This window comes from Gymnodraco acuticeps, unplaced genomic scaffold (genome assembly GCF_902827175.1).
Source record: "Gymnodraco acuticeps unplaced genomic scaffold, fGymAcu1.1, whole genome shotgun sequence".
Taxonomy (NCBI): Eukaryota; Metazoa; Chordata; class Actinopteri; order Perciformes; family Bathydraconidae; genus Gymnodraco; species Gymnodraco acuticeps.
Window position 1 is genome coordinate 481,316 of NW_022992085.1, and position 72,089 is coordinate 553,404.

The following is a 72,089-nucleotide window of genomic DNA, read 5'->3' on the forward strand; positions in this document are numbered from 1 at the left end:
CAATAAGTAATGATGATATTAATAATTGCAATATTAATGTGATAGGGACACAACGACATGCATTGGGGTTTGAACCTGCGACCCCCTGACCCCAACACCAAGGCTCTATCCACTGCGCCACACGCCTCCCAATTGACTTGACAATGAGCTTTATACAATACAATACAATACAGCTTTATTTATAGAGCATTTTAAACCTCCAGACCAAAGTGCTGTAGGCCTACAGGCAAATAAACAAAACAAAACATTAAAAAAGTAACACAGCTCAGCACCATAAAACAAGTACAAGTAAAAACAATAGACAATTTAAAAAGCAATAAAAGCAACGCTCTAAAATATGTTAATACGCTTAAGAGTTAAGTTTTAAGAAGCGATTTAAAAGCAGGCAGTGTGGAGGCCTGTCTGATGTGCAGGGGCAGATCGTTGCCGCTACAGAGAAGTAACGGCCCCCTCTGAGCTTCGACCTGGGTTGCGTTCCGATAATCCAAAAATCAGCTCCTAAATTCTAACCCTATCTCCTATTCCTTGACCTCTGAGTGAAACGTCACGGGGTTAAGGGATAGTGGATAGGAGAATTCAAAAGGACTTAGGAGAAGAGACTGCGGTACTTTAGAGAATCCAAATGCACTTTCACTATCTGACGTGTTTATGATGCGCCAGCGGACGTCATGAATGTGCGTCTGCTGCTGTGGGGAAACTATGGAAACTACAGTTTTCTATACAGCGGACTACAACATGGATGTTCAATAAGAACGAGGGACTACTGTAAACTCATCTAGAGACTCTGCACCGTGCTCTGATGCTGTTGCTGTTGCTTTATGAACGTGGACAACAGAGAAACATATTCTTCATGACCAAAGTTGGAATTGAAATAAAAAAGGAAAGTGAAACTTATGCTCGTCGTCACCCTCTCCCTCCGGTCCACATTAATACAAATGATCCCAATACGTATGATTGTATGAACTATGAAAATATCTTAAAATCAATACAAATGTATTTATTATAAACGTTAGTCTTTAACATTTATCACTGTGTATATCACCATTCAAACATCTTTTAAAAGTTGAACAAACTCCACACAGCTCAGTAAAGACTGTGAAATGTTGACTTTATTTGATCATTTCAGTAAAAACTAACGTTCATATTTCTCTTTTTAATTATAATACTGATGAACGTTCAGAACAAAGCACTTTGGCAAGTTACCACATACGTTTTAAAATGCTCAATACGCACCGTAACTTTCATGATATAATTTCTCGGTCATAATCGGTTGTTTCCGTGAACGGCCGACTGTTGAGTGACGGCAAATGCTGCGGCTGCAATGCATTGTGGGGCAGCATTTCCTCCTCTCCTTTCGTCAAGGGAGGTCCAGTGGTTCCTAAGCTAAAGGAGGTTATAAAGGAAGTTTGAAACCTCCTTTCCTTTCATTTGGAGAATTGGAACGGTGTCAGTACCAGATATGTTCGGCCTACCAAATATGTTCGGGTGTATTTCCGTCGCATCCGTCATCCGTCATATCCGTCATATACTCACCTCCCTCTGCTCCCAGCGCTATGCTGCCACACACCGGCCGTCTGCGGAACTGCAGCCGGAGGAACTCGGTACAGCTTGTTATGTGTGTGTACTTAATTATTTACAATTAAAAAATATATATATTCTGCGTTACTTTAGCCAACACTTTTATAATATATAAGCCTGATCATGTCGTTGAAAGCAAGTACAGATGTTCTCCCTTTTCCACAGTTCTGTGTGAACTTCATCTAAGGTAGATGCTTTGCTTCTGCACCAGTTTAGCAGAAGTCTGTTTTGTAAGACTGGTTTTGTTGCAGTCTGTTCATGCTATGTGTTTCTTGCGTAAGACTATATACACACGGAACACATGTATTACAGGGCTGTACCCAGTGTGCTTCATAAAACATTTTTTAAGCTTATTTTTTTTAATTAAGCCGTTTCCATGTTATAACAGCATCTCGTTAAATCAATATCGGAAACAATAATTGTCTTTTTGTGGTTATTTAAATGTAATTTATGGTGCTATTAGAGTGCTTATAGACTGACCCGTTAATACAGATGCCCCCCCCCCCCCCCCCCCCCCCTTTGTGTGCGGTGAGCTGGAGAGAAGGCAGTCTATTTATTTTGGTGAAAAAAAAACCCCTAACATATATGGATTGAATCAGAATATTGTGTTGGATCAAAACATATTGTACATTTTGAGAATTCTTACATCTATTACAATACATTTTGAGCTTTGGACAATGTTTGGATCAAACGAGCCAGAAACAACCTTAAGCAGCCACCACTGGAATATTATTGCAGTAATATCATAATACTAGTAGCCTTATATTAGTGTAGCCTAATATTGATCGACAAATATTTAGAAATAAATCTGGTTCTGCCTGCCTGCCTCATCGCACTATGCCCTGCTGCATTACCATGTATAGTATTTACATTCATAATGATCCTTTTTTGTTGCAGAGCTTTAGAGGCTTTAAGAGACGAACTGTCAATGATGCCAACTTGGCGACCTACAAACTAGATATAGCAATCTTGGAGCTATTGCGGCTAGCTACTTTCATTGGAAAGAGTCTCTAATTTTTTGTATGTATATATTTCATATATCCATCCCAAGCTTACCTACCCAACTGAATGAATTCACACATTCAAGTAAATAGAAAGACAGCACAGCATTCAAGTGTTTATTGAGAATTTGAACTTCAACGTTAATGGAAAAAGCTCCAAACTTTTCTCTACAGCCCTTAGTATCAAGAAATCCTTCTAGTTCCTTTTACATGTGGATAGGAAAACAGCACAGATTGTTCAGAATATATGAGGAAGCCATCAGGGAAGCAGCATGACCCAAGGCAGGACTGCAGAGACAGGTTCAGCCACGACCCGAAGTCCACGACCCGAAGTCCACGACGGGCAGCGTCCGGGAAAACCAAACTTGAAGGTAAGATATCAAATGATGATCTTCATTAATTGCAGTGACAATTTAGTCTATTCTGACATTTGTTTGTGTGAGTTAATCTTTACCTATGATATCTGGTTGCAGAAGGGACTGCAATAGCCTGGATGTTGGTCATCAGAGTAGATGCCCTGCAATTCTCCTCTTTTACCTTTCCCAACATATCCTATGAATAGAAAAAGAAAATATTGTAATTGAATCACACTAGGACCACAACACACTAAATATGTAATGACACATAAACATTATTATCCAGAATAAGAAGTCTACCTGGTTTGCAGTTTTTGTAAGGCTCCAAGCATCCACGGCAGGTGTCAATGGTGTACATGACGTTGAAATCCTGCTTGTATGAAGCAGAGAACAAACTCCATGTAGCAACACCTGTGTAAAACAAGCATTTCAATAGAGCCATTAAAAATATGCATAGACACCACAGCTGTCGTATACTGCTGCACCTTCACTGAATCACTTACTCTCAAGCCAGCGAAAGTGGGCCCCTCTTCTGAAAGACACAGTGGACATTGTGTCTCTGAAGGTGGTACACACTAGAGTGAGTGATGAGTACGCTTTGTCACCTTCCTGGAGAACCACTTCCATCAGAAGGTCCGAGAGAAGACAGTTTGGCAGCTGTGAAGTATTGGTCAGACTAGATCAAACATATTTAACAACACATTGACTAGACTGTTGCCAGCACAATCGAAATACCAAGATTCTTTGGGCTTCAGGTAGCAAAAAGACACATTTTTAATATTAATGTTGAATATATCACACACATTTTTCTTATGTTTTGTTATTCTTCTCCTTGAGGTAAAAAACAGCTATCAATAAAGTTAAAAAAAGCAGTGAGACATAATAGTTGGAAATTCTGCCGTGATCACAGGTCGTTTTTTAAACAAAAAACAGTTACTGCTTCACTGAAAAGATATTACCTCCAATATGAAGCACATGTCGGACTTTTGAAACTGGACCTTTGAAGGAAAATATAAGGTGTGGGTCATGTGATTGTTTAATTACATGTGTATACAATTATCAATATGTATGCATGTGTTAAATAATCTGGATCTGTCCGTGGCTATAAAAATCACATAATATCAGGATGAAAATGTAAATCAGTGTCAAAGAAACTGTTGTCTATAAAGTAACATTTAAAATGTATGATTTACCCTTCAATCTGGTACCGTTCCATGAGCATAATGCACCACCATTTCCGGATCTGTGCTATGTCCCGCTAAAAGAAAATGTAACAATAATAAAGTTGAAAATGAATGGAACCTCATCATTTGTCTACTCAATGTTAGCCCCCTCTTCCCCCTGAAATACTAACTCAGAGGATAAATACTGACCTCGGTAAACCAAAGTAGAGCATCTGTGCTGAAGTTGAGTGCATACTGTGAAAGGATAAAGATCTGTTAAGTTATGAGTTTCAAAAACTAACAAAACCCCTTAAAAAAAAGTGTCAAGGGAGGAATTTACCATCAGTATGAAGACACCACAGTCATTGCCCGTGGTTTGGTGAGGCAAACCCTGTAAGAATTTGGAATATAACAGTGATGTTCATGGTCAAATGGAAAATAAAGACATGTGAAAGCAGGTGTATGAGATGGTGGAGAAATGTACCTTGATGTCTCTGCCGAACTTTACTGTCCACTGACCTGGAGCAATGCGGTGCGCTAGGTCACTGTCAAAAGAAATGATAAGACATGGGAATTGATTTGGTGAAGGAACGCTATACACAATATAATTCATGTTTTTGGATTTCCTTACATTGAACTATTGCATGCCTTAAAAGAGGAAAGTTATGAAAGCCACTGAACGGGGCTAAAATAAAACAAACAAAAATACGTTTACCAGCCGCTGAACAAAGCTGAACTTGAAAACAACCTTTGAACAAGGCTTATAACAAAATGAATATTATAATTCATAGCATCCTGTTGCAGACTCTTTTTCTTTTGGTTCCACTAAGGACACTCCAGACTTTGTGGAAATGGAGATATATTATAAATGAATTTGATCAGATTCAGACCCCTGGTCTACAAGATGGTTACTGCAGTATTAGAATACTATAAACTATTTAGAACTCCCATACAAGCCACAGAACGGTGAGGGGGTAATCATGTTACAAAAACCTAAATATGTCCTTGTAGGAATTGTCCCCAAAGCCATCTGGCTTAAGAGGGTCGAGCAAATATAACTCTCTCTTTGCTGGCTTGATCACCTGTCAACCATTGACAAAATAGCTGAAATTAGACATAATCAAACACCAGAAGAAAACCACACAGCACAACTTATGTTCATTTTGTACATGCTGGTGAGATCATTTGGAACAGACTCACGCAAAGCAAATAGTGATCTGCCTTTCCTTGCTGCCGACTCCAGGCAGGGATGAAAACCATGTCCTTGGTGGCCAATTGGTCAGCCTAGTATTTTAAACAAGGGATTTTAAGTTGCTGTATATCAATTTCAAGAAACATAGGTCTCAAGCAACAGGAACTTACTGGAAAACTGGCCAACACGTCAGCTGTTTTGGACTTCCAGGTAGGAACCACATACATATCCACGATGTATATATCTTTGCCCTATATTGATAGTTTTTCAAAAAAAATGAAATCTTCATAGAAGTATGTTCAACAACAAGAGACAACCACACTTCACGAGATTGGAGTTTCACCACTAAACAGCTATTTAGAAAATATGTGTTATTCAAAAGAAAAAAGCAGGCCAATGATGTCTGTTGAAAACCGTACATGTCTTTGGGTGGCTTCTTGTACCATCTTCAGGCACGTGTTTCCAATCTGAAACAGTAACAACAGTAAGTTACCTGTGCCATTTATTTGAGACAAGATGAAGTTGGGAGGAAAGCTCAAGTATACCTACATTTGACTCCATGCACTGAGGAAGACCCAGGCTCCAAAAGTCCTCTCTGGTCAGGCACACATCACCCTCCTTCACAATGACCTCTGCTCCAGGCCTATTGTGGTCTAGCACATAGCTGAGCTGCAAATAACAGATTGCAAAACATACTTCAAGCCAATAGAAAACATAGAAAAATTAAAATCAAAACAATGCACCTCCATCACTGTGCATGAAGTAAACATATATCTACCAGCTTGTCTTGAATCGGATGTAGATCCTTTGCGTATTTCGCACCAGAGAGGGCATACTGGTGGTCAGCAACAGACCCCTCCGAATCCAACTTCGGTTCAGCTGTTATTAGATAGACAAAAAATAAACAGTATTATTGAAGTACCACACATGAAGTATACCTAAAATGTGTCCTTGTATTGATAATCAAAATACCTCTCAACATAGGCCTGATAAAGGGCTTCAGCTGAGACACATTCACACTCTGTCTCAGCTGAGCTCCTGTTGAGCTCAACAGGGTTGCCACACCCTTGTTGGTGATTGAGGAAACCACATAAGGGCCAAACCAGTTGCACTCCAGTTTTCCACCTTTTCGGCCCTCCTTCCTCTTATTCGCTCTTAGGACCTCATCTCCAACGTTAATCAGGAAAGATTTCACATTCTTTCCCTTGCGTTTTTCAAAAGAGATTTTCTGTCTCTGTTGTGCTATTTGGATGTTCTGGTAAATCTGAGAAAGATATGTAACAGTTATCATTTACAGTCCTTAACATACGCTTGCATTTTTTAGGAGTTATTATGTTTTAAATATTGCCATTTTATTCTCACCTTCGAGTGCAAATCTGCAATGGTTGCAGCCTTTGCCTCAAGCTGCTGTTCTGCCTCATCAGCAGGCACCAAAACAGAGGTATCATCCCTGTCATTGACTGTAGCATTTATAACACCCGGGACGCGAGGGTGCCTCCCAAACTGGGCAAAATAGGGCGTGCACTTGGTTGACCTCTGAAAGCATAAAAATTCCTTTTAGTATCTCTGTTGAGTATTGTTTCCATCTGCATTTGTTACAACATTGTACCTGCTTTGAGGTGTTAATGCTCGCCACAATGCCCCTCAGATGTAAATCCCAGTCATTCTGGTCCTCTCCACAGTACTTTGCAAGTGCTTTTTTTATGTTTTGGTTTGTACGCTCATCTTGGCCATTGCACTGGGGATGGTACGCTGAAGTGATGCAGTGTTTTACACCCAGTGCATCAAAAACACCACGGTTGACCTGCAGATGGTTTAGTGTACACCAATTACCAAATTACCTGAAAAATCGTATTACATTGTTACACATAACACATACACTGTATTAGATAGATTATTGTACCTCATTGACAAATTCCCGTCCTTGGTCGGTAATGATCTTCTCGACAAGACCGAAATCGAGAAGAATATTTACAATCTTTTTTGAGACCTCAACAGCTGTTTTGTGGTAGAGCGTTTTTGCTACCACCCACTTCGTGAACAGATCAGTCGCTGTTAGAATGTATCTGCAATATAAAATGCAGAATGTTGTAAATACATACAGAATCACTGTAAATGATTTCCTTTCTTTTTAAACCAGATTCTTCACGTTTAGAACCTTTAAAGGAGGTTACACATGCTTCAGCCCATCATGATAGTACCTTTTGCCCTTAGCAGTGGAGGGAAGTGGGCCAATGAGATCCACACATGTCTCACTCTGTTTCAATGTACACATACAACACATTTCTGTAGATCAATAATCAGTCAGTCAGTCAAAAACTCCCACCCATTTCTTCACGTCCTCCCGCATAGTGGACCAGTGGTACGTTGCCAAAACCTTCTCGGTGGTGCGCCTTCTCCCTGCATGACCTCCGGAACCCAGGTTATCATGGCACTCCTTCAGGACATTGATAATTTGGTCCTTGGTGCACACAACCATCCTCTCATTGTCCTTGTATGTGTAGTACAAATCTCCAGCTGGCACAACAGGAACAACAAAACAATCATTTAGACATGTGTAGAGATGACATTATGACTAAAAGCTGTTCAAGAAATCCAGTGGCAAATGTGGTTTAGACGTAACAACTACAGTAATGTAAAGTGTGTATAAAAAGAAAAAGGAGAAACAAGCTGTGGAGTCCTTGCGATTTACTGAAAAATGTTGGAATTGCAATATGATAAACCATTAGAGGTATGATCACTTTTGCACCAAAAAACACCATTAGATAAATAGATAGATAGATATATACTTTATTGATCCCTATAAGTAAAGGGATGTGATGATGTCACATGTACAGGGGGTTTATACCTCATAATAAAAACGTATGTTCGTGACTTAACCATGGTCTTATTCTGTTACTTACCTTTGATCAGGTATTGTTTGGATGCCCTCCGAATTAACGCCTTCCTTTTATCATGCTTTTCAGCGGCGATGGTGAGATTGTGGTAACCACCATTGAGCACGTACTGCTTTATCTCAGCATAAAAGCTCTCCATTTCTGTCATGAAAGTTAAAATGGTCGCGGTAATTATGGGGAAGCGGAGGGATCTAGATCGTTCACACATAACAAGCTGTACCGAGTTCCTCCGGCTGCAGTTCCGCAGACGGCCGGTGTGTGGCAGCATAGCGCTGGGAGCAGAGGGAGGTGAGTATATGACGGATATGACGGATGACGGATGCGACGGAAATACACCCGAACATATTTGGTAGGCCGAACATATCTGGTACTGACAACGGCACTTATCATGGCTGCCACTGACGTACTTCCGGGTCATTTTACTTGGTTAGGAAGGTTCCTAAGCTAAATGGGGGAGCAGTTGATCGGCTGACCTGAGAGGGCGGGTGGGCGTGTAGGGGTGTAGCAGCTCAGAAAGATATGGTGGGGTCATGCCATTTAGGGATTTAAAAGTAAACAAAAGGATTTTGAAATGAATCCTAAAATCTACTGGCAGCCAGTGGAGCGAAGCCAAAATGGGGGAAATGTGGTCATATTTCCGTGTGCCAGTTAAAAGCCTTGCTGCGGCATTTTGCACCAGCTGCAGACGAGCGAGGGAGGACCCACTGACCCCCATGTAGAGAGAGTTACAGTAATTCAGCCGAGTGGTGACAAAGGTGTGGATTACTGTCTCAAACTGCTGTCTGGAGAGAAAAGGTTTTACTTTGGCTAGCTGCCTCAGGTGATAAAACAAAGGACATCCCAAAATGAACTTAAAACATGCCACAATATGTGCAGCCTATATTTTTGTTAATTTGCGTTCACATTTCAAATTATAAAATGCACTCATGCAGATAATTATAATTATTATGATTATTGTAGTTATTATTTATTTATGTATTTGTTATTATCATGTTGTATTTATTATTATTATTATCATTTTTTTTTTTTTTAAATTATATTACTATTTTTTTTTCCTTTCTATTTTATAACGTTTCTTTATTATCCATTTAAGCAGCTGGTGAAAGCCCTCTGCTGCTCTGCAGAGGTGAGCGCTGACCTCAGCTCTGAAGTGGCCCTGCTGCTCATTAAATGAGAGGAAACAAGCGACTCCAGCGGTAAATACAGCTGCCGCCCACCTCCAACAACACAACAACAAAACAACAACACAACAGGCTGCTCCATAGATCATTACTCCAGTTCCCTCTCCGGTGTCAGAGTTCCTGCGTTTACATAATGTTTCCCTCTCGCTACAGTCCACAGATAACAGGTATAAGTTATATAAAAGCATAATTTCAAACCTCATAATCATGTGTTTGCTAACAAAGGTGAATATTAGACTTTGTAAAGCTGCTGCATTGGTATATGTTTTGCATATAATAATAATAAGTGTATTTAGTATAGCACCTTTCACAGATATAGAATTCACAAAGTGCTTCACAAGAAAGAACAACAGTTCAAATGAAGACCACAGAAACATGAATACAATAACAACATGAGGCAGACATTTAAGGTCAACATAAAAACAAAACACAGACCACTTGGACTCCTGAGCAGAACACATCACACACATCTCAAGTAGAAACAAAAGCCAATGTAAAAAGAGAGGATAAAGCTCTGCAGTGTGGTGTTTCACTGTAGAGATAATAACACGCTCAGATATCATACATCTCTCTTCTATAAGAGTTTCTGTTTTGCTGCACAGAGCTCCCCTACACATACTTCACTTTGTACCTACTGCAATTTCCTGTGTTTCCCAGAATGACTTTCTGCAGAGAGCGGGTGTGAGCTCTGATCAAAGGTGGGTGTGTGTGGGTGCAGCAGGCAAGGTATAGCGGGCTTATTAGTGAACATCCTGCCCTCGTGGTGGCCTCCTTCCTCACACAGCAGCGGTATACATACATTACAACACTTTTTTTAATTTTTATAAACTTTGCTTATTGATTTTCGTACACAAATTAAACAGAGATGGCATTACAGTTGTTCAGATCACATAACATATGAAACATTACAACAAGACAAAAACAAAAAAACAGTCGGCTTGGTCACACAACAAAATACAAACAAACACAAACTCATTCTCTTCAGGTAATAGTACAAATATATTTAAAATGTTTCACATATATATATATACACACATATATACATATAATAATAATAAAAAAAGATACATGCACATACACACATACATATTCGGGTCTTATTCCGGAATATCCGGGAAGGTCATCCTCCCTCTGGCAAAGGAAGGCCCCCAGACACTCGGAGCTTTCCGGAGGAGCCTCTCAATGTGTAACGGATTTTTTCAAGCTGCAAATTATTAAAAATGTCCCTTATCCACATAGTGTGGGAAGGTGGTGTTGGTGATTTCCATCTTGTTAGAATAAGACGTCTTGCTAGTAATGTTGCAAAGGCTATAAGGTCTGCTTTGTGTTAGGAACCTTGACTCAATAGTTTAGAGGACTCAAATGCACAACCCAGAGACAAAAAAAGGTTTGAAGAAAAATAATCTTTACTTGCAAAAACAAAATCACTTTTAGAGGAAATAACAAAATGACAAAAGTAAAGCGCTCACATGGAGGGAAAAAGGCAAAATACTGATTCTCTTAAGCGATGGATTGGATCTGGCTTCTTGGGACGACGAACAAGACGAACCGACAAGGGGAGACAGGACAATATACATGAGGTAAGTGGGCACAGGTGGAAACAATCAGGGGCGGGGCAGACACTGACGATGGCGGGAAAAAGAACCAAAGCAGGAAGTAAAGGCACCTGGAATGAGACAAGGTGAGTACAAAATAAAACAGGAAGTGGAACATAAACTAACCTAACATGAACATGACAATCACAAACATGACACAACTTAACATAATTGACGGGACACTACACTTTGAGCCTAGGCAAAGGCAGGTTTGGGATGCCAAATACTGCAGTAATGGCATTAGGCTCTATAAGCGTCCCAGTTACCTCTGACAAAGTACTGAACATTGAAGTCCAGTAGTTGTGCAGAGACGTACATGACCAAAACATATGCAAATGGTTTGCAGGTGTTTGGTGACATTTTTCACAAGAAGGATCTATATTGTCAAACACTTTGAACAGCCTGACAAAGTCCAATGGGTGCGGTGAACAACTTTACACTGAATCAAACCATGTCTTGCGCAGACGGATGAAGTATGCACACGATCCTCTGAGATCTCCTGCCCCAAATTCTCCTCCCAAAAAGTTTTCACAGAGTTTAGAGAGGTTGAAGATAGGGTTTGGATTTGATTGTAAATACACGAGATAATTCCTTTCATCACAGGGACCTGAGTGAGAAAAGCATTTATAGGCGTGTCAGCGGGCAGGTTAGGAAACTGAGCATATCTATTGCGAGCAAAACTCCGAATTTGCAGGTATCTACAAAAATGATGTTTAGGAAGAGAGAACAATTCTGAGAGCTGTTGAAAAGTTGCAAAAGTGTTCTCAATATATAAATCTGTAAATGTTTTAAGACCAAGGTTTGACCATATAGAAAATGCACCATCTGATATGGAGGGGGGGAAACATGATTTGCAGCTATAGGAGCCGAGGTAGAAAAAGCTTGCAGACCTAAGTGACGTTTAAACTGATTCCAAATCCTTAAGGAGGTTTTAACAACTATATTTTTAGCATAGAGGGAAACCGGGCTGTTGATGGGGGAGTGGACAAGTGATGTCAGTGACACAGGCTTAGAGGAAAAAGACTCCATAGCCAGCCAAGCGGGGTGAGGATGAAGTGTATTGGACCTAAGCCAATACTGTAAGATTCTTAAGTTGGAAGCCCAATAGTCAAATCTAAAGTTTGGCAAGGCCATTCCTCCAAGAGGCTTTGGCCTTTGTAGAAAGTCTTTACGAAGTCTAGGTTTCTTTTTGTTCCAAATAAACTCCAAAATTGAGCTATTAATTTTCCGAAAAAACGCTTGAGGAAGAAAAATAGGTATACACTGAAACAGATAGGCAAATTTAGGGAGAGTATTCATTTTTACTGAGTTGATCCTCGCGGCCAAATTTAAAGGGAGCAGTGACCAGCGTTCAAAGTCTTGTTGCATACGTTCTAAACAGGGTGTAAAATTGGCCTTAAAGAGACTTTTAAATGTGCTAGTAACTTGTATTCCAATATATGTAAAGCTTTGCAGAGATACTTTAAATGGGAAGTTATGTAAAGGACATTTACGTGCGGTTGAGTTTAGAGGAAATAATTCACTTTTACCAAGATTAAGTTTATATCCTGATATGAAACCAAATGAGTCCAGCGTGGCAAGTGTAGCAGGGATTGAAACAGACAAGTTCAAGAGATACATAAGAAGGTCGTCCGCATAAAGAGAGACTCTCTGTTCTACGCCATTTGTGGTTATCCCAGTAATGAGGGGGTTAGAGCGAAGCGCAATGGCGAGGGGCTCAATCGCGAGGGCGAAAAGCAAAGGACTCAAAGGGCAACCCTGTCTGGTGGACCTATGAAGAGGGAAATATTCCGATTGATTGTTATTAGTTCTAACGGAGGCCTGAGGCGAGGAGTAAAGCAGTTTAATCCAGGTCGTAAACTTTTTCCCAAAGCCAAATTTGTCTAACGGCCCATCCACACTACAGCTTCGACAGCTTCAAAAACGGTTTCCAACGCTTCTGCCCATTCACTTTGAATGGGGTGACGTCACTTTTCGCCGAACTGCATTGTGGGAAGCAGAGCGGAGCTTTCCTGGCGTTTCAGGCTGCAAAAGTTGAGTAATGTTAAACTTTTGAAGCTTCTGAAGCTTTCGGTGGAAGCGTCAGCCAATCAAATCATATGCCAGTACAAGCTCTAGCCAATCAAACCACTGCTTGTGTGTCAGGGGCGGGAGATTCATGTGATTGGTTGTTGGTCGAGCTTCAGACACGCCCAGCTCCAAGCTTTTTTTGAAGCTGTAGTGTGGACGGGCCGTTAGGAGTAGAAGAGATAGCCCCACTCCACACGGTCAAAAGCCTTCTCTGCGTCCAGGGATATTAATGCTTCTGGAGCACTAGATGAAGATGGGTTATAAATTGTATTAAACAACCGTCTTAAATTAAAAAAAGAGTGTCTATTTTTAATGAAACTTGTTTGATCAGGGGAGATAACAGAGGGAAGTGTCGACTCAAGGCGCAAAGCTAAGAGTTTAGACAGTAGTTTGAAGTCTACATTCAGCAAGCTTATAGGACGAAACGAGGCACAGGACAAAGGGTCCTTATTCTTTTTCAAAATGAGGGAAATCAAGGCCTGAGTGAGAGTCTGGGGTAATTTAAGATATTCAAATTAGTCATTAAACATGTCAATTAAAATAGGAGCCAATTTATGTAAAAATGCCTTATAGAATTCAGCAGTGTAGCCGTCTGGTCCTGGACACTTGCCACATTGCATGGACTTGGCTGCAGTAGCCAGTTCCTCAATAGTAATATTTCTTTCCAAATCGTCAACAAAGTGAGTGAGTTAAAGAATCTATCCAAGTGTGAAGAGTCGGATGTGTTTTCAGAAGTATAAAACGATACGTAAAAATCTTTAAACTCATCATTGATTTTCTTAGGATCAATCGTCGAGCCTGAAGAGGTCCTAATCTGGGGAATTTGGTGAGACGACGATGTCTGTCGCAGTTGATAGGCAAGCAATCTACTAGCCTTATCCCCATGTTCATAATAAGTATGTCTAGATGTCAGTAATATTTCTGTTGTGTGATCCGTAGCTAAGACCTCAAACTCAGTTTGTAAGGAGAGGCGCTCCTAGTATAAATCTGGAGTAGAAGCAGAATAAATTGCGTCCAACTGTGCAATGCGTTTCTTTAAATTATTAAGTCTTTCCCTCCTCACTTTCCTCTCATAGTCGCTGTAAGAAATTATGTATGCCTTTAAGGTCTCCCACAACAGTGACGCGGACACATCAGGAGTTTTGTTTATACTAAGAAAGAGATCTATTTGTCCGGAAACAAATTCCACAAAGTCTTCATTTGAAAGCAAACGGTTATTGAAACGCCATGGAGCACGGTTTTGATCAGACCCTGTGAAATGTATCCTCATAGTGACTGGGGCATGGTCAGATATGATTATCGCATTATGGGAAATTGATTTAACAGAAGGAAGAATTCTATTGTCGACGAGAAAATAATCTATACGAGTAAAAGTGTGGTGGACATTTGAGAAAAATGAATAGTCCTTTCCAGAGGGATTAAAAAAACGCCAGGGGTCAGAAATGGCAAATTGTTTTTTAAAAGGATTGAATTGCCTAGCAGACCTAGACGGCTTACAATTTCGGGTCGATGATCGGTCCAGTTGAGGATCCAGCCAACAGTTGAAATGTGAGGATATATCTGGTAGAATGGAAAATAAATGTGTAAAAAACCCATTATCATCCCAGTTTGGTTCATATACATTGACAAGAAGCACTGGAGTAGAATTAATGTTACCACTAACAATTAAGTACCTCCCGTTTTGGTCTGCCATCACATTTGAACACACAAAAGGAATTGAATTGTGCAATAAAATAGCTACTCCCCTAGATTTCCCCGTGAAAGAAGAGTGGTAGGTATGGCCAATCCAACTGGCCTTTAATCTGCTCTGATCAGAGACTCTAAGATGAGTTTCTTGTAGAAAAATTATCTGTGCACCCAGGTGCTTGAGATGGTGCAACACTTTGCTTAACAAGATTGTTAAGGCCCCTACAGTTCCAGGTACAAAATTGAAGCCCCTCTCCATCTTGTTGTATTAATTTAGGTGAAACCATAGAAGCATCTTAAGAGGCAAGGAGTGAAGCATAATATAACATATAAGCAGAATGAGGTATAACGAATAACAGCATTTCAACATGTACAATGTTGATAGACCAAGCCGACACGAAAAAAACAAAAAAGAAACAACCAAAAAACACACAATATAGAACAACCCTTTGTGGTAAAAGAACCAAGTTACTCCCTCCCACCTTGGCAGAAGTGCCTCCCCATGCGAGACACGCCGATCAAACCTTATAGGAATTGCTAAACGCTACGTCGTAGCTACTACCATCCTATAGGCTACTACTAAAGGCCCTGACACACCAGGCCGAAATCGTCCGTTTTCGTTAGTCGGACGACGAAGCGTGCCCTGTCGCCCATTTGGTGTGTCCCGCACCGTCGGCCGTGACACGCCTTATTTGGCCATTCATGGCCGACGCACGGCCGATTCAACATGTTGAATCGGCCGTGCGTCGGCCACAGGCAGTCGGACAAAGATAGGCCACCATAGGCCAATTTCATGAGCATGACTTGGTCACATCTTGTTACCTACTGGCTGCACTAAGTACTTGAGTACATTATTATTATATTATATTATATTCCACCACTGCTCATACCCTGTACTACTAAATTGGTATCACTTGTCTGTCAGAGTAACTGGTCAGAATTGGGGTCTATGGTCATTTTTGAAGCCATATTGTTATTTTGCCCATAAGCTCATACTGTACTTTAAAATTCAGACCTATACAATCTACATGCATAATACATGTTACTTTTTGTTATTCCAACCATGTTGTGTACCGAAAACATTGAGAAAGTAGTGTGATTATTTCAGGAAATCTAAATAAAATAACATGCCAGGCATATTGATTAAAGTCCTGCATTGTTTTGTATACATATATTCAAGAAACATAACAAGTGCTTTCAATTTGGATTCAATGCTTCTGCTTAGCAATATTTAGTTATTCTTAAAACCTATGTGTTATGTGGTTGGCCAATGCATTATTTATTTGTACTTTTTGATTAAAACTCAGTAGAAGCAGTTTCATATTTGGTGTGCAGGCGTTTGCTCACAATGTGTTTGATCTCATGTTACCATTGTGACGACCCCTCCACACCACGTGGGGTGCCGTCTGTTTGTGTGTGTGGTTTGTGGGTGTTCGCAGGTTCAGGTGCTGATGAGCCGCACCTGTGGGCGGACGCCTACCTGATGAGCTACACCTGATGAAGCGGGATAAAGGAGGAGCCCAGCTGGTTGCGTCGCTCTCACTCCTCTGGGCACTCTCTCTGCGCCAGCTTCAGGGACTTGTTGCTGGTGTCCATTTAGTTGTTGTGTTTAAACAAATAAACTACACTGAACAAAAATATAAACGCAACACTTTTGTTTTTGCTCCCATTTTTCATGAGATGAACTCAAAGATCTAAAACATTTTCTATATACACAAAATAACCATTTCTCTCAAATATTGTTCACAAATCTGAAAAAATCTGTGATAGTGAGCACTTCTCCTTTGCCGAGATAATCCATCCCACCTCACAGGTGTGGCATATCAAGATGCTGATTAGACAGCATGATTATTGCACAGGTGTGCCTTAGGCTGGCCACAATAAAAGGCCACTCTGAAACGTGCAGTTTTGCTTTATTGGGGGGGTCTGGGGGGGTCCGAAAACCAGTCAGTATCTGGTGTGACCACCATTTTCCTCTCGCAGTGCAAAACATCTCCTTCGCATAGAGTGGATCAGGTTGTTGATTGTGGCCTGTGGAATGTTGGTCCACTCCTCTTCAATGGCTGTGCGAAGTTGCTGGATATTGGCAGGAACTGGAACACGCTGTCGTATACGCCGATCCAGAGCATCCCAAACATGCTCAATGGGTGACATGTCCGGTGAGTATGCTGGCCATGCAAGAACTGGGATATTTTCAGCCTCCAGGAATTGTGTACAGATCCTTGCAACATGGGGCCGTGCATTATCATGCTGCAACATGAGGTGATGGTCGTGGATGAATGGCACAACAATGGGCCTCAGGATCTCGTCACGGTATCTCTGTGCATTCACAATGCCATCAATAAAATGCACCTGTGGTCGTCGTCCATAACATACGCCTGCCCATACCATAACCCCACCACCACCATGGGCCACTCGATTCACAACATTGACATCAGAAAACCGCTCACCCACACGACGCCACACACGCTGTCTGCCATCTGCCCTGAACAGTGAAAACCGGGATTCATCCGTGAAGAGAACACCTCTCCAACGTGCCAGACGCCATTGAATGTGAGCATTTGCCCACTCAAGTCGGTGACGACGACGAACCGGAGTCAGGTCGAGACCCCGATGAGGACGACGAGCATGCAGATGAGCTTCCCTGAGACGGTTTCTGACAGTTTGTGCAGAAATTCTTTGGTTATGCAAACCGATTGTTGCAGCAGCTGTCCGAGTGGCTGGTCTCAGACGATCTTGGAGGTGAACATGCTGGATGTGGAGGTCCTGGGCTGGTGTGGTTACACGTGGTCTGCGGTTGTGAGGCCGGTTGGATGTACTGCCAAATTCTCTGAAACGCCTATGGTAGAGAAATGAACATTCAATTCACGGGCAACAGCTCTGGTGGACATTCCTGCTGTCAGCATGCCAATTGCACGCTCCCTCAAAACTTGCGACATCTGTGGCATTGTGCTGTGTGATAAAACTGAACATTTTAGAGTGGCCTTTTATTGTGGCCAGCCTAAGGCACACCTGTGCAATAATCATGCTGTCTAATCAGCATCTTGATATGCCACACCTGTGAGGTGGGATGGATTATCTCGGCAAAGAAGAAGTGCTCACTATCACAGATTTTTTCAGATTTGTGAACAATATTTGAGAGAAATGGTTATTTTGTGTATATAGAAAATGTTTTAGATCTTTGAGTTCATCTCATGAAAAATGGGAGCAAAACAAAAGTGTTGCATTTATATTTTTGTTCAGTGTATATATTCTCACCTCTCGTCTCACCTCCCTGCTTTATGTTACAGCCCACGAGCCGGGTTGTAACACCATGTATTCCTCATTAGGGAGTATTATTGGTTGTCCAGCATCAAGTGCTGCCTGTAAGTCAAATTACATAGAAATCTGACTTCCCTTCCTCTCACATTTCACAAGCACTCAGCTATAGCGATGTCTCAGAGGAGAATAAAGTAGCATCCGTGGTTTCAGCTCAGAAACCATTTAACATCTATCTGCTTCCTTTCTGCAGAAACAACGGTCATCATCTGTCTTTGTCTTATACATACAAAAACATCATGTTTTTTGATCACATAAACATTTTGAGAGAAAGAAATCCCATGTCAACTTTGAAAAATGTGTGACTTGGCAACACCAAATAATGTTTTTGAGACTCTGTATAATCCTTGAATTTAAATTCCTGTCAATCAGCCTGATAACGTTTTTACATCTAAGGTCCTTACACACCAAACTGACACCAAAGAACACCAAAGAAAACGTCCCGATGGAACGTCGCCTCACGTCGCCTCACGTCGCCTCACGTCGCCTCCCGTCTCCTGCATCTTGGCCATGTTTCGGACTGGAACACACCGCAAAGACTTCATTCAAAAGAGGCAACAACCGGAAGACAGACTGTGCGATACACAGAGAGAAGAAGAACAGACTACGTGATATAAACAAACAACAAATAGCGTGTGCGTTCCATTTTCACTCTACAGCGAGAAGCTCATGGGGCTTTCCCGAACCTGTGTCGAGTTAAAGGAAATCTCAGATTTGCCTTCTTAGTAGTTTGTCACTTCCGTTTAGCTTCTCATGCACTGATTCGCTAAGCTGAACAGCCAGTGATTTATTTAGCCGACGGCCTTTAGCCGACAGCCTCTCGATTCAACATGTCGAATCGGCGGCGGAAGGTGTCGGCACGGCCGAAAAGACACGACAGTGTGGGACACACCAATCTGAGTAGGGCGACACGACACTCATCGATGGCCGAAATCGGCTTGGTGTGTAAAGGCCCGGATACACCAAGCCGATTTTGGCCGTCGATGGGCGTCAGGCCGACGATGAGCGTCGACACGCCCTACTCAGATTGGTGTGTCCCGCACCGTCGTGTCTTTTCAGCCGTGCCGACACCTTTTCGGCCGAAAACTTGAATCGGTGGGCAGTCGGCTAAAGGCTGTCGGCAAAATAAATCACTCTGATTGGCTGTTCAGCTAGCGAATCAGTGCATGAGAAGCGAAACGGAAGTGCGACACATGGCCAAGACACAGAGACGCGAGGCGACACAACAGTCGGGGGTCCGTCTGTGTCAGTTCTTTGGTGTCAGCTTGGTGTGTCCGGGCCTTAACGGACTTAAGGCCAAGTGATTGGCAAACCAAGTTACTAACAAACATTTTACCCATGGGGCTCTATGCTCCACTTCAATTACAGATATTGATCAAATACAGATTCGGAGCTGACATTCATGGTCCCCAGAGGATGAATCACTCACATTGGTTGTTCACTGGCTTTTCCTTCAGTACCACATATTGCATGTACTCCTAGAAGTAATTACCATCACCAGGTACCTTTTTACAATTTGGCCAATATTGTGGTCCCTCAGTTTAAGCTATTTCTGGCATTTTGTGTTAATTTGGAGGCTAAGTCTAAATCAAAGATGCTCTATACAAATTGGTCGAATATAAGATAAGATAGAACTTTATTGATCCCAATTTGGGACATTTTTGTGTTGCAGCAGCATAAAAAGACATGGCATCGTACAATACAAATGTAAAGACAAGAAATAAACAAGAAAGTAGAAAACCAACATGTTGAATTTACAAATTAACAAGATATATGCAAGGTATTATATTTACATAAGTATGTGACAGATGGAATTCAATATTAGACTGAATATATAAATGTAAAATGTACAGTGAAGAGAAAAGAGATCTAACTATGGAAGTATTGTACAATTTAAAGTATTACATTGTACTACATTATATTTCTATTCCACTACAGTTCAGAAGACAATGTTTTTGCTACAGTACAGTTACTTAAACAAATCAAGTTACTATGTAAATCTACTAATAAATACAAATATTGACATATAATGATATTACAGATATACAGTACAGCAGCAATATATAAAGTAATTCATATTAGCTCTACCTTCAACAGCTTTAATAAATGCATCAATGCCTCAATCATAATACAATCATTTAATGTATATGATTATGAAATGAGCCATTACGCATAACAACTACTCTTACTTTTGATAATTTAAGTGTTATTTGATGCCAATACTTTGTCTTCTTTTTCTTAAGTAAGATTTAAAATGGATGACTTTGACTTGTAATAGAGTACTTTCAATCTAAATACATGAGTACTTCTTCCACCACCTTCTATAAGTAGAATGTATTACACATAGCGTGTCAAGATCTACGAGACAGTACACACATTTTGAGTATTTATACATCATAAGAATATTATTTTTGTTATATTCTGACCTTTTTCTTATAATGAACTCAACTTCCCATGTTAGCTGTTTTCTAAAAGTCCATATTGTGTTTGAGCGAAGGCTTGTGGGGGGTCGTCCATCTGGCGAGCGAGAACAGACACCAAAGGCCTCCTGTTCCTTCATCTCACATAAAAAGGGAATCCAAGACCTCATTTACATCCAGCAGAGAGCGCATCTGATGCCGTGAATATGAATCCAACTGGTGCGAGTAACCTTGTAGTCTTCATGAAGAAACGGCACATGTTCGTAGTTTGAGAAGAAATCAAAAAGCTTGTGCTAACATCCCATAAGAGACCTCAGTTGTTCAGATAACAAAAGAAAAAGAAAAAGCCACAACAACATGTATTTTACTTCAAATGTAGAGTCATTTCATGTCTAAATGAAATAAGGTAATTGTTTAAGAGGACATTATGCTAATTTTCATAATTGTATTTTGGGCCTCTACCGAGATCAACTTTTAGCCTTTGCAGGCCATTTACATGCACACATACTTATATAACACACATGGGAAAACTCCAAAAAGCATAATAGAGCCTTCTTGAGTTATGTTACCTACAGTAGAGAACGATGGATTTCATGGGTTTATTATTCCACAGAATTATTTCTAAAAGGTTATGTCATCATCTAATATGTAAATGATTATAAGAATGATAATACTATCTATCACCAGGCTGTAGCTCCCATAGTCCCATATTGAAAAAGCTTTTGCTTTAATAACTTAAGGATGGAGAAAGCATACATTCAAATTGATGAATGGTTGAGTTTAATGACTAACCCTTCAAGGGGAACAAAGCTTTGTTATAACTATTATCACAGAAAGGCATCAAAGGAACAGACGAGCTCATTAAACGGCACACAGCGGAGCAGACAGAGGAAGTCCTGCACACATTGAGAGGGAAGCTGTTATTTCTGAAGCTGTAATCAAAGACATAGTGATCAACATACATCTCCTCGACACTGACAGCCGACGGGAACACATCAATTACAGATGATAGAGAGGCAGAACAGAAGGAAAAAGCGAGGACAAATTATATTATTTTTGGCATATTTATGGCCTAATCACAACAACAAAGAGGCTCCCAAGTAATGCTGAACACAAGAGGAAAGCAGTTCCATTGAATTAATGAACGGTGACTAATTGGGTTTTTGGTCAATCTAAGCCCTTTGACAAACAGGCCATAGTCGGCGTTAATCCTCACCATCGACCTCGGGATAATCAGAAATCTGATTTGAGGAGAATATTAGCAGAAAAAAGCAGTGAGTGTCTTCACTCTACAACTGAATTTCAACCATGAATACTCAAACATAAGGCTTATTCTACAAAAATCAATATCCGTATTATAATATAATTATAAATAACATGGATTCAATTATATCCTTATTGTGAAATAGATGCAACGATATTTGTTCCTTTTTTGTTATAATTGTATTTTTTATTTTATTTAACCTTTATTTAACCAGATAAAAGCGTTGAGATAAAATCTAATTTTCAATGCTGACCTGGCCAAGAAGGCAGCAACGTTACACATAACACAAACATATAAAATACAGAGAACATAACTAAGACGAAAAGCAGTCACTACATTGAGCACATTAGGACAGTAAGAAAGGTGCACTACTTATTACTGCAAGAGCAGCTGGTGGTAAGGACTTCAGACAACTTCAATTTAAAACATGCTATTGAGACAAGTGCCGTTAGTTTGAGGCGTGATTGAAGGTCATTCCAAGACCAAGGACCATAATAGAAAAGACTCCTTTTTCCAGCCTCAACCCGCACAGCGTACCTGGACCTGTATCCAGGCTCTGGATCTGAGGTTGTAAGAGTCACAAACTGGAGCAAATCTGGCACATATGTAGAGTGGAAGCTTACCTAAAATGGCTTTATACATTAATAAAAACCAATGCTGCATCCTACGCATACTAAGTGAGGACCATCCAGTTAGGCTGTACAGTGTGCAATGATGAGTCCTATCGGGTGCATTTGATATATATCGCAGTGCAGTGTAGAGTGGGTCAAGTTTGGCCAAAACAGTGGGACAGGCAAATCTATAAATGGTATCACCGTAGTCAAGCTGAGACAGGAATAAGCCAGAGACCAACCTTTCACGGGATGAAGTTGAAAAACAACATTTAATTCTGAAAAGGAAGCCAAGAGTGAATTTACATTAATAATTTACGCCTCACACGCTACATACACTCCCCAACTGTCAACTCTGTCACATAGCAACAAAACCGTATCCATAGAAACAGAATTAAACTTAAACAAGGGGTATTTATAACATATCATCGGTAAAAATAGCTGACGGTAGGGATGGATAATTTGCTCATATCATTTTGTCTGTATGCCTTGTACTCCATTGATTTAAAGGGGCCCTTTTAAGCTTTTTGGGGTTTCCCTTTCCTTTGTTGTGCATGTTAACGGTCTGCAAAGGTGACAATCCCAAAGTCCAGAAGGACCCCCCCCCCTTACCTAAAACGCCTCTGTTGGACTCTTTTGTTTACTTCAACAACATAGTGACATCACTTTGTTATATTCGGGCTTCTATTGGCTACCGCTCCAACACATTGTTCATGATAGGCTAAGGAGCGGGACATCTCTAAACTGTTGATCAATCTCAATAGAGCCGGCCAGCTAACCAATAAGAGCAGACTGGGCTCTGGTTTCAGACAGAGGGTGAAAAGACAGGCAGTATGAGAAAAATAAAGAGCTTTTTGGATATTAAAGCATGGAGACATGTCACAGGAGAGACATACATATAAGAAACTGGAAATGAGCATAATAAGGCCAGTACAATAATGTATCCATCATATTAAAAGGATTTCTTAGCCCATTGCCCCCAAAGGCTTATATTCATCAGACAAATAGCCAGTGGTTGCAAGATTGATTAACATTTAACTACGTAACTGGGAGAATAATGCAGTAGGCTACTTTAATTTCCAGGAATGTAGATTGGCCTGTATTCTTTAAGGCTTTTGGAATTGAAAGTTATTCTCTAAAATAATTAACAATAATTAAGTAGATTGACATGCCACCCTGCACCTGACTGTTAACAGCTGCTCGCAATCATTCCTTCACACAGGCGCATTAATCTCAAGAGCCTGAATAAATAAAATTAATTTAGCCCTGTAGTCTTCAGTTATGATCCCAGGGATTCAGCATACAGCTGTTTTTCTATCCTTCTCCATACTTTGCATCCCAGGTGTAAACGCTGCGTGATTAGATGGCTCGGGAGAAGGTCAGCGGGGCTCTTACCTATAATACAGTCACACATTGGGATGGCCCTCTACTGTATGTATCATGCAGATGAGGAGTATGTATTTGCATAATTACATCAAACTAAAGTCTAAATAATTCAATATCAGTCCGTGGCATTTTAAAAAAAACACCGTATTTCCGTCACCACAGAGCCATGAATGCTGCTCACGACTGACAGAGAGAATGTCGAGTGCACGTTGTGCTTCATTTAGCTGAATATGTCTTTGAACAGCCGGATCTTCAGAGGAACCGCTCAGCTATTTTTACAAATGCACTCCTTCTCCCATTCTGGTCACCGACCTCCACACCTGAGGGACCTATCATGCCATTTTCAAGCTGATTTAGAGTGCATGTGACTCATTTTCACAACTCCCCCAGTGATCAGACGATGCGGTTTCTACAGGGATGAATCCTGCTGCTCTCCGTGAAACCAAAGGTCATCAGCTGCTCCCCGTCAGCAGGAGGAGAGCAAGAGGAGCTGCACAGTTTGATACCTCACTTTCTTTCGTCAGAGTTTCTTCTGAAGAAAGCAGGAGGAATAAAATAAATAAAAAAGCTGGTGAAGGTAGTTTGAATGACTTTGTATATTGCAGGGTAGCTTGTGAATTTACTCGAGGTGGAACTAAAGTCTGATTTAAAGGTAGGGTAGGTAAGAATGGAGAAACCAGCTCGAGTGCGCTAGAATTTGAAAATACACAACCGAAAAAAATCTGACCCTTCCTTCAGACTTCCTCACAGAGCCCCTCCTCCAACACACACAAACGCGCACATGACCAATGAGGGCACAAGATGTTAAGAGCATTCCATGGAATATAACAAAAAGTGTTTCTGAAGTGAATTACCTACCCTACGAGTTGATTATATTTCACATCATTAATCCAAATCTGCAAAGTACTAAGGTACAAAATAAATGTAGTACACGATTTACCTCTGAATTGTAGGGGGGGTTGAAGACGTACAAAGTATAGCACAACATGGAAATACTCAAGTAAAGTACAATACCTCCAAATTGTACTGAAGTACAGTACTTGAGTACATCTACTTAGTTACTTCCCACCGCTGCCTAGCAGTTCACAATTGTCTAGAAACAATGTAGTCCTCTTCACCATTTGTTTTTCTTTTTCCATTATTTTCTATTAACTGCAATTATGTTTGACTTTATTCAAAAATAAAGACATAATCAAACTCAATGCAAACTATTTGTGGGGAAAAACTGAAACCTAAGATAGCATAAACCAGAAAAACAAAGTGATTGTAGTTGTTATCGTCATAGTATCTGAATTTATTCCAATGGGATTGGTGCTGTAGACCAGTGATTCTCAAATGGGGGTACGCGGACCCCTAGGGGTACGTTGGGGTACTGCAGGGGGTACGTGAGGTAAACAAAATAAAAAGGTTAATTAAAAAAATACCATGCATGATTACAAAAATAATCTTAGTACAATAAGTTAAATAGAAAACACAATTTTATATAAAATATTCCTAGAACCACTAAGGGGGTCCTCATATAAACATGTTACATTTGTGTATTGTATGTATGGTTTTTGATGGCACTTCATTGTACTCTGTGTGAAACATTTGCTCAGATTGATTTAGTCTACATCAGTGCTTCTCAAACTTTTGTCAGTAATGTACCCCCTTTGAAACATTTTCTCAGCCAAGTACCCCCTGACCGACCCCGGACATTTTTGACAGAAAAAGCCTATATAAATAATTACAATATAGTGATGTTCCATCAGTGTTTGATTTATTAACTCCTTAATGCATGAATTACAACAAACTAAGGATATTTTCATCTTTATGCATTAAAAAAAAGATTTTTCCAAGGAGTTTTTCAATTGAATTAATATATGTTTAACAAACCAATGAACAAAATGATATATTATTAACCAAAAGCTATGTGCTAAAACTGACCCTTATAATCCGATCTGCACACAGTTTTTTGTGGAGATAATTATGTAGAGACTTTAAGCTAAAATGGTTGATTAAGTGGTATCAGGAGCAGTGTAGGGTGTTGGAGTGGAAGTCATTCTCCGTGACCAACAGTGGGTTGCAGATTAATTAAGGATAAGGAATAACTCCCGTGGGTTAGAAAGTGTAGAAAAACAGTGGGAAGGAAAGTAGTTTCCTTTTTGTATTAAAAACCAGCGCCTAAACCATGGTGGCATTATTTTGCACAGGATGAATACAGGGCTTAATTAAGTGAGATGAATAGTCACACATTTCACAAAGAAGCTAAACATTTCAGAGTTTTAATGAATAAAAACGTGTTCATTTTTTTTTACTGAAACAAGCACATTGACTCGAAAGAAATCACAGACTGCAGTAAACAATAAACAAATATGTATCTCTGTATCAAAATGTAAAAAGCATATTTATACTATTATCCCCATGCCATTTTAAATACGACTTTAAAACACTAATTCAATTACATGGCAGACATGTAGAAAAGTCAATGCAGAGAAAGCACAGTCCCAATCAATAACATTGAATGCTGGATGTGTTTCATTTCGCTGAGCCAGTTCCAGGGTTTGGTATTTCCAATAGTGAGTCAGTGTTGAAGCCTCCAGGGACACTTAATGGAAAAGAACCATCGCTAATTAAATGTTTCCACCTGTTCTTTTCCCTGTCATGATATAAGATTATGGAACGGTTTTGATGTTTAGCATTTAAAGTGGTCTGAGATAAGGGATTTTAATCTCTTAAAATGAGTATTAAAGTACGCAACAGGTTGGCCAGCATAGAAAATGTATCTTCATATACATCTTCACGTATTTTCAACGTTGTTATTATTATCCTCGACAGAGCTCTGTATTTCAAATTCGTATTCTTATATTTTATTAGGATCCCCATTAGCACTAGCGTGAGCATTGGCTATTCTTCCTCACACACACAGTCAAACATACATTAAACAAAACAAAACAGCTCATCATTTCATGCAATTGACAATTCAATATGACGTGAAAAAAAACTGATCATCCTATTTTAACCATTAAGCCAAACAAACTACAAATAATTGTATATAATTATACATAGCCACAGGCAAAGTTAAATTATACTTTATCACAATAATAATGTATTTATAAAGCACTTTTCATACAACACATGCAGCTCAACGTGCTTTACAAAATGGCACATCACAAAACAACAAGAAATTCCCCTCAGATTATTTGTTAAGAACTTTAAAAGGTACATGCAGCAAAATATAACATTTTATCAGGTTGATCGACACAAGGAGGTAACATGTATGATAAATATAAAATAAATAATGGTTTCTCTCTGACAGATAAGACACAAGACAACTGAGTCGATGCAACAATATAAAATATAATATAAACAAAGAGAACATATAGGTACAACAGAAAGAGAAAGAAAAAGATTAAGACCTATAAAATAAATAAAACAATATAAAGGTAAATAATAAAGACTAAAAGAACATTTAATGTGAGGGGTTGCTAATAAAAAGCTAATCTAAAAAGACGTGTCTTTAGCTGTCGTTTAAAAATCATCATAGTCATCACACAACAACAACAACAACAACAACAACAACAACAACACTGGAAGAAATCTTAGGAAACAATATTGACAGAAACAGTATGCGGCTCTGAGATCTTCCAGCCACTTAATGCTATTGTGTGCTTTAACAGAAATAGCTATTAGCCTGCTAAGGGAATTAAGAGGGAAGTGATGCAGGTCAGGCTGAATATACAGTCCCTGGAGAAAGAGTGGGGCGGAAAGGAAACATTTTGTCCATGGCAACAACACAACTGATAACACAGAAATCATTATTCTGCAGCAGCATCTTGACAAAACCTCATGCGGGGCTAAGAGCTTGTGCCATTGTTGGTATCGAGCCATGTGAACTCTTGACAAATGAGCGTGTGAATGAAGCGGCAGATATGTGGATATGATATCACCATGCCAACTGTGTTTTCTCTACTTTTATTAATGTGATGCAGTAATTTATGTTCTGTCATTAACAGCTGTAACGCTTCAAGACGCTGCATTTACACATAGTCTCGTTGTGTAATGTCAGCTAAAGGGCTTAACAAGAATTAGACGATAACTTTAAATTGTGTAATATGATTCTGGTAGAAGAGTATAGAACACGCAGAGAGGGATTATAGTGCAATTACAGTCTCAGGTCATTAAACTCACTAATGACTTCCTAACTCATGCTTTGTTCCTGCTGAATGGTAGGTTCCTTATCCGTTTCAGCAGAAGATCGTGTCATCTTGCAGCCATGTAGTAATATCTTAAAGGGGCCCTATTCTGCTCATTTTCAGGTTCATATTTGTATTGTGTGCCTCTGCTATGACATGTTTTAGCTTTAATGTTCAAAAAGGTCTTTATTTTTCTCATACTGCCTGTTCTGAACCCGGCTCTGTTGTGATTGGTCAACTGCTTGTGTTGGAGAGAAACTCCCTCTGAGGGAACTTTGGGATTTTAGCCTTTGCAGACCATTTACATGCACGAAAACCTGTAAGAGAAAACCCCCAAAAAGCACAATAGGGCCCTCTTTAATATGCTTTCTTGCAGATTAAGTAACTTGATATATTATAGATGAGAAACCTTGTTATTCACCCTGATAATACTTCACATTACTACAAGGAGACACTTTCATCACTGGTGGTCAGCAAAAAAGATTTGTATTAGATTTTTCATTTTTCATTTCATTTTTTCATTTTTTTAAAATAAATAATTACAAAACAAAACAACAACAACAGAAGCATTAGCAACATAAACAGTTCCACATCTAGTGTTCGAAAAGGAGTGAGAAGAAGTATCACTTATTTAATCTCACCCCCTTGTCCCTAAATGATTTATTTATAATCTATAATCTGCAATAATTATCATTATTATTGTTATTATTATTATTATTATTATGAATCTGCTTTACCTGTTGATTGACATACATATACACATATATGTACATACACACATACACACACATACACATATACATAACACCTTCCCCATCCCTGTGCCTCGAGAAAATAATTTCTCTGTATTTCCTCTTGAACTGGTTAATGTCTGGACATCGCTTTAAACATTTGGACCACCTCTGAGATAATTACACCTTTTCTATACAAGGTGAATATGTTCAAATGTACTAATCTTAAGTATTTACTACATTTGTGAATTTATAATCCAATGGAAGTTTTCGAATGTGTTCAGCAGGATGTCTGCGTCGTAACAAAACCCCTTTCTAATCTATGTCCTGAAACATCACATCATATCCGTAAGTGCAGTGAAAAACATGCTTGATAGAATGAAAAGCCTACATTTAAACTGAACAGAAAAAACAATCTATAAATTAGAACATGGAAATCAATGTAGGAAGTTTAATTTAAGATGCAGGCTTCAATTAAAATGGAGTGCTGTAAACAGGAGGAACATTTTCATCACACTATTTTTGACAACTTTCTCTCTTCGCAAGTCTCTCCCTTTCACAACCTGTAATTTCCTCTCCTCACAGAGGCACAATGTTTGAGTGTAGACTGCACTTACTGCGGTTGATAATAGTCTTACATTTAGCTATGATAGAGAAGGTGGCAGGTAATGGAAATGTCTTATTGTATGTGTAAAATAACGCTCAATAGAACTTGACATTTTGACTTTCAACCATAATCTATTAGACATCTGTCATGAGCTGCATTGATTGCGTATCCCCCGACTGCTTTTTGCTTCTTTTGGCGTCCTTTAGCCCATTGTTTTATTTGTTTGGCACTGCTTTTGTTTACTCTCTCGGTCTCATAGCATTGTTTGCAGCAGGCATCGAGGAAATATCTACAATTTTCTCTTGCAAACAACCTGCTCACCACCAAACAGCACGCACATTGTAGAACCGGATACGTTTCTAAGTTTGGACACCAAAAGTAGAACTTTAAGGAGAGTAAATAGTGGACTTCTCAGGAACGCAGATCAAAATGAATGCTTTTGTTGCTCTGTGTCCGGATGTGTTGTAGGAGTTTTCTTACATGTATGACTTAAAAAGACTTGTTTATGTTGTGTTCACAGCTTGTTTCTGCAGTTTAAGGCAATGGGATATGGCTAGTGGGGTCTTACAGGAACATTACAGTTATTTGCCTTATGTAAAACACATAGCTTCACTGATCAAGCTCATTTAAAAGCCTGCACTTGAATCAGATGAAGGGTGATTGTTTTTGTTCACCATCAATCTCTTTTTGCCAGTTTGATCCGGCTGCATTTTAAGCCTCTTGAGCCCACCGTGTGCTCTGAGTCTTTATAAAGCTGCTTAATGAGCCATTACTTCAAGAGGAACAAAAATAGCTCATATTTTAGGAACCATCAGAACAGATGGACCACTTTACCTGCCAACAAAAAAGGCTTTAAAATAGATCCGTCAGCTACTTCTGAAAGATGGCATTTTTAGAGCATCCAGGTGGACGGTTCTACATATAATGAAAACCGTAAAGGGTAAAATGTGCCATCACATTACAAACTAAATCAGAGTGAAGATTTTAAATGATTTTTCCTGAATATTTAATATCAAGAAGATTGAACATACATTGAGGTTATCTTGCAGATTCTTTCTCTGAAACTGAATGAAGAGGGCTGAAAACTCATATGTTTCAATGTACAGCTCTTAATGGTCGCCGTCTTTGAAGATGTTCACATGTTAGTAGCATGAAGAGTGTATTGTTTAAACCAACACTTTGGCCTGACAGCTGTCAGAAATAGGCTGAGGTCACAAACACCACCCACACGTTTCCCCACTGTCATACATTATATGTTCTGACTCTCACTCCAGGTCTCTCTTTACTGTTTACTCATTCTGCTCTTGTTTGATTCCAGCTCACACTGAGGTTATTTTTATCTTCAACTCGCACTTAGGTTGGTTGCAATATTGACACATGCAGTGCCAGATCACCTCAATTGTGTTTGCAAAGTAAAGTTCAGATTACGACTGATCGCAGTCAAACAGGCGAAGATGTGCCTCTTCCACACTTAAACCTTATTTGAGGGGGATTTTTACAGATGGTGCAAATCATGCATCCATTTTTCATGTGTTTTCCACATCTGAATGACTTTTAGCAAACATAATATTGAGTGTAATGCTTACGTTGTAAATTATCTATGAATCACCAGTGGTGGGAGATAAATAAGTATATTTATTAAGTACAAAATAAACAACAAATACATAAATAAACTTGCCTTGCTTGGCTGAAGTAAATATTTGGGTACATAACTTCAGTCTTTCCACTTAATGATACTTCTTACTTCTACACGGCTACATTGACCTGATAGCTTTAGTCACTTTACACATTAAGGTTTTTACATTAACTGCATGGAATATATTTGTAAAAAGCAATGCACTTTAAACATTTTAACAGTGCTTTCCAACCGTTTTGGATTGAAAGCATTATCAAGTTAAGGCCCCCTGAGTTCAGATTTCAAAGAAACTAATTTAATTAAATGTTGCCACCATAAAAGCAAAGATTAAATCATGTCAATACCAATATGAGAGGTAAACTTAATCATTCTGCCTTGAAACCATAATAATAATAATAATAATATCATTACAGATAATGTATACTTTTATCATTTTTTGTCAACACAATTTAATTGCAGTCCTCTGTCTCTTTTTTGTCTTATATTTCAGTGTTTCCCCTATATACAAATAGTGGCAGCATAACCCCGGTTACACTTTTCATTTGCCCTGTAGGAGGGGCGCTGTAAGTGAAAGTGGGGGATGTTGGCTTATCAGGCGCCCGCAGCTCACAGCCAAAGTGCGAGCGTGGGAGCGAGAGAGCGAAGGAGAGAGAGAGGGCGCACCGGTACCGGCGCTGTTGTTATTAGAATCTGGTGCTAGCTGCGCTAACAAATATAAGAAGTAGATGTTTCTACAACCAGGGTGGAGGAGAGCTCTCCTGTCTGACTGAGAGGCTCAGTGAGGTAAAGGACTCTCTGAGTGTTTAGATAGTTCATTTTAGTCTAAGTTATCTCAGTGGGTCTCAAACAAATATGTGTTTACAAATTATGTAATCACATATTTCCAAGGCACTCCTTTATCATTATTAGGATAAATAAAAACAGGTTTGAAATCATTCCAATGTATACTATAGGACAGTAAACCAAAAATATCGTTTTAAGTTGGAGAGATATATTTCATATGGGTGTTTTAGAGTTGTACCTCCTAGATCAGGTCTCTAGTAATTGTGTGCTCAAAGTGCACCAGATTGAAGCATTTTACTTTAAAATGTTCAAAACAAATCTTAGAATTAAAGCCATTTTGACGTATATTACCTGTCAATAAGTTTCTGTTTTTGTAGTGTATTTGTCTTTTGTAGAGATTTTTCATTTATTCTTTATATATAAAATCTCGCCTCGGGCAGCAAATTGGCTAGAACCGGCCCTGGTACTAGGCCTCAAGAGCCTTTCTTGTGCTGACACATAGAAACAAATTGGCGGGGCGCACTTCGCACGCGCACACACTAAAAAATTCCACGCGCTCCACGCTCACATTATGCTGGGCCCACGTGCCTTGGCACCGCTGCTATGACTCCATCCTAGGGGAAACACTGAATTTTAATGAGTTGTCTGCTTGTTTTTATCCGACAGTATGTAAAGCATCTTAAAAACTTTAAATAGCTTTGTATCAGGTCGACGTTATAATTTAGATGTATTATTAATATAGGCTATGTATCATACGAGCGCATTTTCTGCAGCATGACTACCTTTACTCTGGATAAATTGCTGATACTGAATTATGATATTGAATGCAATACCTTTACTTTTAAAGGAGTATGTTTAAAATATTGTATTGTTATTTTTATGGAAGTATGTATCTGAACCGCAGACTGTATCTGAACCCTTCTTTCACCACCTGTTAAGCTGGCGGAGGCTACGGGCTTTCTTCACGAAACTGTGTCTTAGGGCTTCTTAACATTTAAAAAACGATGAATGTGTCATACGGGAACAAACTGAACTAACTGACGATACAAACCAATTTTTACCGAAACCAAACACAACTCTCACAAGAAGCGTCTAAATGAGCCCTTAGCGAAAACGGGCTAATGCTACTTCCGGTCATAACTAGCAAAATACGATCTTTTAGACTTCATATTATCTGTACAAACGACATATCATATGAAAGCTGAGATTCCACAGATTCCATTGGTATAAGTCAGAGATATCCACCCAAAGAGCAAATCTACCCAAATGACCCCAGAAGTGGGTTTTATTTGTGCTAAACCTCTCTAAAAAGGTCAAATTCCACTTGTTTTGCACCAATCTTGATACAGGGTAATTATTATATGCTATAGTTTGGATTCCTAAAGCTTTTAGTCTACTATCCCATCATTCAAGGGTGGTTTTCACTATAAGTAATGTTTTTGTTTTTGGACGGACACTATAATTTACATTTTTCTTTTCTATGTTCAATCTGAATTTACTTTCAAATTAAAAAAATCTATATTGATTCTGACTTTTCTACATCCAACTCACAGGTTTATAATTTCTTTGAGAAAAAAGATTATTAATGTATCCCTTTTAGAAGGGAAGATATGGTCATTTGTTCTGGGAATGTCATTTTCAAGCCTGAGACCTGAACAACAGGCTTGGGGCTTTCACACATCACAGGAGAAAAGCTGCTGTGCTTTTGCTCATATATGTAGGGCTTTCTGCAGGTTGCACATCACGTTGTTGCTGTTGTATCGACCTTTGTGCAGCTCCTGGCAGAGCAACATACTTTTCCTGCAGGTCAGCTAATGAGAAAATTAGATGATCAATCTATATCTTCCCTCCTACACTCATTACGTTTCTTAATTCATCAGAGCCAGGATAGGGCATGCTGAATGTTTCCATTTGCTAACATTAGAAAACACGGAATGATAAGGAGAGTGATTGTCATTAGCTGCAATGTATTTGCCTATCATTAGATTCTTGTTGTGTTACTGGGAAAAATAATGCTGCATGACCTGCTTTATATGCAGTGAGCAAGCAGCGCTAATAACAAAGAAAGCCATTCCAACTCTGATTACAATGATAGGGACCAGCTGTTGAACCCATGCAATTATGTGAGTTAGAGAACTAGTGTGTCTGTTTGTATGGAAATAAAGACAATTTATATTCAAAGAATGCCTGCCACAAAGTTTTCACCTAGCTTTTCATGGTTACAAAACATGGCATCACTAGATCAATTATACTCCTCTTGGATGTCTTATTAGATTTGACCTATTCCATTTAAATGTTCATAGGTTAGTTGGTTAATAGAGAGACATTAGGACACAATTCAATACGTATTGGCATGCTTATTATTGAGAACCACACTGATTTAATTAAAGGAAATACATGTATGAGATGTATCTGTATTTGTATGGGTTCCAAGTCTATTCCACCACACAGAAAGATGTGAGTCGTCCAGATCAATAAAACATACCATCCCTCAAAGCACTGATTGAAATAGTGACTCTGGTGACACTGCTTTATCCTACCCCTGAACACTTCGGTGGAAATGCCAATTCACTGGAAGACCGAAGCAATCACTCTCAGAGCTTCTTCTGTCAAAATAAATCAGTGGGTTCTTTCTTCTGAGTAGTACACATAATTATAAACCAAAAGAGAAAGGGTCAACATGAATGCTTTTCAAACCAACCCACAGTTTCTGCCCAAGACTCATGCACATTTGATGTCAGATGCTGATTAGATCTGTGCAAAACAAATGGAGAGTAAAGATGGCTCTAATTGAATGGTTCATGTCCAGCACTGTTAATGCACCGCTGCCAGGAAGTGTGTGAGGAAATAAAGTTGAAATGCAGTCGTTACTACATAAGCAAAAATGGACAAACAAGTATGTAGGGTTCAGAGTAGAGTTAAAAGACTAGCTCAATCTTAGGTTTAAACGTGGTTACTTTCTTGTAAAGAGTCTGATGAGCAGATTAATATCCTTATACTGTAGATTCAAGATGAGATTAGATGTGTAGATTATGAGATACGTGAAGACCATAGCAATAGCAAGCTTGTGTACCAATATCTAAAATTGGCTAAAGCCACTCAATATTCATCTAAAATGTACGCTTAAAACTCAATCAAGGAGTTATCTAAATGTAATGTTGATACAAAATGTATTGCAAAGCCAATTTATTTTGGAAATAATGATTGCGATTAACCTTTACAAGGTGGCACAACATGAAATGGGATTAGAAAAATGTTATGTTATTTTGATCTTGGATCCCTTATTTGAAATGTTGTTTCGATGCTATTGTTGAGTTAGAGCAGCAGAACTATTAGCATTATTTGGCTCAAAGTGTCCTGCATAAAGAAAACAACAGGCACCCAAATATTGAGCCCTGTGGCACACCAGATGTGAAAACATCTAATCCACATTGATTAAGAGTTGGCATGTGTTAAGATTCACTTCACGCTAAAATGTGAACAGAAAAGACTATAGTTTGTTGACCATGTATCAAACACCTTCAATAATTATCCACCAAAATTGAACCACGTCTTTGTTCGTAACCTTGGGAAGTTTAAAAAGTGTCAGGACGACACATGAATGACCTTTCTCAATTTTGTTTTGCAAATTTTAAAGATGAAAGTTGCCTTTTGAAAAGGTGTTTTTATTATGAAGCCAATAAAGCCGGGGGATCAAAGGGTAAGGCTGAACATCTGGTCTCTTTTGAAGCCGTAGAAAGGCAGCAATTCACAACTGAGAAAAATGTTAAGTGTACATTTGGTACATCAATCCTCAGAACAAAGTGTATTAAATAAATAGAGCAATTATTATTATCAATAATCAGCAAGTGAACACGTGTGTGCAATCACTGCTGGTGCTTGTTTCTTAACAGTCTATTAATCATTTGTGGATGATTTTCTATTCCAGAAAGCCTACTTCTGCCTGATTTGTACGGCATAGCTGAATTCTAATGTGATTAATAGTTTGCATTGCAAATACAGCAACGATGGATTACTGATGTGATTTCTGAATATATTTCGACCCCTTCTCTGTGCCATGATTCTAACTGAAGCTCAGTTAACACACATACACTGGCCCACTCAAATGTCAAGCCACAATTGGCAAATATTAAGACTTAGTCACGAACAAGTCATCTTTAATCTACAATTAAAATCTTGGCTCTGTGAGCACTTTTACTTGCAGCATGGTTCTATCAATGGCAATATAGTTCTGGGTCTGGTTGGTCCACCGCTTTGGATTTTAATCGTCCATACTGACAAATCTCAACACCTATTAAGCATTTGCATGAAATGTTGTACGACTATTGTCTTTGGAGATACACTGACAATCTCCAATGTTTCTCCAATAAGGACTTTGGAAAATGACTGGAGATGGGACAGATGTGGGATCAGAAAAGGGAGTAGGTTATGTAAATAAATATTTCTCTAAATAAAAGATGGTACAGCAGTGGATGTTGTTTGTTTTTAGCTCATCCCTGTTACTCATGCCCAACTAAACGCCTCCTGGCAAAGTGTCAGAATTTGTTTGACATTTGGTTACATTCCTCCACAAATATTAGGTGGATTGTCCTTGTTCAAATTCATATCACCATCAAGATGATCTGTATGTTTTGTCAACATTTATTATTAGGATTTCATTTAATCCAATAGGCCTAATGTTAATCAAGAATGGCTTGGTCTTGTTCATTTAATTTAATTGAAAAAAATCTCCTCTATTATTTGTAATGTGCTTTTGCCTTTCAGCCCTTTTGTGAAGGATGTCTGGAATTAAGTATTGCTTGTTGGTCTTGATATGATGGGGCATGATCGTATATCACACAGAACTCTTGTTTGCCATCGTGGCCTGGCAATGCGCTGTGTACCATCAGTCAGACAAAATCAATATGCAGCCTGGCGGATGCAGCTGTGCATGTAAAAGATAATTATTTAACTTTGTTTGTTTTGACAAAGACTGCATCTCCCATATCGCTCAATATAAAATCAGCATTTAAGAATTTAAACTCCTATGCAGCATCGCACAGATTTATTTTTCTCTCTCTCTCTCTCTCTCTCTCTCTCTCTCTCTCTCTCTCTCTCTCTCTCTCTCTATACCTATATGATGTTGGGATTGTTGTTGTTTTCTCATTCTGGTCTGTATCATTATTTTCAGTTGGTCATCCAGCTAGAAAAACACAATCCTCCGAGTCCGGAGACATACCTGGCTTACATGAATGACATGCTTCCTTTGCTTTAAAATACATCTCTGAAAGCCCATACTTCCTGTTCGGTCCACAGCCATGAAATAATAATCACATTTATTTTAACAGTTTAGTCATGCACAGCAGACATGGAAAGAAAATTGGAACTGCACCAAAAAATGACACATTTAGGTGTTTTCACTGTGCCATCATGGCTCATGACAGGAGTGAATATAATACACTGGATTGACTTGTCATGTGTGTTTACCTCTGCAGTTTCAATTCAGTTCAAGACAGGAAGATCAATAAAGGGATAATAGACCGAACACAGTTTTGAGTTAATGCTCAGCGGACAACCTGCGTGTGTGTACCACATGCACGTTACATTTGTTTTATGGTACGCTCTATAAATTGCATTCATTGGATATGAAGTGACCATTTCCTTCTCTGGATGTAAACACTACCATTTGCTGAATCATCTAAAGGCAAGATATGACTTCAATGTGCTTTGGGAGAACATAGGGAATATAAGAAAAAAACCCATACAGGCAGCATTTGCTCTGGTGGTGATAAACATTCTCTGTGTGAGCCATCCCTTCATCCTTATCATCATACCTCATGAATTCCCACCACTTGTCTAAAATTGGACACCCTGGTGAGTCTGCCTACTGCAGCCCTTCCTCCCCCTCGCCTGCCTCCCTCTCCCTCAGCAGGGTAACCCACCGGGCAAATATAAACCTGTGTGTGATTCAATAATTAAAAGACAGGGATTATTCTCATTTAGGGGACGCACGGCTCTCTAGATGTTGGTTGCCATGGATTTCTCTCAAAAGCTTTTTTTGTATAATGGCACACCCACTTCTGATGTCATTGTTAGAGGAGGGGGAGAAGATGGAGTTGAGAGAGAGAGAGAGGGCAGAGGGAGGAGAGGAAGGAGGGAGGGATGGAGGGGAGGCAGCCTGTTGCTCATGATCATCAAACAACCTCCCGTACTCCACACGCATAGTGCCTGTGTTTGGATGGAGCAGGCGCTGAAAACACATTTCAGTTTTTTCTTCATGTGCATTCTTCTCTGTGCCTTCTGCAAAACTAACAGCTGCTCGGGAACTGAATCTGGAGCACAGTGAGTATTTGTATTTCTATCTTACAATACGTAGGCCTATATTGTACATTAAGACGCACACTCTAAGTGACACTTTGAGAGTTTGTCACATGCTGCGCAGCGTTTGTTTCCACAGAAGGAAGTTGGAAATGACAGGGCATTTTCTGCTGATGTCCTAAGGGTTGATATGAGAGAAATGGTTTGTTTATCATGTCTTTACTTAGTGCGTGTTACAGTAGATAACCACCTTCATGTCTATGGTTTTGTTTCCACTTAAAAACAAATCTGATCTATGCAAGCATGCAGTGCTTCTTACTCTGACAGTAAGAAGTGACCACTTTGGATTAAAAGTGGTATTACTTTAGTATTTAAACCTATCTTCAACATGTCACTAACATACATTTCTACGTAACATTAAGCTGTCTTTGGCTCTTTTTCTGCTGTAACAATGTACATTTCCCCTCTGTGGGACTAATAAAGGTATTCTGATTCTGATACGACAGTTATTTGCGGATGAATACCCTTACTCTACCATGGTAACAAGACGCTTCATTATGATCTGTCAACATTTACCGATATTTCATCGGAGAAAAGGTCCACTGCTGCAAAGACACATTTTCGCAACTATTCATTAATGCGGAGTTTAAACTAGCTGCAACTTAAAACAAAAATGTAAAAAGCACAGTTACTTTTCAATCTAAGAGCCACTTTAAGTCCTCAAACAGTGATTCAGTGCTGATGTTATGTTTCCGTAAGTGGTCATTTTCAGTACAGCACATGGTCTCTCTTTGAAGATTATGCCCCATAATGTGATTATAGTTCCACAACGCAAATGGCTCTTTCACTTTGGATCGGTGATATATGATACGTGATACTACATCATTCTCTCTCCCCCTCCAGGTAATTGTGACTGTAATGAGATTAACTAATGACTTTTTCCCGTTCTATCAGCGACCGGTCTGATTCTCCCCCACAAAGAAAGGGGCGGGAAACTAATTATAATCTGCTATTCCCAGGTGTCTCGAGGGAACCTGAGATACATATCATGAAGTGTCATTAAAACGGATCGAAGAGTCACCGTCACCAGCAACTCTATTTCCCAGGAGGAAAGCTACACACACATACCTTTGCTCAAGGCTCAGTCAACACCAATCGAGGGATGGGTGTGCTTTGAAAATGTAAGTAGGATCAAGTTTTCTTCGATTTGTCCGCATTCACAGGGTTTGCAAAAAATGTCCTCTCTCAACTGTGCTAAGGGTTTCATTTGACATGGTATTTTGTTTTCTGATTTTAAACACTATCATCTGCCATATCATGTGAAGACAAGACATGACTTCAATGGCCATTTGGAACAAAAGATCAGAAGCATTAAACAAAACATATGGCTCTCATTTCCTGTATGAGACATCCCTTCATCCCTATCATCAAACATCCCAACTTCTGTCACAGCGTTCTGCCAAGACATTGAGGCTGCATATTTGATGCATATTGTGTGTCCTTGGGCAAGACACTTCACCTGAACTTGCTCCTGTGGGTATTGTCCACAGTATCTGACCATTGCATGTATCATATATGTGTAATGTGTGTATATGTAAAGCGCTTTGAGTCATTGATAAAGCGCTATAATAAATGTAAGGAATTATTATTATTATTATTATTAATTAATTATTATTATATTTGATGCATATTTTGACGAGATTTCTTATCACTTTTTATCAATCCACTCCAAATTACAACTGTCACTTGCAGCTTTTCTCATATGGCATGGACTGTCATTTTCTGTGTCTAGAAGTCTATACTTTTCTGCACTCAACATCAACACTTCACGCATCAAGTGGACTCTTCATTCTTTCCAGCCATCAAACAAAGCCAGATTGTAACTCCTGTGTGGTTATTGGTCTGTTTCCATTATTCCATCTCATCAACTAAAGCACTTCGTCATTGTCAGTCTAATGGTGTGAAGAGTTTTCCATCCCCTGTCTTTGATCGGTCAGTGCCTGTATGTTTCTGTCACCTCATCCCGCAGAGATGTGCACTGAGTACCGCTGCAGAAAGCCTTTGAAACACTCGACCCAAAGTGACAGACAGTCTTCACAGTGATGAGGTGCCTGCACTCGCCCCGGCCTCAGCGCCACTTTTGTGATCAGCCTGTGAAAAATACATTCTATACATGATTTCAGCTCTGCAGAAAAAAAGAGCGTCAGAAGTGAAAATACACACAGACAATGCAGAGAACTTAATGTTATGCAATCTTTATATAATCAGCACATATGGTGAGTGTCCAATCATCCACTCAGGCAGGACACATTTAAATAAACCGGGAATAGTCGGTAAAGGTGGAAAGGGGATGGTGAGATGTTTTCTAGGTTTATTACATATAGTCAACAATAATTATTATGGTAGAGTTTGCTGGGGTTAGGAGGAGCAGTGCTGAGGCATAATGTGGAGCAGTGATGCAGATATGTTGGGATTTGCCCGGATGGCTCAGACTTTAGGGGGGATCTGTTGGGGTAGAATTCAACTGTCCACAGGAAATGACAGAGGTGTGATGCTTCTCATTTGCTCTTTGTTACGGAGACATTTATTTCAAAAGTTTGTCCTTTTTTAAGCATTTAAGGGGCCCTATTATGCTTTTTTCCTTTAGTGTGTTATATAGGTTTTAGTGCATGTAAATGGTCTGCAAAGGCTCAATTCCCAAAGTTCCCTCCCAAGTTTACCCCCCCCCCCCCCCTTGCCTGAAACGCCTCAATTGTAGTCCTTTGTTTACTTCAAAAACTTGACCTCACTCTGTAACACCTGTGCTGCTATTGGTTAGCGCTCCAACACACGTGTATAATATGGTTAGCTAAGGGGCGGGACTTCTCTAAACATTACATTACATTACATTACATTTAGCTGACGCTTTTATCCAAAGCGACTTACAATAAGTACATTCGACCAGGAAGACACAACCTTGAAGAAAACAGAATCATATAAGTACATCAGGTTTCATAGAGCCAAACATTTCAAGTGCTACTCAACTGGCTTTAGGTAAGCCAGTCCTTTATTAGTATAAAAGTGCTTCGTTAATCGTTCTAACGCTCGAAGTGGAGTCGAAAGAGATGAGTTTTCAGTTTGCGCCGGAAGATGTGCAAGCTATCTGCCGTCCTGATGTCAATGGGGAGCTCATTCCACCATCTTGGAGCCAGGATAGCAAACCCACGTGTTTTCGCCGATGGGAACTTGGGTCCCCCTCGCAGCGAGGGCGCAACGAGTCGTTTGGCTGATGCAGAGCGTAGTGCACGCGCTGGGGTGTACGGTTTAACCATGTCCTGGATGTAGGAAGGGCCAGATCCATTCGCAGCATGGTAAGCAAGTACCAGTGTCTTGAAGTGGATTCTAGCAGTTACCGGAAGCCAGTGAAGGGAGCGGATTGACCAATCTCAACAGAGCTGGCCAGCTCACCAATCAGAGCAGACTGGGCTCTGGTTTCAGACAGAGGGTGAAAAGAGGTGCAGTATGAGGAAAATAAAGACCTTATCAGAGCGTATGTTACATGTTACAGTAGGAGCACAACATATAAATATTAATCTGGAAATAAGCATAACAGGATCAATAAGATCATGCAGATATTTCAAGAAAAGGATAGCTGTTTTAGATGCACTGCACTTTTTAAGCACATGTGTGGGTTGAAGTTGAAATGGTTAAGAACACAAAATAAACATATTCATGCTAACATTGCTCATTATTTACATTTTGTTTGATATCCACAGCGTACTTCTCTGCCCCTCAGAAACGGAGAGCAGCGCAGTGTGGTGGACCACATAGAGTTAGGGAGACATTTACTGCCCCGGAGCGGTTTCTTCTTCCAGGGATTTCAGCATGCATTAATGTCGCCCACTAACAACACCACAAAAATACATTTATGTTTACAACTATTCCTGCTGGAATTACTGTAAGAAAATGGCTTTTGCCATAAAACAGCTTCGGGCAGGCCTGACCTTTTCTAGGTTCCTGAGGGAGAGAGAGAATGAGACAGAGAGGGGGCAACGTCTCTGTGGTTTCAAGTCCATTTCTGCTAAAACCATCCTCTAATAGTCCATTAGTGAACAGTGAGTTGTTAAGGGAACAGAAGGAGAAATGTTGTTAAAGTATATAAAGGGACATCGTGTGATCTGAATGGTCATTTAGCCTGCAGAGTACTGAAGCATCTCAGTAAAGAGCGTTCTTCTACAATCATGCGTTACTGCTATGTTCATTGAATATGGTTCTTAGGTTGTGTACACGGAAATTAAGACGGCGCTCTAACAAGCTGTCACCGGAAGGCTAACAGCTGGCAAATATGCTTCACTGTAATTGTGAGTCTCTGAGGTTCAGACTTTTCCTCTGAAATACTGATCAGCCGCTTAATTACCATGTGTTTGTGTTTCACAGACTGAATCGAGTTGAATTGCAAATCCTCCATTCAGAGAGAGATTGGAAAAATCTGTCCAATTCTGACTCTTTGCAAATTACACATCCCATGTAAATAGCAATGATTATTAATAAATGAACTATTCATTCTATATGCCACACTATAACAAAAAGCTAATATCCATATACTGTATATTTCTGCTGGAGCTGCTTCCTCTGAGACCGACTCTGGATAAGCGGTTGACGACGGATGGCTTATATCCATCTTGAATCCTAAATTATAACAATCCTTACTGATTCTACAAATTGCTCTGCAGACCAACAGCTTCAAAAGGCCTCAAAAATATTTGAAGCATCAACCTTGCAGTGCTCGGTATCATTATAGGGCTCATTAAATTAATTTCAATGAGTATTGGCGGTAGTGAAGCTCTCCAAAGACTCTCGAGGAGTGCACTGTGGGAAATGCATACTCAATGCAGTACGGCAACAGAGACTCGCAACCCTGTGAGTCACCAGGCAATCTGGAGAACATGCCCTGTGGCTTAGCTGTGATAACGCTGGCACAGAGAGAGGCCAGACCTTTGCCGATCTGGAGGGGGAGAACAGCCCTCGCTGTCTTTGCACTGCTTCATCTCTCCTTCCCAGATAGACTGCATCCCCCAGAGGAGACATCTGAGGCACAACAGAGCAGAGAAAAAACAACATGTTGAAAAAAATGCTCCTGCGACTGTACAGAGAGGCAAAAGCACAGTCGGTTTGAAGGCAAAGTGAGAAATCAAACAGCCTCAAGGGGTTAAGTGTGATTTAATCTAGACGGAGAGCAGGGGAGGCTTGAGCACATGAGCATTGGTGATGCATTGTGGGCGTTTCGATAACCTCCGCTGCATGCAGGAAGAATGTGAGAATCTACGGATTTGTAGCAGCAAAAAGGAGGGATTTTACACTGTTTGGATAAAAGATTTTCATGCTTGTGTTTTGGTTGTGATGGACAATTGTTGATTTGATGGACAATAACTGAACTCAAAATAGAATGTGCAGGTGTAAGGGTTTCCAAAAGAGACATATTCCTATCTAATAATGTCCAAAATCAGTTTGGGAGAGAAGATCTTGGGGTAGATTGCTTTAATTTCATGGGTGGAAAACGATGCTGACTGTAATCAGCGCTCACTGAGGCTGACAGTGCAGGTGCCTAATAAGCATTCAGTGACACATCCATGTACCGTTTTAGAAAGCGAGGCCTCCTTCCTGACCGAGAATAGGTGGTGCTGCAAATCAAGGCAGTGACATTTTAATTCCTGACTTGCTAACCGGCCTCCCCCTAAATTACTGTAATTGATTAAATTAGTTTGGACACAGGCCACAAGGTCCTCACTGCACTGGTGACAAACCCCCACAGTAAACATGTTCTCCTTCCTTCTCTCTCCTATTTTTAGATGTATTTACGATGTCTATCTCTTTTTTTTTCAAAAACATTGCAATGCCAAGAACAAACTATGAAAATATTGGTGAGTCAGAACACACCTTTTAGTGTATTAGAAAACCACACAATACAATAGATTTAAAGGGGCCCCACTATGCTCATCCTCAGGTTCTTATTTTCTACATCTACTGATACATGTCTCCATACTTTAATGTTCAAAAAGCTCTTTATTTGTCTCATACTGCCTCTGAAACCAGAGCCCAGTCTGCTCTGATTGGTTAGCTGGCCGGCTCTGTTGTGATTGGTCAACCGCTTAGAGATGTCCCGCCCCTTACCCTATCACGTACAATGTGTTGGAGTGCTAGCCAATAGAAGCGAGAGTGATTTAAACTTTAACGGACATGTTGACCGGCGGGAAAAAAATCGAACGGAAACTCTGCTGCACGGTCCCCTCGTCCCTTGGAAGAGGCGGAGAGGTGGGTGTTTTTCATCTGCTGGTGGACTACCGGAGAGATATACAACAGCAGGAGCAAACGCTTGCCTCGGGTAGGGAGAAAAAGAGCCAGAGCGTCCAACGCGGAGAATAAACAGAAGGGCAACCATGGCAACCATGGAAGTCTTCTTCGCTGCTTTTGTGGCAGGAGTACAGCGCCACTTACAGGCCCGGCATATGTACTACAGCGTCTCCAGCGCTTTCGAGCGGTCTCCTGTGAACGGACACGTTTCTGGTGCCTATTGCGTGTGGACGGAAGACTTTTTTGATATCGATTTCAGTCCGTTTGCGTTATCGTCCTCGTGTGGCTCCAGCCTAAAACAGACCCTCCTTATAGGAAGACATCAAAGGTTATTGACATTTCAATCATCATCATGTGAGGCCAGATGGTTTGCCTCATGGCACAACACTGTATGCTAAAACTCACACCCCACAAAGAACAATGGGATACACAGATAACCCCCAATCGTAAACTCCTTCCACTCATCCTCTCTTCCTGTAGTGTCATAAAACCCCCTTGCGAAGACATCTGTTATCACACATTTCCACGTATCAGCAGTTACATTACATTAGGATTACACTCTATTAAACTTTAATACCATATTTCATATTTGCCATAACACACAGGAAAGGAAATGCTCCAATGAGCATAATAGGGCCTCTTTAATGCTGGAAATACTCTGGAAATATCTACATGATTGTGAGTCAGAACACACCTAAACCAACACCTTTTAGTGTTTTTGAAAGCCGCCCAATGCAACAGAATTATAATACGTAACCAGACATTTTAGTGTTTAATTATAGCTTCCTCTGTGTCTGCACAAAACCGTTACATCAGTGAATTATCCAACAACAGTCAGGAGAACATCAGACACATTGTTTATCTCCAGGCTGCAGTGGGTAACAGCTGTTCGTGCAGACTGTAGGGACGAATAGTTTTCCCTGGTTGCCTGATGTACTTAGATCAGTGATCATGTGTAATTGCGCATAACTGACATGTTCATAGTGCTAAGATAATGGCACTTGGCATGTTTGTTTTTCTAATAAGATTGGGGGTTGTAGGTATTGAAGCTTAACTCAATTCAAGTCTGCGCACCCATGGGAGTGATATGTCTTAATTTTGTTTGGAGCACACCATCCTTGTTTTGACTCAACATTTGAAAACTATTTACAACCCTCTTGTTGACACTTAGTGATGTAATCTTTAGGACATGTTGGGAAATATGCTTGATAGCCTTCCTGACAAAAGTGACATGAGCAGTTAAATGGGCCCACATCTCTCATCAAACTACTTGTGTATGTCAAACCTTTCCTTCCACTTTTTGTCCATATAAACCAGTACATGGAGGCCTGTAGACTTCATTTTAGAAAAGGCTAAACTAGTTAGGTTATTTGTTTAAAAGAGGCCAAATTACGCTTTTTGGGGGTTTCCCTATCCTGTAGTGTGTTATAAAGGTTTTTCTGCATGTAAAGGGTCTACAAAGGCTAAAATCCCAAAGTTCCCTCCAGAGGAATTTTCACAAAATACAAATATGAACCTGTAAATGAGCATAAAAGAGCCGCTTTAAAAATCATCCTTTAGTTCCCATGGATCAGCACTGAATTTCCAGATCTATAATAATGTTTGTGTTATGATTGCACATCTTATTATTGTATAATTGTACCTTAAATCTGGCTTGATATGTGTTGTTAAGCCATTGAATAACCTTTGTTTACAATAAACACAGAAAGTTTTAATCACAGGAATAAGTTTAGTTTACCGCCATCACAATCTGTATGCAGTGATTTAATGCAAATGAAAGCCGAACTTACTACCTAAAAAGCTTTTACAGTGATATAGTATTACTATATTAATATGATAATATTGTTCCCCATAACAAATTGGACATGCTCTTTGTGGTGTAATATTTCAAGCAGGTTTCGTGTTTTCATTACATTTCTCCAGTGCGTGGGTTATGCAGAAATTGCATACACATTTCTTCATAAAATGACAAGTGGCTATTAGTATTAAAATGACAACAATCTAAGTGCCTTCTTCTGCAATAATGTGGGTTTGTGCAGTCTCGGCTTAAAGGTCCCATGGCATGGCCATTTCTACTGATCATAATTCCATTGTTGAGGCATAGCCTACTAAAATATTAGTATTCAGTGTTGGAGCCCCTGCACAATAAGTGTGGCTTGATATTGAGTAAGAAAAAGGTTTATAAACGCTGTGAGAATCGGTCTGCGGAGAGCATTACCAACCAGGGAGCTCTATGCAAGTCAATGGGGACTCCCTGTTAGTTGAACATGTACGCTAAATGTCCTGGTGTGTGAGGAGCTCCACGGATTGGTCCATTTTGGTTCCCGGAAGAAACAAATGGAAAAAGAGAAATTTCCAACGAGGCGTTCCGGGGCAGCATAGACAGGTCTTTTCTGTGTTAGAGTTTTACTCGCTACAGGGTGTACTTTGAGGGTTTGTGACTCTGCAGACCGTTAACATGCAGAAAAACCTTCATAACACACAAGGGGATGGGTGATAACCAGAAAAGCATGACACGGACCTTTAAAGGGTAACCACTGTAGATGTTTTAATGGTGTGATATTGAAGAAAACAGTGTCGGTATGACTCCAACATGAAGGGGAACGCCATCTATATTTAGATTTCCAATATGTTATTTCCAGCGCATGGCAAAGTTCAATCCATATTTGTGAACATGAGCTACTCTCTATCAATGCCAGAAAATGGAATGTCTAAAAGTATGAAGTCTGGAGCTGTTTGCCTAGAGAAAATGAATGGGAAACCACCAAGTTTTCTTTTCATACACAAATGTGCTTTATGCTATTGTATTGATCTCTGTTTGAAACCAAAAATAAACTATTATACTCATAACATTCCCTTGGTAGCTTGTATGGATCAAATTCATCCATACAGTTTTTCACAATCAATTTAATTCTCTAAGGACAATTCTCTGTTTGAATACTATTGTAGTACTTGGTTATTTAAAATGTTTGACTTATAGTGCTCTAGTTTTTAGATTTGGGAGAGAGATGTTTATGTTAGCCTGCAGTTTTTGTAATGTTTTAGACCGTAAGAATAACAGTGTGACTGTTGTACTTATTTATTTAATACAGACAAGAGACACAAAGGACACACCAGTGTTGATGAGATGCTGGTACCAACTAATAAAATAGCAATAACAGTAAAACAATCATAAAAAACAAGGATAAAAGTCAACAGGGTCCCTTCAAGTAATATTTCAGATAAATAAGTTGACAGTCCAATCCTTGTTTGTTTTTTTAAATGAGGCATGGTTTCCATTTAACTCCCACTGTCAAGTTGAGTTTAGGTAGACCACATCAAATCTGCTTCACTGTTTTTTATATTACTTTATGTGTAATCTGTTCCTTCTCTGTTTCCTGTGAAGGTGTGATGGTGTCAGATTGAGCCCCGGGATGTGAGTGGACCAGTAAACATGACCCTGTTGGCGGGCGATGGCTCCGACTACGACTATAGTGCCCTGAGCTGCGCCTCCGATTCCTCCTTCAACTGCCCTCCCCTTCACGAGGAGGAGGCCATAAAGGGAGCTTTCTACAAGAGGGCGAAGAAAGCCCCTGACCTCGGCTCCATCCACGAGGAAACTCTCCTGTCCAGCGCCCGAAAGCTCTACGCCATCATCAATGTGGGAGGCCTGCGCTACCAGCTGCCCTGGACCACGCTGGAGGACTTCCCCCTGTCCCGCCTGGGCCAGCTCCACCTCTGCAGCAGCTTCGACGAGATCATGTGCATCTGTGACGACTACGACGTCACTCACAATGAGTTCTTCTTCGACCGCAACCCCTGTGCCTTCAGGACCATCCTGACCTTCCTGCGGGCCGGGAAGCTGCGTTCCCTCAGGGAGATGTGCGCCCTTTCCTTCAGGGAGGAGCTGCTGTACTGGGGGGTTCCTGAGGAGAGCCTGGAGTGGTGCTGCAGGAGGCGTCTGCTGCAGCGACTGGAGGAGGTGGAGGCCATGGAGAGGGCGGAGGAGGAGGAGGAGCTCCTGGAGGACATGATGGAGACGGACAGTGGACACATGGAGCATGCAGCAGAGACCAGAGTCAACAGGTGCATGAGCCAACTCAGAGACATGGTGGAGAGGCCGCACTCAGGCCTGCCGGGGAAGATCTTCGCCTGTTTGTCCGTTCTGTTTGTCACCATCACTGCCGTCAACCTGTCCATCAGCACCATGCCCGCCATGAGGGAAGAGGAGGAGGCGGTGAGTAAGAGAATCACATCTACCTAGTGGTGTCACATGTTTAAAGGTCACCTATTGTGCAAAATCCACTTCTTCATGTCTCTTCTACATAAACATGTGTCCCCTCTGTGGAAAGAGATTCTGAAAGGTTCAGGAGAAAATATTCTCTCTCTTTTTGTCCTGATCCATTTCTATAAAAACCTGTCTGAAAATGAGCTGATCAGATTTTGGCCACTTTATGATGTCATAACGATGTTTTGTCTTGTGTAACCATTAGCCAATCACCAACCAAGGTAACCCCCCCCCACCTTATCACCTGAATCTCCTCCTAGAGCACCATTGTGTTCTTTGTAACCAGATATCTCTCAGAGGGGCGTGGGGAGGGGCTCCTTATTTTCATCTAAAGTAACAGACAGAGAATCAGCACTTTGGAAACAGAGCTGAAACAGAGGGGATTATGGGTAATGCTGCAATGATCTGTTGCACTTCAGAGACATGTTCTGTATATATCTGATACCTATAATATATTGATGAAAAACAGTATAATAGGGGACCTTTATCATTTATAATTTGGGGATAGATCAAACAAATCAATCAATCAAAATACTTTATTAATCCCAGGAGAAATGAGCTTTCCTGACACTTAAACCATATATAAAAAATAATGTGGTCCTCTGCTCGGAGGTTCGGACACACACACCCGCCTCAAATGCTTCCATTGGTCTCCTTTGTTTACTTCAGTAACAAAGTGACATCACTATGTAATTATTGCACTTCTATTGGCTATTACTTCAACATAGGCTAAGGGGCCGGACATCTCTAAGCGGTTGACCAATCAAGGAAGTTGGGTCAAACTTTGTAATATGATTAATCTGTGTAAATGTTTACGAGCGTCACATTAAAACCCCTTCATTTTAAATATCACGAAAAGTGTTTTCACATCAGTTAGGAAAACAATAAATGGAGACAGGACTCAACACAACTCCATTGTCTGTTGAGGATTTGTCTTTCAGGCATGAAAATAAATATTTGAACCCCATGCTGTGTTGGGATTGGCTTTGTCTGAGCTGTATTCAGAAGCTTAACTGAGGTTAATTGATGTGTAATTTTGAAAAGCAGTCATTAGAGAATCCTAATGATGGCATGTCCCAGCTGTCATGTCATTTAAAAAACCCTCGCAGCGAGAAAAGGGCGACTGCTGAGAGAGCAGGTTGTTCTGCCAGATTAGAGACAAATATTGAAAGAGCGTGCTTTTATTATTATGTTTCATTCCTAACCATAATTAGCACATAGCTGCATCAAAGGAAAATGGAATATTAGAGCCACACACATTTGATGAATTTATTCATTTAGATACTTTTGTAGAAAAAGCTCCTCTGGATGGAAGTGCAGAGCTGCCACCACTTTACTTTCTATTTCAAAAACATGTTTTAGTGGTTTTCAAATGTTCCACTTTCACTCCTTGTCAGGGAATCAAGTGTCGGTACTGCATGTGTGGTATAGTGTCAGTGGGCGGAAGGCAACACCAAATCTCAACGGTTTTTATTTGAGAGTTACTCCTAGCCACATTTCCTGATGCTGACTCAACATTAACATCCAGTAGGCCTGGTTTTACTGTTGTAGTGGGACTCTCTAAGTTTCATTTGGTCATAGGGCTTCTTTGGCTGCAATGCATTAACCAATAGAAGTGCAAGTGTTACATACAGTCAGTGGCGTTTTTATATGTACCAAAGTGGTGGGGCACAAACAACTTAGATGTGTATATAAGCTTCTGGTGCTTTTTTAAACACGTAAACAAATAGCTGTAGGCTATCCATGGTTCCGATAGAGAGAGAGAGGGGGGAGGCAAACACAAGACACTCATCACAGAGGTCACAATATAAATCGATCCAGCAGAGCAATAACACAGAAGATCAACAAAAGATTTTTACAGTACACGTTCATTTTAACAGCAGAGAGAGGGGCTTGCCCCACATCGCTCAACACGGCTCAATAGGCACACTGTAGACACTAATTAGAAGAACGCAGACTAAAACAGCAATGTACAGACGAATCAGATGACTAAGCATGATCTTAAAATATATTTTAACATGTATTTTTTTGCATATTTTGGGAATTATTATTTGCATTACTCACTGCTGACAATAGGTGGCGCTGCACCTTCCCCTTATGACGAGTCGCCACTGCGTACAGTAGTGATGTCATTATGTTACAGAAGTAAACAAAGGAGTCCAATGGAGGCGTTTCAGGTCCTTTGCGGACTATTTATATACACAAAAACCAGATATAATATAACACACTACAGGAAAGGGGAAACTCAAAAATGCATAATTGGGCTCATTTAATTTAACCTGCCTTGATTAGTATTCACACTTTAGCATTATCAATATGCAGTGGCGAACCGTCAGGGCCTTCAAGGTATTCAGAGAATACCCTGGAACACTCAGATAAAACAAACAACAAATCGATTTAATTATATAAATAAAATTTAATAAAATGTAATAAAAATGAATAAATGAGAATCGTATCTGTGTTGTTGATCTGTAATATTACAGTGTTACGTTGATTTGTTTGTCCTTCTCGGACCATGCACTACGCATTTCAGTGGGTTTGTGTTAGAAAAGAAAGCAACCAATCAGATCTTGTTCTGGGTCTCTGGGTAGAATATCCTTCAACCAAGGTATTCTACATCCTTGATAGAATGCCCTGGCCGTTGCACTGAATGAGAGCGTTTGGACTGACAGTTTGATCAACCAATCATATATTGATTTGTAGCCAATGGGCGTATTCTTTCAGAGTTTCCCTCGGTTCCAGGGTATTCTAGAAGGCCCGCTAGTTAACTGGCTCGAGACAGAGGATCTAGAATGCGACGAAGCAATTCATGCAGTTTTATTGTTTTTAACGTTGAAATGACAAGTGCAACAGGTGAAGATGAAGTTGTTGCGGAATTGTTGTGAGTACCCTTTTCAAGACGACAATTCAGTGAGAAGACGGACATTATAATGCCGCGGAGGGGGGCGGGGCGACGGGTCCAGTTGTGATAGACACGGTTCGCCACTGTCAATATGTTTTATTTGGCCTTTTTAATTAATAGTGCCAGTAATCACGTTCTAACAGCTCCTCTAATGTTTCGCAGCCAGACGGCAAAGTGTTGCATTCAAAGTGTGAGAACAGGTTTCCTGCCGTTATCAGGTGCTTGTACAAATCCACTCAAACCATGTCCTCCTCTGTGGGAGTTTCATAATCATGTTTTACCTCGATGTGCTCTGTACTTAAATATCTCAATGCCATTCTGTACTTTCTTTGAAATGCTTGGAAAATGTTCTGCCACATTTGAACAAGCATCGTTAGTCAGAAAAAAGGCAAAACTTTTAAGAAAGCTTAATCATAATTCATGAAAAATAACTGTTATGAGCATGAGGTCAAATGATCTATGTTTTTATGGCAAACCTGATATATTTAATCAAATGTACCAACTGAATACATTTAGCTAGAGAGAGCTGCTAAGGGGGAAAAACATGTATCGATTCTGTTCTTTGATTTATAAAAGGATTTACTTGAATAACAATTTTTTGAAGTGTAGGATCATTTTGAGCCTTTCAACATACACATTTTAACCCATATCCTTGGTGGGGAGACAGTACAGTATGAGCTTGTTCTCATTATCAACCACTTCCAATCATTGCATGATGAATTACATTGTTGTTGTGAAAAAAGAGAGCTAGGCAGTAAAGCAGGTTTTTTATCAGTTTCATATTTGATTACAATAGCAATGAAATAATCAGGAACCATATGTATTCTTTATTTTTACTAAACTGTGCCTTGTATGTTATTTTTGTTGAACATATTTGCCATGTATCCACTACAAGGACATGCCATAATACATATACAAATAATCAGTATTCAGAAATGGCTGGTTAGGAAGATGATTCACTTTGTGTGAAAGTGCTCATTGCTCCTGTGTTTCACAGAGCGGTGGTTCCCTCTAGTGACTGCAGCCTCCACTCACACATCCTGATCCTCACCATGCTCTCTCCACTGTCTCTCTCCACCAGGGAAAATGTTCCCAGATGTGCTACAACATCTTTATTGTGGAGACGGTGTGCGTGGCATGGTTCTCGCTGGAGTTCACCTTGCGCTTCATCCAGGACCGCAGCAAGCTGGTGTTCCTCCGGCACCCCCTGAACCTGATCGACGTGGTGGCCATCCTGCCCTACTACATCACCCTGGTGGTGGACAGCACCTCCAAAGGGGAGAAGAAGCTGGGCTCTGGGAACAGCTACCTGGACAAAGTGGGCTTGGTGCTGCGCGTCCTGAGGGCGCTGCGCATCCTGTACGTGATGCGGCTGGCGCGCCACTCTCTGGGCCTGCAGACTCTGGGGCTGACGGCCCGGCGCTGCACCCGGGAGTTTGGACTGCTGCTGCTCTTCCTGTGTGTGGCCATCGCACTGTACTCCCCCTTACTGTACTTGATTGAGAATGAAATGGCCGCAACGCAGGAGTTCACCAGCATCCCTGCGACCTACTGGTGGGCCGTCATCACCATGACCACAGTGGGGTACGGGGACATGGTGCCACGGAGCATCCCGGGACAGGTGGTGGCTCTGAGCAGCATCCTGAGCGGGATCCTCCTCATGGCGTTCCCCGTCACCTCCATCTTCCACACCTTCTCCAGGTCCTACGTGGAGCTGAAGCAGGAGCAGCAGAGGGTTCTGCAGCGGAGGACTCACTTCCTGCTGAGGGGCCGCATGGCCGGCCTCGGCAGCAACCGCTCCTTAGAGAATGACATGATGTTTCCTATAAGGTCGTCTGACAGGCACGACTGATTGAACAATTTAAACGTTGACTTTAATGTTACATGTCAACAGATTGCACATAATAGTATTAGGTTAGTTGAACACAATAATATTAAGTTTAAATTACAAATATTAAGTTCAAATATTAGGTTCAACTTAATATTATTGCTTTCAACTGACCTAATACAATTATGTGTAATCTGTTGATCTTTTAAATGTATTCAAATTCAACGTTTATATTTTCTGTGGATGGACAGGGAAGGACATACAACTGGGATTGGGATAGGAGAAGTCTGAGAAAGAGGAAAACAGAAGTGGGTAGAAAGGAATATAGATAGAAGGGAGGAAGGAGCAGTCTTTATAAACAAGATCCATAAAGGAAAAGGGTCATTTTTCTTCCTAATGCAGACATGCTGTGTAGCAGTGTACTTTTGGAGAGGATTGGAGTATTAAATAAATGTTTCTATCAAAAAATCTTCTAACATGGCCACATAATATCAAATAACAGTCCAATTTACAGAATAATAATAATACATTTTATTTGAGGGCGACTCTCACGACACCCACGCACAGCCTACAATAATAAACAACACTATACAACACTATAAACAGAAAAAACATTATAAACAGTACAGCATTTAAGAATACCATTGACTTATAGTGTCACAACAGTCCTATTTTGAAATGCATTGTAAATCAGACATGTGAAATATATATTTGAGATATAAAAGATAAGGTTTGGCTCACGTATGATCCAACAACATAGTGATGTTTTAATCTCTGATGTCTCCAGACGTTTCAATGGATTTAGTGGATTTGTTGATGTCATGTTCTCCTGGGAGTTCACCAGTGTCACGTAAAGGAAGATGCTTTCTGCTTCTGTTAAGTCCCAAAGGTTAAATACTCAAATGTGACCCCTTAATCCACTGATTATTTTCTGAATGACTGTGTAAACTCTGAGAATGTGTTATATAATGTTCTATATATTGCCCCGTCTGGCACTGCCAGCATCCACATATTAATTATGATGTATTAATTGTAACATTTCTCGGCTCACGAAGTTCCATATGCAGTTCTTAAAAAAGGTTTGGACATTGAAGATAGCATTGTCGTGCTTGTAATTACTGCAGTTGCTGTCCATAGCTGTTTATAATAATGACTTTGCTCCTTAAAGTGGATTTAAATGGAAATCTGTCTGTTATTGTCACTTCTTTATTTAATTTATTGTCCCAGAGGGAAATAATGGTTTTCAGTGAGAGGATGAAATTGAGCACAATTAAAAAACAACTGATAAAGACATGGTTCACATTTGGAAGACGCTCAGAAAATCCCAAGCGAAAACAGTGGGAGAAAGTAAATACAATTTAAAAGGACTTATTTGTTTCCATGCTTGATACTATATACTTCAAATTCAAATATTGCACTTTTTATTCAGTTAATTGTTTACATTTAAACTCAGATTAAGGTTTAAACCACTCAAATGTATATGAGAGAGAGAGGTAACCAATGGCTTTGATTACTTGAGCATCCTGTGCATAACCATATTCTGTAGTAAGGTGCATAAATCAAAAAAGGTCACATTTTCGTAACATAATTGTCCTTCGGTGAAGACCTTTACCTTAAACGAAAGATTCCTAACATAGAATAGATGTAGTGTAATGGAACACAAAATGAAAAGTCATTCTCTACATCGTCAATATCAATAAAAAATGTAATCAATAAACAGGTCTGCCATAACACCTGCTAACCTCTAGTAAACTATACGTCCTTAACTTTATATTTTAAAAGAAATGAATGAAAGAAATAAAAAAACTGGCAAAGGGCATTCTTCTGATTGATGAATATTTGTATTTTTAATCCAAACAAGAGGTATAATTCTGTATTTTCAATGCAGGTAAAAAGTCTTCTGCAACTACTGACAGCAATAAACAGTCAGTATCAACCTGTAGTGCTCATGCATGGAAATAATCCCACTTAAAAAAACAGATGTATTCACATTTACAAAAAGTCAATACTTCAAAATCATAAGGCCACACACACGACACTTTGCAGCACTGTAGTATTGCTATAATAGTGTTTTATGTAAAAAGTTGGCAAAGGTGTTTTGACCTTCTGATCCTGCAGCTCATGTTTTAGATGTGTTTCCTCATTTGGACATAGGGTGGCAGCATTGTGTCACAAAAATGCAAGGAGGCTTACAATACAATAAACATTTTTTTCGCCACACAATTATAGAAAACGTGTTACATGTGTACTGCTTCGCGCCTAATTTCAACCAATCTTAACTATCCTTCATTATGGCTGCACACAATACATGCCTCACATTTATATTCAGCACTTTGACACAAGAAAGAGCTTTTCCTTATAGCTCAAAACATATATATTATGTGAAGCTGACTCATACATTTCAAAATCACAGCCTATAATAAAAAACCCTCCACCAAACTGAGCCAGGTTTCAACCTGCAGCCTCAGGTGAGCGGGGGACTTCCATGTAACACCATTCTCCCAAATCCAGTACTCCACAGTGCATACAACCATCTGACCAACTAGAGCCTGGCAATCCGCAGAAGCCCCGCCCCCTTCTGCCTCTAAAATCACCTCCCAGTGTTTTGGTCCTGATTTGGCGTTGCTTCCTGCACACAGACCGACAGTCGGGGGGGAAAGCCAGCTTTACACATGCACTCGGGTGTTTTTCTGATCTATATGTGAATGGAAGATGTTTTCCCAGCAGAGGAGCCTCTCCCCGCCATGACCTACCCGGCCCGCCCCTCCACTTGAATGGGATTCCTGTCGCTCGCTTTTGGCACCGACTGTCACTGCTGCTGCTCCAGATACAAGACCTCTGATTTTTTTTGTTGGGTTCTTTGAGATTTTGGGTTTTCTCTTATCAGATCATTAATGGTTTGATACGAAATCTGCAAGTGTGATCGGGGAGAAGAGCGACGACGCCAGATCTCCAGTATCCTGCGGTTCAGGGTGAGTAGCTGTAAACTTGTTATTTTAGTGCGGGTGACTTCAATAATGACAGGCAGGACAGACAGGGTCTCATTCAAAATGAATGAAGGGTTTGATCTCAACAGGACTGCAGATGTTGTTTGGAGATAGTCATCACTTTACCCTCCTTTTTAGACTAAAATGTCTTATCTATTATGACCTAAATTATCACCAAAATCTTGCACTGTGATATTCCAATATGTTGTTTTGCTAGTAATGATCACACACTGTCATTTTCCCACTTTGTGATTAATCATAAATCACTTAAACCAGCAACTATATTGTCTGAGAGTAAGAGTGACTCATCAGAGATTTTGTGTGTTTTTTAACACAAGCTGCAGCCTTTGATTTAGGCCACATACTGCCTCTGTTCTGCAGCACTTTTAGGAACATTAAGAGCTTAATCACACAGCACTCTTTCCCCTTTCATAATCCTCAGTTTTTAAGAGGAATGGCTCCCTGTGTGGAAGCCTTCACGAGACATTCTGAAAGCTGGCAGCTGCAGAGTTTTACGAGCTACCTGCTGTTTTATGTGTGAGTGATATGAACAAGACATATTGTGTATCATTTTGAACCAGACTTGCTTTTAATCATTTGCTAGTGACTAGGTCACTCAGAATGCCACATATTTCCTTTCCTCAGGATCCCACACACTTAAGAAATGGCTGTCGTATGCTTGGGATTAGTCTCTCCCACTCAACATGACGCAAAGGCCCAAATATTGACTCTAATGTGGTGGAGACTAATAATAGAAGGTTTGCATTGAAATCACAGTCTGTAATTGATGTCCTTGAACATGTCGATAAAGTATTTCCAAATGGTCTGTGAGTGTGACATGACCCCGTGTATACTGTACACATCAGTCCAGCTCATGGGATAACTTTTGGGATACAATTGACCCTGGTTTTAACTAGAGTTACTGTCTGACGTTTGTTCAAGACTTCACTCTTTTTTAACATTGGCTGTTACAACAGTGCACTGGTGAAATGAAACTGAGTACATTGATTCAAGTATTTGAGCTACTTCCTTTTCCTGCCACTCTATGCTTCTACCCAACTACAACTCAAAGGGAAAACATTTTACTCTACTACATTTAACTTAACTCTGCTCTTCAGGTTTCATATCAGTATGTAGTGTCTCTACTGAGACATGTCTCCATGCGTTGATGATGAAAAAGCTCTTTATTTTCCTCATACTGCCTGTGCTGCAGCACCTCTTATCACCCTCTGTCTGAAACCAGAGCGCAGTCTGCTCTGATTGGTTAGCTGGCGTCTCTGTTGTGATTAGTCAACCACTGTCCCGCCCCTAATCCTATCATGGAAAATGTGTTGGCCAATAGAAGCGCCTATACGGAATAAACAAAGGAGTGCAGGTGGTTCAGGCAGGGGGGAACTTTGGATTGTAGCCTTCACAGACCATTGACCTGTTTACCACACTACAGGAAAGGGAAAACCCCCAAAAGCATGGAAGGGCCCTATTACAACTTTGTTTACATTTATAATTCAGATTTTTTTATTAAAAAAAACGAGAGTTTAAAAAAGACGATGTTTCGTTATGAATGAAATTAGTCAGTTCTTGATATTGAAAGAAAAAGGATTGGCATTTGTACACATTTAGGTTTTAATTCATTTATTTAGAACAGATTTAGTACATTTTGCAATTTGTACTTACTTATTTTTACAACTAACCCTAACCCCTAGAGTAAAGGACCTGATTACTTTCTCCAACACTGAGCAGTGGACATGTAACACAGCTTTGTGCTCTTGGCACACACTTGAACCTGCTGTGCCACTAGTGCCATGTGTTGTCACGGCTTTATAATATTGTGTATAAACCTGCTGAGGACTCCAGCTTGTTGTGTAATCCTTTCTGAATCAGAAGCATATCACAAGAAACATATTCCGGAGGCACCAATATACATAAGTTAATGAAAATAAAATCGCTATTGCATTTATTAGCAGTGGTGCATTAGAACAATCCTCCACAGATTTCCCTTGTTTGTATTCTTTTAGTTTTTTGCTGGAGGAATTATGATGTTTGGCAGCGGGCAGGCAAACACATATTATATCCCCAGATGGATTCAATATCCTTAAAATGTGTATCAGGCCAATGACATGCAAACTGATGCTGGGGATGAAGCCCTGTTGCGTAAAAACACCCAAGGGTACACTTGGCTTTTGCTTTCTGTTCGTTTTTTTTGCGCTTTTCCTGCTAAATTCACACCTCTAACATGGTCACTAAGGGACACATGGGTCGTGATGGGCTTTTCTAACAAGCCAAGATGACATTTTTAAGCATGCATTCTGGACAAGTGCAACCTGTGAGTGAGATGTGTTTCACAAAGTGGTACGAGATGGTGCTTTCTAACGGCCTGCTTTCTAACGGCCAGCTTCCAGGCTCCGCTGAGGGGACCTAAAGCTCCTTGGAATCCCATGAATGCTCTCCAGTGAAGCCGTAGATGTTTATGTCAGCTCCAATGCGATTGGTGGAAAGTGGCTCTTGAGGCCGAAATTCCTGCTAATTGGCAACGCGTCTGTGGACTGGCTTCCTTTGTTCCCCCTTATACTGGAGTGGTCTGTCAGTCAGGGTGATACACTGGGCCTGGCATCAATGAACTTCTTGTTTCCGCAGCTTTCCGGCCCTGGAGGATCGGCGGCTTCAAGACAAGTCGCTTCCACTTGGGAAAATTGCCTTTTGTGCACCTATTCAGAAAGATGGAAAGGAACCGTTTAAGTTGAGTCTATGGAGAGTTTTTCAAGCATCCCAGCTAAAGTGCTTTAAAAGTGATGTGTGTGTTTTCCTCTGCACTGAAGTGAACTGAGCAGCGGCATTTAACAGACTCTGCTGTAGCTGGTGGTTTGCTGATTTTATCATTTGATCTAGTGAGTGGCCCACTTTCCTTTAGGTCGGATGAGGATTCATTGGAAATGAGGACATATTGTATTTTTTAGCGATACAATAAAGAAAAACTAGCTTATTGGCCAGAGGATAACAAAATAAAATAAACTGCAGGACAGAAAATGAACAAGTCAGGGCTCTAGTAGTAGCACTTTGCCTCTTCTTTGTTGAAACAACACATTATCCCCCTTTGGCTTTGGAGTACTTGACATGTGTGAATGTTGACAATACCCTGACATTTAGTGACCATATCCGTCGGGCAAGTAACAAAGCGAATGGTATCCTAGCAATGATCCGCAGATCATACACTTATTTGGACTCTGACGTAGTACGTAGTTTATACATCTCTCTTGTACGGCCACTCCTCGAGTATGGGAATGTCGCTTGGTCCCCCATGAACAAAAAGGATGCTGAGCTCATCGAGAAAATACAGAGAAGGGCAACGAAGCTGGTTCCAGAACTAAAGGACCTACCATATCAAGAACGACTGCAAAGTCTTAAGATCCCGAGTATGTATTATAGAAGGGCGAGGGGAGATATGATCGAAGTTTTCAAATATCTCCACAACATCTACAAAACATCATGCCCACTACAACGGGATTATAACACCAGGACTTGTGGACACTGCCTCAAGTTGAAGAAACAGTACTCAAGACTGGCTATCCGCCGCAACTTTTTCAGCCTGCGTGTGGTTGACTTGTGGAATGATCTGCCAGAAAGCGTTGTCACATCCAAGACGGTTAACTGTCTCAAGTCCCACCTCGACCACTACTGGTCAAACATCACCTTCACTTTGGACTATGTGACTGTTGCCAGCATCCATAGTAAATAAAGAATCGGTGATCTACTCATTTATTTATGAGCGACTAAAAGGCCTTAGGCCTATTACAGCCGTATCCTATTGATTGATTGATTGATTGATTGATTGATTGATTGAAACAAAACACAACAATGCCAGCATCAACCCCTCTTCAGTTTACCAACGAGATGTGTGATCGACTCCGAGGGGAGAGAGAGAGTGAGCAAGGGGATTGTACGAACGCAAGGGGGCCACGAGATTTGTGATGGCTTCCTGCTGGCAAAAGCCTTTTAATTTTTCATGTGGCAGATACTAAACTTCTGTTGCTCTGGCCCAGATTTGGTGCTAATTAGTGCCCAGCCTCTTCCAAGGGCGAACAGTGGAGTATGGGAATGATAGTGCCACCTGTTCTCACACATCTCTCCCAACCTGTTAGGCTTTATCTCTCTGTTTATGTGTCAGTGGCCTACTTTCCTTTCAGTCATTGTGTTCTTTACATTCTACACTTCCTCAGCCATTAACCTTAAGCTTGAACTCCCATGCTTATTCTACTTTACAGTCCTTTTCCATATTATATCACTTCCTCAATGAGTGACCGCAGCAAGTAGATGTTTTCAACTTTCACACTTAAAGAGGTGTGTGTGGGAGAGAAATTCTCTTGGCATGAACTTTATTTAAACCATTGCAAACCATTCACCTCCACAAAAACCTATACAACACACTACAGGAAATCGCAAACACCAAAAGCATAATAGGGCCTCTTTAAAGCCCCAAAGGTGGTCCGTTGCATGCAGTAAAGGCAGTTGAATGATAAGGATGCAGAACTGAAGCGCTCTGAAACATCGCTCCGAGGGGCCTGTGCTCGCTGGCCGTTTGAATGAAGTATCTGATAGTAGTTTGATGCAGACAAACAGAGCAGGGCTTGTATCCTCCCAGGATCCCTCGCCACTTCCTGCCTCTCGGCTCTGGGAACGGTCCAGGGTGACACAGGCCACGCATCTCCACTCAATCCACCCACTGTTGCCTCTGTGGAAAAGCGATCACTCTCACACCCTCATTCCCGTCGCTCCGTGCACATTTCTTGTGACAGGAAAAGCGTCTTTGGCATTTAGAAAGATGCCTCTATGTGTGGCTTTGTGTAGGCGCAGCTGTGCGGGGCTGGTCAGGATGATGAGATGCTGGGAAAAGCACATGCAGCTCCCCCCCCCCCCCCTCTAAAAACTCCCCATCCTCTGAGAATCACTGCAGTATATGTTAACATGCAAGTTTTTTTATTCAGAGCGTGTACGCACAGATCGGCCCTGTCCATCCCAACCTCTGCCCTGATCTTATATAATAACATAATATAATCTGACTGAAACCAGATAACAGGAACGTATTTGTGTGGAATTTCCTTTTACAAACACTCATTAAGGGATGCAGCTACACAATATGATTTCAGATCCTCACACTGAGTCCCATGATGCATTGTAAAGCTGAATCAGAGCCTGCATTACTACACAAATAACAGAATAGAGCTGAAATGATTATTTGTTTGAATGCTTTACCAACGTTTGACATAATTGGCTTCTTTTTCATGCGATAATGCAACATTATACCTAGTGACTGTCTTCATGTGATAAATGTCTTAGGGTTTAAAATGTTGGTTTGAGAACAATCAGTCAGTATTTTAGGAGCTTTGGAAATCATTGGTAGAATTAAAAGCTTTGTTCATGTAAGTAATTGAGGCTCGTCATGATCCTGCATCATTATTACATTTCCAAAAAGTATTGTTTTACTCTCTCACATATCCAAAAATGTATCTGTGGGTGGTAGCTAAACAATACCAATAACTTGGTGATTACTTTGCAAAGTGCTGTGAATTCTCACTTTTATATTTAGCCTTAGCCTCATTGCCTGTTTTTGAGCAAAGCCATTGGTGTTTCAAAAATAATTCACTCTCCACCCACTCTTAATTGTATAGATTTTATTCAACGGATAACAGACAAACAGCGACATTTTCCTTCAAAGAGAACTGTATTGTGATTTGGCGAACCGTCGTCAGGGCCTTCAAGGTATTCAGAGAATACCCTGGAACACTCAGATAAAACAAACAAAAAATCGATTTAATTATATGAAATAAAATGAATAAATGAGAATTGTGTCTGTGTTGTTGATCTGTAATATTGCAGTGTTACGTTGATTTGTTTGTCCTTCTCGGACCATGCACTACGCATTTAAGTGGTTTTGTGTTAGAAAATAAAGCAACCAATCAGATCTTGTTCTGGGTCTCTGGGTAGAATATCATTCAACCAAGGCAGGGGTGCCCAACCAGTCGATCGCGAGATGTGTCTAAAAATAGAACAACAATATTCAGTTTTATCGTTAATGTCCTGTAACATAATCTTCCTGTGGCAGAATAATGCACTTGAACGCATAAAAGCTTTGTGATTGGCCGGCGTGACCCCATGTGTCGGGGCGTGGCTGGTGAGCAGTGCACTAGTTCGCTAACGTTGTCCGTAGGAGTGACAGTCCACACTAGTGATGGGAATTCCGGCTCTTCTTGGTGAGCCGGATCATTTGGCTCGGCTCACCAAGAAGAGCCGGCTCTTTCGGCTCCCAAACGGCTCTTCAGTTTACCACATATTATACCTTTTAATTAAATCAAATGTAGCCCTGTTTTGACTAATGATTTATATGTGTACATACACACATATATCACTTAAATTATTCAATACATCCTTTGTACTGAAGTATTCAAAAGTGAAAATGACATGTTTAATATAAATGATTTGCTGTGGCCAAATGTTTTCATTGCATTTACAGACCCGTGTAACTCTCTGATACCACCCAATGAATGCACTGACTTGCTTGTCGAATCACGCTACACAAAACAGATAGCAACACCTATAAAAACTATTTAAAAAAAGGGGCTACTGTATCGACATTTTAAAATTATATTTAAAGAAAAGACCCTGACAAAACAGCAGGGCTCTATTTCAGTAGCCTAACTATTAGCTATAGAAAAAAAGACAGCAACAGCTGACATCAAATCTTTGCTGAGCCTAAGGATAATCATAAATAAATAACATAGTGAAAATAAATATATTGCAATGCTCAAAACAGCAGCATCCAACCGTCTCTAATCCTTGGATATTACATGTCACCTGCATGCATGCACGGAGCAGCTGTAGCGCGGAGATCATCATCATCATTCTGTCTTGTATTACTTAAAGTGGACCTATCATGCTATATTTGAACAATATATTGTAGGCCATATCTATATAAAGTATATATATGATTCTGTGAGCTGCAGCTGACCACGCCCCCCTGCAGGAGAGGGCAGCGTGCTCTGAGATCAGCTGCTGGGCTGTCAGAAGAGGGGGAGAAAAAGAGATCTCCCTCCTCCGTGTTGTATTCTTATTGAAGTAAGAAGAGAAGTAACGGGCAGAAACCCTCCTTTTTACGCAGCGGTCCAGACATAGACATCAAACGGCGACACATATTCAGTTGCCAATTACTTTGGCATTAGGGCAGGGATATCTAGATACTTTCCAAAGTTTGACATCATGAATTGTGCTACTTTTAAAGCAAGCAACGATGTTTTCAAATCTGTAATCAAAAAGCTCCTCAAAAACACTCTCGAAGCAGTTCCTGCCGTTGCTACGTTAGTTCGAACAGTAACAACGGACTATTTTTCTTAGCGGATGCATGTCAATTTAAATACATACAACTCAATAAATCAATAAAATCATTTTCTAAATCCATAAAAGCATTTCAATTAATATTGGGAGTCATGTCGTTAATTTGTTGAGAATGTGGCCATGTAATAAGCGGGATAATGTGCACATTGCATAATGTGCCTTCATGCCGATATAGATCCCTCCGCAAAAAAAAAAAAACCGGCTCGTTCGCGGGCGCGAGCCGGCTCCCGTCGTTCACTTAAAAGAGCCGGCTCTTTGAGCCGGCTCGTTCGCGACCGACACATCACTAGTCCGCACACACACAAGACCGCAATTATGGCAGAAGCAAAACATATATAATTTTCACTCCGAGTGGGAGGATGATTATTTTTGTATCTATTCCAATTCAAAGTCCATCTGTCTCATCTGCAATGCGAGCGTGGCTTTATCGAAGAAGGGTAATTTAGGAGCGGCATTTCAAAACAGTGCACAAACGCTACGAGACGGAATTCCTTCCTAATTCTGCCCTATGCTCCCAAAAGGGGAGGGGCCTGAAAGGACAGCTAAATGCACAGCAGTCCATTTTCACCAGGCCCAACAACAAGAGCAAGGCTGCTACCACAGCATCTTATCGTGTCAGTCACGTTCTTGAGAAACACATGAAGTCTTTCGAAGACGGCGAAGTTGTGAAAGAAGCATTCCTGGAGGCTGCCGATGCGTAATAAAAATAACAGTAGCATTTCAACAGGTTTTTGATATGATAACAACTCAAGTTAGATACCGTTATTAATCAGCTGTAAGTTTGAGTTTGTTTGAATTTATTTATTATAATTATTGTATAAAATGGTATAAGAATGCAAACTTAAATTGATTATAGTCTATTATCAATTCAGGTTAACAAACTAGTGTTGCTTGCATCCTATTTTAAAGGCATTTCTTTTTATAATCTACTAAAATGCAACAAAAAAAGGGTTTGATTCTATTAATTTTGTCTTTTTTTATTGCACTTTGGCAGCAGATTCCTGTGTAGCTTCAGATCTGAGTTGTCTTATTAGTAAGCCTAATTTATACTTTTGTAGCAACACTATTTTGTATATAATGGCAAAGAAAGGGTTCAGAGTCTTTTCTTTTTTTCCTGTGTCATATGTGGCAGCACTGTTCAATGTTTCTTGAAAACATTACCCACTGTAGTATGTGACGACGTGTGAATACACTCCAACTCTGTATCAACAACACTGTTGTGTAACTTCAGTTAAATACTTGTATGTGTGTAGATTAGAAAGAGGTAAGATAAAGGATCTGCAGTATTTTATGAAGTATTCATCGTACAAAGGTCAGTTTTATACAAGTAGAAGTGTGTATTTACCTGGTAGTAGGCTGTCAGTAACTACGCCTCTCTATTTGGACTGGTAGATCTCGGCAGACTGGCAACTTTAAAAGTAGCTCTCGGTTCAAAAAAGGTTGGGCACCCCTTAACCAAGGTATTCTACATCCTTGATAGGATGCCCTGGCCGTTGCACTGAATGAGAGCGTACGTTTGGACTGACAGTTTGATCAACCAATCATATATTGATTTGTAGCCAATGGGCGTATTCTTTCAGAGTTTCCCTCGGTCCCAGGCATAGACTGTACTCTAGAAGGCCCGCTTTATTGTTTTTAACGTTGAAATTACAAGTGCAAGAACAGATGAAGATGAAGTTGTTGCGGAATTGTTGTGAGTACCCTTTTCAAGACGACAAATCAGTGAAAAAATGGACATTATAATGCCGCGGAGGGAGGGGGGCGGCGGCGGGGGGTGTGTGTGTCTACAGAAGGTCCAATTGTGATAGTCACGGACGGTTCGCCACTGGATTTTAGTATTTTATCATTTGGACCGGTTAAGGATCTGGTTACCCTTCTTCTGAACTCTGCTCTCACCTCTCATGTGAGTCTGAATTTGTTGTTGTCACTCTCTAATAAAATAATCATCACGTGTGTAAGGAACTGATGCATCGTCCTGCATCATTATTAAGGAATGTTTTTACTCTCACATATCACTATGTATCAGTGGGAGGTAGCTAGACTTAGTGATTACTTTGCCAAGTGCTGTCATTTCTCACTTTCAAAATTAGCAGCTCCTAACCTTTTTTTGAGCAAAGTAATAGATGTGCCCGAATATGTTTACTCTCCACCCACTTTAATATTGAGCTTTCATTCAAAAGACAATTTGCAAACACCAACATTTTTCATTTTGACATGTAAAGTCAAAGAAAGCTGTAACATAATGTCACGATTTTCCAGCATCATCTCTTTGCCGTACCTTCTTGTATATTGTTATTCATCTCTATTACATGTGACAGGTCCAGGATCAGATTGACCTATAATGTGAGTCTGGATCAGATACAGTACAGGACCGTCTTCCTCTTTCTTAGCAGGAGTTTATCAAACCCTCCTTTCTGTTTTTTATAAAAGCTCCACCAACTCTCCTCTGGTTGCTTCACCGGCCGCCCCTCTGAGTACATTTGAATATTGAAATCAGTGCCTTCTGAACAAAGAGGTGGTTTCAAAGAGATGGAGGAAATCACTTCATTTGGTGGGGGGGGGGGAGGTCTCTCCAATCTGTTATGGAAATGTCATCACTGGGAGCAGTTATGTTTTGATGATGAAGCGTGACATGGGCACATTTTACATTTTAATGCCGAACCGTCAGATGTTCTTTCTGCTGCTTCTCTTATTTGTCTATCTGGAAAGGAAGCAGGGATCTTTTGTGTCTTGTTTTCAGTTTGAATTCAGTCAAAGCAGCTATACAAATGTTGATACAGCATGCTTTGTTTATAATTCTGCATCTGCACATAAGCACAGAGATAGAGCTGTCCCCCTGCTATTTGTATAATTTGGATTCCTTTTATTCTGCCACACTTGAATAATGTGTTAGTCAGTGAACCCTGTCATTGTTTAGGAATATTCTTTTAAATAACAGACAGAAATGCTAGACTCAGCTGATGTGACACCCTCAGCATGTATTCGGTTTTGTGTTGACAATAAGGACAATCTGGTCAAAAGGAACAACCACAGTGCTGAGCGACCTTGACTCACATTCCTTTTCTTAAACGTGGCTGCTTCCCCTGACAGACGGTTGGGGGAATGTGTTGGGGGGGGGGTGGTGGCAGCCGGGCATCTGACGGTGTTTCTACCTGCTCCCGTACATTCCTGCTCAGGGCTGAGAGAGCAGGAGAGGAGTTGCAACTCGCCTTTTTTCCTCAACTCTGCATTCCTTAACCGTGACTGAGCTCAGTCGCACTGCTGCAATAAACTGGGGAATGTCACAATGCACACCTGGCTAACTTTCTACTATTTGATCATGTTTTCATGGTTCTGCTTTATTCAGAGTTAAAAAAACTCTTTATTTGTCTCATACTGCCTGTGCTGCAGCACCTCTTTCCACCCTATGTCTGAAACCAGAGCCCAGTCTGCTCTGATTGGTTAGCTGGCCGGCTCTGTTGTGATTGGTCAACCACTTAGGCTAAGAGGCGGGACATCTCTATCATGTTTAATGTGTTTGAGCGCTAGCTGTTACATAGTGATTTCATTATGTTAGGGAAGTAAACAAAGGAGTCAAATAGAGGCTTTTCAGGCAGGGTGTTAGGGAGAGAAACGTTACAGACCATTTACATGAACAAAGACCTATATAAGATATTTTTCAAGTTTTCAAAACTCTTATCAACATGTGAGTGGACAAATATGATTGTTTTGTAAAAAATGCATGATTATTATTATTATTGCAACAATCTAAAACATTAAAAGTAATATACTATAAGCCACATGTGTCAAACTAAAGGCCCGGGGGCCAAATCAGGCCCTTGGTTGGTTTAATTTCGGCCCGCAGGATAATTTCTAAATACTATTAGATCTGACCCGCCGGTATATTGCACACACACCTTCACTCCATCCTGAGGGTCTCCTCAGCTCAGAGCCTGAGCCCAAACATCGATGAGCTTGCACCCAAGATGAGATGCCAAGTATCTGAGCTAGCATCACAGAGCAGCACACTGAGTTTACATGGATGTTTCCTTCTGCACTTTCTTTCTTGCGACAACAGGGCATGTTTGGTTTTCTCTTTGAGGGAAATAGTTTTTTTGAAGCTGTTGTTGGCCTGTGGGAAAATGTAATCATAAGAAATGACTGAGGAAAAGCTGTAGATAAGAAATTAATGCAACTGATTGTTTAATGTTGTTTCTAGGCTTAATATGTGCAATAAGTTCATTTCAATAAGATTTGCAATAAACATTGAACCAGTCCGGCCCTCGACTAGTACCCCATTTTTTGATTTTGGCCCACTGTGTATTTGAGTTTGACACCCCTGCTGTAAGCTAATTGGACTGCAAGCTGTACCCGCAAACTCATCCGAGTGCATTTACTCAAGTACATCTAGGTACTTGTACTTTAGCTAAGTTTTTCCATTTTAAGCCATTTTATCGTTATACTCCACTACAGTTTAGAAGCCAATACTGCACTACACTTTTCTGAAAGCTTTAGTAACTTACAATAATACAAAATACAAACCAACGAATATATAATATTGACATATAATTATTGGTTACGACATCCAGCAGCAGTATATACATTTGATTAGCACAACAGCTCTTCGTGTTATACATACGGTGAATATTCCTCTTGAGTTGGACCTTAGATTTCTCCTGCAGGGATTTCTAGCTGTGCAGATGAGAAGTTAAACGGTGAAAGCCCCAGGTTACTGAAGCACGAGGAAGTCTCTGTGGACTCGAGCAGATCAAATGCTGCCTCTTTGAAATGTGATGAGATGGGGTGAATTTAAGGGTTCTCTATCGCAGAGCTTGAGTTCACAGTGGGCGACACATCCGAAGCTTAAAAAATGATAAGCCCATATGATACCGCAGTACATTTGAGGCTGCATCTCTAATATTTTGTCATGTGATACTCCCAGCTTAAGACTTCCCCTTGTTTTGTTTCTGAATGTTTCTTAGGGAGTTCACTCGTATTTGGGAAGTGAGAAAATCCTCATGTGACATATGCATGACACATCAGAGGAACTGAAATCCGTTTATTTTTTACCTGTTTTGCTTTATGGAAATCTCCTGAAAGGATTGGAGAAATTATGGGGAAATAGTGCAACTGAGAGGGGTGAGGGAGTGTATGGGAGGACGTCTTGGGGAGGAGGGAGGGTAACGAAAGCTCTTGAGGATTATCTTTTTCTTCCCCTCCATCTCACTCCCTCTTCCTCTTCCCTGCTTCTTGTTTGAACACATGACCGCAGCACATCAGTTCACTTAATGACCATATTTTGATTATAGCAGAAGTGCAGAGAGAGAAAAGAAAGAGTCAATCTCAATCTTTATTTATTTATATAGCACATTTAAAACAACCTCAGTTGACCAAAGTGCTGCACAGGGAAAACATATAAAATAACACAATAATAATATAATAATAATTCAAATCAAGATAAAAAGCACAATAGCTAGAGACATATAAAAACACTCGTATTAAAAGCCAGTGCAAAGAGGTGAGTTTTTAGCTGAGATTTAAAAAGTTCAATAGAGTAAAGATAGATAGATGTATATATATATCCCAAATTTGGAAATTATTTTGTTACAGCAGCAATTTGTTCAGGCATTACAATATTTAAAAGGTGGAAAAAAGGAAATATGTATACATATTTACAGTAGAAAGAATACACAATAGCCGCTTTCACACCAAGTACTTTGCCGTACTTAGTACCCCAGGGCACTAAGTACCAATCGCGTTCACACCGGAGTACTTTTCCCTGAGGGAAGATTACGCAAATGAGCCGCTGACGTCACTTCTTCTTCTTCTGCTTTGGGTTTACTGGCAGGCCGCAAACCACTTCACGGCGTATACTGCCACCCGAAGTCCCCGGCCAGAAGTCCCCGGAGTTGGGGACTGGCTTCAGTAGAAGCTGCTGGGACTCCCAGCCGTTCTAGAAAGATCTCATGAACTTCCCCACTCAATCTATCAAGACCCGAGCAGTTCTATTAGAAGTCCAAGGTAAAGGCACAGGCCGGCGCATACCGCTCATGGAATCCCTCACCATATGAACTCTGACCCCTCAAGTGTACAAGTGAAGAGACGCATGTGTCAACTCCTTTTTAGAATAGATATGTTTCTCTTATCTGAGAAACAAGGGTATGAAAAGAACAGCCAGAAACAGAGGAAGAGAGGCACAACGTGACTACGTAAATGCACTCTCCTAAATATTAAACGAGTAAGAGGTGAAGAAACACAAAGCCAGAAATTGAAATGAAAAGGCACCATCATGCTTCCCCTTAGAATAGGGTGGAAATTATGAAAAGGGGACAGGGGATACTAGTGAAGAGGGACAACAGTGAAAAGGCCCAACGTATCCAACGTACTAGCACTCTCCAAAGAGACAAAGTCAAAGTATACGCCGAGAGGCACAACGTGACTACGTAAATGCACTCTCCCGTTTAAATTAGTTCAAGGGAACAGGGCTGAAAAACTAAACTAATCAAAAGAAGGAAGTAGAGAGGCCTAAATACCCTCTCCTAGATTCAGTTAAAGGAAAGAACTGGGGAACAAAAAAGTACAGGGTTCGCGAACGACCCATCACTACTACTGAAGCCTTCCGAGTAAATTGCCAGAACGCCGACACCTCCCCATCTCCACCGCTCCCATGTTTTTTTTTGTGTTGCCATACGTTATTCTCTCTCCGTTGGTACGCGGGGCTAATGCTAATGCTAATAATGCTAATGCCAGCAAATACAATGGCGGCTTCAAAAAACTTTTCAGAGTTTTAAGGGCCGTGGTTTGCAATTCGCCCAGCCAATAGAAATTGGTACTTTTTTGGTACCACCTCTCTAGCAGACACTAGAAATGGGGGTAAAAGTTCCCGGCACTAAGTACTCATTTTGGTGTGAATGCGTCATAAGGGGTACTAACGGAACTAAACGGGAAAAGTATGGGGAAAAGTACTCCGGTGTGAACGCGCCTATTAAAAAATGTTCTTGATAAGTTAGTGTTCTATAAAAGACCAATACATAAAGCAACATAACTATAGACATACAGTAGCAGAGACATACATATGATAGTATATACATTACAGTTGTAACTCAAAGCAACCCAACCTCGATAATGCCCATTTCGTCAATACAGTAGTTCAGTATTCTGTCTATTCTGGGTATTTCGTGCGCCACAGAGGAACAATACACATATTCTCACTGTAGAAACACAATGCAGTGAACCCCGCGGGTCGCTGCAACGGACAGTCCACGGTAACCCGCATTGCCACAGATGCCTCAGATCTCATCGTTTTTCACGAGTAGTGATTATAGCTGCTTGTGTGCATGTCTGTATTCATCACTAGTGATAAGGGAACAGCTGAGAGACCTTGGGCAATAAAAGAACAGGTCATTTGTGTTTAACATGAGATTAGTTTATGATCCGTTTGCTTTTTCGCCTCCTAATAAACTGTTTCATTGTGCAACGGTAACTGTTGGCTAATGTGCTGGAATGTGTTCGCTGTTTAGCAACAAACCTGGTGAGCTAGGCGGAGGAAATTACAGTAATGTTCTCCGTCTGTCTCCTATAAGCCATGCCCTGTCACACCCAGTCTAGGAAGGTTAGTCCAAGTTCTGAGCTATATCAGGGGACTTCTTTTTGTGCAAGAAAGTAGACCCTAGGTTTGAGTCAGGAAAGCATCATTCAAAGATAACACAGTGACAGGAATTTCAAGAATCTCAGAAGTGAGGTTTTAACGCAGGGGAAAAGTCACTTTCATCATGTTGTTGCATCACAGATAATTGTGGGGTGAGGACACGGACACAGTGTGTAAACTCACACACTCCCAAGTAAAACCAGAGTCTTCCTCTGATCTTTATGTCCAGATAGGTGTCACGTGTCTGAGCATCTCTTTTTCCATCACTAAGGCGTGGAATATTTTGTAGACATGTCTAGATTTGTCAAACAATGACACGGCTTCTCCATATTTAATCATAGTGCTGCCTGTGAAACCAGGATGTGTTGGGCTCAAGCGATGCTGTGTGGGATTTGACATAATGTTGGGGATGGAGTAGGTGGGGTTGTTTCCAGATGAGCGGAAGGAGAAGACGGAAGATGGAAAGAAGGAAGAGATTACCGGAGATTAATCATAATCGGGGTAAAAAGTTCTTAGTAGAATCTCTTCCTGTTCTGATGAAGAAGCCTTTGGAGAAATGCTAATTCGCTCTTGTTAAGAGTTCAATGGGAACATCAATCCTACTTGTATATGTCCATTAATTCATACATGCTACAGCTTGTTAGCTTAGCTTTGCATAAAGACTGGAAAATAACAAAATCCATCTACTAGCACCTCCTATTTGTTAGGTATGTCATTTAAATGTATTAGTTCCCTTTTTTTTTTACAATTGCCATTTGTTTCATTCGTACAAAATTGAAAGTTGGTAAAAGTCACTGCTCCCTGAAAAGCAATGGTGC

General features: G+C 40.4%; 2 protein-coding genes and 1 long non-coding RNA gene across 9 annotated transcripts in view; 2 read left to right on the forward strand and 1 right to left on the reverse strand.

The window, feature by feature from the left end:
* Positions 1–7,030: 7,030 nt before the first annotated feature.
* LOC117537348 lies at positions 7,031–7,677 on the reverse strand. The gene is made up of 3 exons (XR_004567710.1): positions 7,617–7,677; positions 7,194–7,356; positions 7,031–7,094 (listed from the first exon to the last, which is right to left on the reverse strand). It is a non-coding gene; the product is annotated as an uncharacterized LOC117537348 (long non-coding RNA).
* Positions 7,678–37,803: 30,126 nt separating this feature from the next.
* On the forward strand, positions 37,804–54,458 carry kcng1 (potassium voltage-gated channel, subfamily G, member 1). 4 transcript variants are annotated; one of them, XM_034202528.1, is made up of 4 exons: positions 37,804–37,971; positions 38,967–39,128; positions 47,663–48,493; positions 52,528–54,458. In XM_034202528.1, exons 3-4 carry the CDS (start codon positions 47,711–47,713, stop codon positions 53,296–53,298), a joined length of 1,554 nt encoding a protein of 517 aa, XP_034058419.1. In that variant the 5' UTR covers positions 37,804–37,971; positions 38,967–39,128; positions 47,663–47,710; the 3' UTR covers positions 53,299–54,458. The 4 variants fall into 4 exon arrangements, with proteins under 4 accessions (XP_034058419.1, XP_034058421.1, XP_034058420.1 ...); XM_034202530.1 differs by lacking the exon at positions 38,967–39,128 and having other exon boundaries at positions 37,815–37,971; XM_034202529.1 differs by lacking the exons at positions 37,804–37,971; positions 38,967–39,128 and adding an exon at positions 39,682–40,054.
* Positions 54,459–55,885: 1,427 nt separating this feature from the next.
* Positions 55,886–72,089, forward strand: part of src (v-src avian sarcoma (Schmidt-Ruppin A-2) viral oncogene homolog) — a 40,297-nt gene continuing 24,093 nt past the window's right edge. For 3 of the 4 annotated variants that reach the window (XM_034202590.1, XM_034202589.1, XM_034202591.1), the window contains exon 1: positions 55,887–56,246. The gene's annotated coding sequence lies outside the window, so the exon portion shown is untranslated. Of the gene's footprint in view, positions 56,247–72,089 lie in introns of all 4 variants that reach the window. The other variant, XM_034202588.1, reaches the window with a different exon arrangement.

What these genes read in the sequence shown, in the direction of transcription:
- kcng1 (XM_034202528.1), top strand. Translation starts at nt 47,711, where the DNA reads ATGACCCTGTTGGCGGGCGATGGCTCCGACTACGACTATAGTGCCCTG. An exon ending in TGAGGGAAGAGGAGGAGGCG is followed by an intron (nt 48,494 to 52,527) that starts GTGAGTAAGAGA and finishes TCTCTCCACCAG; the next exon opens with GGAAAATGTTCCCAGATGTG.